Source organism: Ochotona curzoniae, unplaced genomic scaffold, assembly GCF_017591425.1.
Source record: "Ochotona curzoniae isolate NIBS_2020 unplaced genomic scaffold, NIBS_Ocur_1.0 contig_4792, whole genome shotgun sequence".
Taxonomy (NCBI): domain Eukaryota; kingdom Metazoa; phylum Chordata; class Mammalia; order Lagomorpha; family Ochotonidae; genus Ochotona; species Ochotona curzoniae.
This window is the reverse complement of record NW_024466389.1, coordinates 12,330,602-12,400,640: the sequence shown is the minus strand read 5'-3', so window position 1 is coordinate 12,400,640 and position 70,039 is coordinate 12,330,602. Positions and strand designations below refer to the sequence as shown.

The 70,039-nt window shown below is 54.1% G+C and overlaps 1 protein-coding gene across 1 annotated transcript; it reads right to left on the bottom strand.

The window, feature by feature from the left end:
• Window positions 1–13,231: 13,231 nt before the first annotated feature.
• On the bottom strand, window positions 13,232–44,126 carry VWA5B1 (von Willebrand factor A domain containing 5B1). The gene is made up of 21 exons (XM_040987628.1): window positions 43,988–44,126; window positions 41,926–42,078; window positions 40,593–40,863; window positions 38,423–38,568; window positions 37,561–37,692; window positions 36,895–37,019; window positions 33,376–33,552; window positions 29,116–29,226; window positions 27,169–27,371; window positions 26,865–26,979; window positions 25,538–25,723; window positions 23,545–23,731; window positions 22,920–23,134; window positions 21,305–21,506; window positions 20,550–20,864; window positions 19,454–19,591; window positions 17,999–18,130; window positions 16,130–16,204; window positions 15,558–15,627; window positions 15,006–15,123; window positions 13,232–13,732 (listed from the first exon to the last, which is right to left on the bottom strand). Exons 1-21 carry the CDS (start codon window positions 44,124–44,126, stop codon window positions 13,232–13,234), a joined length of 3,711 nt encoding a protein of 1,236 aa, XP_040843562.1.
• Between the last annotated feature and the right edge of the window lie 25,913 nt (window positions 44,127–70,039).

Genomic DNA, 70,039 nt, shown 5'->3' with positions numbered 1-70,039 from the left:
CTTCCTTCCTGACCCTCTCTGCGGCTCTTTCATTTGCCTTCCCCTCTCCTCCTCCCGGCAGCTGCTCTGGCTCCTCCCCCTTCTCCTGCCTCCCACCAGCTGACTTGAGAGGCAGCTGCTTTTGGCCTCTGCGCAGCAAAGCTGATCTTAATTAAAAATCAATCAATCAAACCCACTGAGCTCCCCTGGCCTCCCAGCTCTCATCAAGGTCTACCTTGGTTTGTTCAAGGAATCTAAACATCAGTAAAAATCAAGCAAAATGGAAAAGAATTAAAAAAAAAAACTATGGATAAACATGTCCAAAGCTAGACAGAGAGGCTTCCCACCCTGGTCAGCGACCTCCAGACCCTCAAGGTGGGAGGGGCTGCTCAATCCTGTGGCAAAAACACAGAGTTTGGGTCCAAACCCTAGCTCAGCAGTGTCCTGGCTAGGTGACCTTGGACAAGCATGTAGCCCTCTCCATGCTTCAGTTTCCCCTGTAAAATGATCATAATCATCCTATTTCACAGATTACTATGAAATGGAATGACCTGAGAACACTGCTATCATGTTAACTTTAGGCGTTACAGGGGAGCGAGCTTAAGCAGCACTGAGCACTGTCCTGGGACTATGGGCACACGGCAGCACATTGGAGAGCTGGGGTGCCAGGCGGTCGGGAAGCCTGTGGCTCCCACTTCAGTGTGCTAGAATGCCCCTTCTCCATGTTCATAGAACACCTCTGGGCAGGCATCCATTTTCGGGCAGGAGGCGCCTCACAGTTTGAGAAATACTAATTTGGGATGATTCACTCTTTGGAAACCATGGGGAACGAGCTAGAGGAAGAAGGTATTATCTGGTTCTTCAGAAAGGTTGGGGGTCAAATGCCAGTATCACCCACACTGATCACAGAATCCAAGAAATGGCTTGGCCAGGCCCAGAGAAGGGAAGTGGGTTGCTGTGGGCACCACCATCAAGGCAACTCAAGATGGTTCCATGCCATTTCTAGGCCAAGACTCTTTCACCGCCTGACTGTTCTCTCCTTCATTATCAAGTAACCCAACTCGCTTTTCATATCTTTTAAGACTTGGGGACCTCAGTGGCCATCTAAAGCACACAATTTCCTCCCAAGCAGGGACAAGGAAGAGCTGAGGCCCCACTCTTTTCCCCATCCATCAAAAAAGCTAAAAGGATGGAGGTGTTTGAGAAATTTCCCTGCATAGACAGTGTGCCCCAAGCACTGTGCAAAGAGCCACCCTGGGTGCCCTGTCCCTGGTGCTGAAATGTTGCCCAGTGTCAGGGCAGGGTTCTGTAACCTCCAGCTCTGGCTGGAGCCAGTGCTGCTGCAAAAGCCTCCCAGGGTGGGTGGTTGGGGTCATTCTCAGGACACTGAGACTTCAAGGTCGTTTACTGTTGCATCACAGTTCCCGGGATGGTGCCTGGAGACCTCCCAAAGGGTTGGTTTGGGGCCCCACTATCTTGGAGGAGCATCCGAGTATACCAAACCAAGCCCTTTCCCACAGATGATTGCTTTTCAGGGACATGATTTTCTGCAAAAGAATTTATAATTTGGCATCCTTGAGAAAATGACTGTGCATGCTTCATGTCAATGGAACAGATTTTATGGGCTGTTGGCACTTCTGTCATTTTCCTGGCAGTAGCTTTTTTTTTTTTTTTCCTGCTCTTGGGGCTTGGGGATGCTTGTTCCCTCTTAATTTCACATCTGTGGTCCTCTAAAGCCCACAGCTACTAAGGACCCTGCCTCCCCTTGCTGCAGGTCTGGTGGCTGGGGAACCAAATGACCTTAATCATGTTCACGTGGTCCCTGTTTCCATATTGCACCCCACTGGGGATAGAGGAATAGTCTCTATTGTGATATTTGTTCATCTAGATCTTCCTCCTTCCCTCTGGCACCCTGAGGAAAATCCGCCTCGGTGGGAAAAACATCACATTGAACATTCTACCAAGGAAGATGTCATTGGGATAGGGGCTGAAAGCTTCATTAGCCCATGATGCGTGCTACCCCACGCTCTAACGCTGGGGATGGGAGGGTGGATTTGACCCTGGAATCCTATCTCGCCCTCTTATCTGATGTCCCAGCTGTTGGAGCAGACTGCTTTGAGCCTGAGAGGATGTGTGTGGTAGCAGGTTACATGCACAAGCTTTGGAGCCAGATCTGGATTTAAATCCTGGCTAAGCCTTTTGCTAGCCACGTGACCTTAGTCAAGCTCTTTCCACTGAGTGGGTCTCAGTGTAAAAATATGGACTGTGCTAGCCACATCTCAGCAGGGGCGGGGGTGCGGAGATCAGGTAGGAAAACCGACCTAGACTGGTGTCCCATAAGCTGTCATAATTTACTGTCATCACCCAAACGAATCTGACCGAGGGGCCCCTAGGCAGGGCACGCACCTTTCGGAATGACTTTCTTGTGTCCTGAAAACATCCACTCCAGGTTCATTTCTAGGAAGATGGATCGGATGGGCTCAGAAAGGTCCTGGGAAGTACTGGCACAGCATCAGGTAGAAGATGCACGAAGCCAGACTTGGCACCAGGTGACTGTGAGGGGCGGTGCCATCCCGCTCTGCACCACTGCTGGAAGCCCCACAGTCAGTGGGGCTAAGGAGCAGCACACGCTCAGGTGGCTGTGGGCTGATGAGTCAGTGCAGCTTGGTATCTCTGGTGATACATGCTGCTGTCAGGAGTGACACACGAGTGCCGCGTGTCCTCACACACCAAGATGCTGAGCGGGAATGTGAGGAAAGTTCCTGCTGCCAGGAATGGCTGAGAATGTGCGCCGACTCCCGGGGCTGCCTGGGCCACAGCGAGCACCTCGTCACTAGAGGTGAGCAAGCCTCTGGTGGGACTTGGGCATCTGCTGGAGAAGTAGGCCAGCACCCCGATGGCCATGATGCCCACTCTCCCCCTTCTCCATCCCCCGGCTACTGCTCACTGGGGGCCTCTGTTTTCCAAAGCAGCAAGCAGCCTGCGTGGTAATTACTTTTGGACTTATTAAGCATAATTATCCCCTAATCGCACACAACCAGTAATTACTGTGGCTGTTACCAGGGCCTACCCATGCAATACCGCCCGCAGTACCCAGTCCAACACCCAGCTGGGACCAAAGCGGAGCTGGTGCTGCCAGCCTCAGGGTGAGGAGGGGTTGCAGCATTTTAGACCCCCCCAGTCTGGCACTCCTTTGGCCTGGTGATGGAGCTACTTACCTGTGCCAGCCCAGCAGCATCCTTTTAAGCCCTCTGCACCCTGCAGCTGGCCAGCTGCACCTGCCCTTGCCCAGGGATGGCCCTCCTGGCAGTCTCCCTCTCCCACTCCCCTCCTTTCCCTCACTCCTGCCATTGCCAATGCTCTGTTATTCCTGGCCTTCTTTTAGGTACTGGGAACGCCACGGTAGGGCGAGCTGGTGGGGAGAGCAAAGCCAATGCTTCCACAGAGCTTCCTTGGGTGAGTGGGAAAAGGGAAAGAACTTGGCCACAGTGAAAGGGATGACGGATGGGGAGGCGGGGGGAAGGGGTGTGGGGCGAGGGGTTGCTTTGTGAGAAAAGTTCACAGCGCCTGTCGTGGGATAGGGCATCTGAAGGAGGCCTCGGAGCAGGTGACAGGTCACACTCTGCTGCCGTCTGGGACATCTTCTGGAAGGCCAGAGCCCGAGGAGGAAGCAGACTAGTAGGTTTGAAGGGAGAAGGCAGGGATGGCTGCAGCGGATGGGGGCCATGGGATCCAGGTCAGAGAGAGGCTGATGTGGAGGCCTCTGGGGCCTGGGCACCGTTCTAAGGACTGGCTTTTCCTCTGCAAGAGACACTGCCAACTTGTATTTTTATAGCTCGTTCTGTCCACGGAGCAGGTTCTGGGGGGAATGAGGGGTCATGGAGGTCAGGGCAGGAGCAGCCACAACTAATCCCGGTGGATGATGGATGATGCCGGCTCTGGGATAGTCAGAAGGGACGGATGTCCACGTAGAAGAGGCTGGGGCCAGGCAGGGTGTCAGCAGCAGCTGCCGGGACTCTTGTCCTCACTCGCAAAAGGTCCAGCTGTGGCCTGGGCAGGTGTGCAGGTGCTTAGTGTGGGCCCTGGTCCGGACTCAACATGCCAGGGGTGGCCTGCAGTACCGACACGGGCTGGATTGGGGGAGCAGACTGGGCGTGCTGGCCGCTGGGGAAAGTGCCCCAGGCCACTAGGTGCTAAGTCCAGGGAGGTGAGGAAGAGAATGGAGGTGAGGGCCTCTGAGCAGGAGGACCAGGGAGCCCAGCCCAGGAGAGGCCCGCCAAGCCTCCTGTCCGCGTAATACGCGCTAATATTTATTTACATGCTGTGCGCCTATCATTTATTAAGGTATCGCTGCCAAATGCGCGCCCGCTAATTGCTCTTAATGGGCCCCCTCCCGGTTCCCACTGCGACGCCTTCGCGGCGGCAGAGCCAACGCCGTTCCCGGCGGGGAAACCGAGGACGGAGCGCGGGGAGGGTGCAGCAAGCGCGCACGGGGACGGGAGCGCGGGAGGCGGGAGGCGGGGTCTCGGCCAGGGGAATGGGGGACCCCGAACTCGAGGGGCGGCGCCGAGAGCCCAGGTAGGGCACCCCCCGGGGGAGGGCGACGCCGGGGCCCCGTGGGGCTCGCGTGGCCGTGGGAGGACAGACGGATGGCTACCGAGCCCCGGGAGGGGCTGCCGCCTCCCCCGAGCCGCCCGCGTAGGCGGCGGCCTCGCCTCGCCTCGCCTGGTTGTCCCGACGTCAGCAGCCGTTGCCGAGCCGGAGGGAGCGGTTTAATTGGCAGGATTGTGGGTTAAGGACAGATGTGGCTTGGCTGGGTTTGGAGGCGGGGCGGAGCGCAGTGCAGGTGGGGGAGGCGGGAAGAGACCCAGGCAGGGGAGAGAAGCAGGTGCAGGTGGGCCAGCCCCGGGGCAGGGCCGAGGCCCGAGGTCCCCAAGAGGGGAGAGGGCCCTGGCAGGTCATCCGAGCCTCTGTCCCCCGGGGCCTTTCTGGGGGTTCAGCCTCCTCCTACCCTAGCTTCCTGCCTCCCAGGCAGGTCTTGTTTGGGGTGGGGACTTCCCTGGGGACAATTGCTCTTGTAGAGCTCCCCCCCCCCCCCCCGTGCTGAAGGTGCGGAGGGGCCACCCCCCAGGTCTCTTCTCTGGGCTGGGAACTGCAGTTTATAAAACCCGGGCAGCTGCCCTCCCTGTCTCTCCCACCCACTCAGTGGGGAGAGGGTAGGAATGGCGCCCCTGGGGGGCCAAACACACATCTCCAGTCCTCCCTCACCTGGTGGGTGTGGTGGGTTTTCCAGCTGGGAAGGGAAGTGAGGTGCCCAGCATGTGGAGGTGCCAGCCCAGGGCCATGCCTCTGACCCAGGGAGGTTCGGATCCCCTCAGGGAGTTCTGCGACCCCAGTCGGAGTGTGCAGAGCCGGAGGGTGGGAGGAGCCTGTCCCGGCCTGCGAGCTTTGTCTCCCGTGTTCTGCTCCTCTGTGGCTCTTTAGCTGTTGCTCCCACCTCTTTGGCCTGCCTTCCTGAAGTCTACCTCTCCAGACTGTGAGAGTCACCCCTGTGCACCTGCTTGCAGCCGGCCCCGGGGCCTCAGGCACCTCATCTCCCATTCTGTGCATCTCCAGGTGGCCCTGTGAAGGCATCACCATGGAGTAATTCTAACTAGAATATGGCCGAAGGCTGGGCAGGGACCCGAGTGACCTTGGTCAGGGCCCTAAGCCTCCCCAATCCTTTGTAAAATGTGGGTGTGGAAGGCTGTCCGCCCCCTTTCCCGCTCTGACATCTGGGAACTGGCCATAGCAGTGGCAGTGGGCGCGGGGACTGGGCAGAAACTGCTGGGCCCAGTGGGCAGTGTGTGATGAGCAAGGGAAGGGCGAGCATTCATCTGGTCTCCTCTGGTGTCTCCAGCTGCCTTCCTGGGGGAGTGACAGAGGAGTCTGCCTTCTGGGGATGGCACAGCGAGAGGGGACTTGTCAGGCAAGCACAGAGTGGGTGTGGCGTCCCAGCTGCTGAGCCTGGAAGAACAGTTTCCTTTTATTTGGGAGGAAAGGAAAAGCAGCTTCTTGAGGGTGCAAGGTCTGGTGGAAGAGACAAAGCCCTCTTTGGGACAACCCCAGCCTGAGGGTGGAGACACCCTCTCTGGCCCTGGAAAGCCTCTGTCCGGATGGTGGCATTGGTGGTGGGAGGGGTGCAGTGCCCCTGTCCTGGAGGACACCTCCAACAAGAACACACGAGCACGCGCTGTAAACAGTGTGTCCCATCCATTGCTGCTGCTGACAGGAGTCTGGGAGGGCTTCTTGAAAGAAGTGGACTTTGCATGGAGGGAACATCAACGGGAGGGGGCAGCAGGAGGCTTGGGCCACACAGGAAAGGAGCAGGTTGCTATCTTCTGTCCAGCCCCAGGTGAGCTGGCCTGGAGCCTGCACACATGCGTGAGTACGTGACCAGCACAGGCTTTCAGTGGGCTTCCGAGCCATCACGAGGCACTCATTTTTAGCAGAGAAAAGGGCTGCTGGCAGGGACAGGAATAGCTTCTGAAGCCTCCCTCATCTTTCCCCAAATGTCTGCTTTGAGCCGGCTAAGGCCTGGAAGGCAGTGCACGTCCACACCGCCCTCTGCTGGATGGTGTCAGAACCGCACTGCTGCCTCTGCCGGCAGAGGCAATTCCAGCAAACAGCTCCCCAGTCCCTGTACCTGGCCGGGTGGTGGATTCTGAAGACAGGTAGGAAGGCTAGGAGGGGCTTGCATCAGCACCCTGGAGAGCTCTTATCTGCTCCTGGAGGGTCTTGGAGCTTGGGAGTGGCTAAGGAAGCGTTCGAAGCTAGTCTCCCAGATCTTACTGGGGGCTCTTGACTGGGATGGCCACCATCTTGGACATCCAAGGTCCCTGTTTCCTCCATGCAAAGGGAAAGCCCTCCCAGCAAGTGCTGGCTGGAGCACCCAGTGAATCAGAGTCTCACTGTATTGCCCCTTTCCTTCCTTCCTGCAAGGCTGCGGACCCGGGTAGCTGGACCTCAGAAGTGGTTGCCCTCAGGAGTCACGATGGAAGATCCTAGGACATGCTCGGGAGGGAGGGGGGCAAGATGAGGCATCTGCTCTTGGCGGCAGGGCAAGAGAGCTTGGCAGAGCCAGGCTGAGACTCAACTTGGCACTCCCCCACCCCTATTTTCCAGGATGAATATGGAGCCCACGTTTCCTGGGCAAGTCAGGCAGCCAGTGCCTTGGAGCAGCCTGGCCACCATGGGTCAGGGGACCCAGGGGACTCAGGCACCTGAGCCTTGGGCTCCTCCCTTCCCACCTACAGCCTAGGGTTGACTGATTGCCAGGAAGCAAGCTACACAGGGCTCTCCAAATGAGCTTTCTGTTTGATTTTGGGACCAGTCTGTGTGGGCTCTAAAATGGTGACCATTTCCAAATGCATTTTGATCATTGCTTCCGAGAAAATTCTGAAATGTGGGGCAAGCTCGGGCCAGAGACTGTGGCAGGTGCTGCGGCCCCTCCCCTTGCTCCCATGCACATGGGCCTGACTCCCAACTGCTAGCACTCACGTCTCTTTTTTCCACCAAAAAAAAAAAAAATCAATTTCACAGTTCATCTTCCTAATTTCAAACCAAATCAAATGTACAAAAGAAATATGTGTTCCCTTTTGTAATTCAGACTCTTTCAATAATGCTGCTTCCTGATTACTTATTAATGTAGAAGCCTTAGAATAGCACATAGCATTTGGGAACTTTAAATCTGCAAAGACCTGCCCGTGGTGCTTCATTGTTGCTGTAGGGGAGGTGCAAGGGGGTGTGCGTCTCACGTTGTATCATGTTCTCCTTCTACCAGCGTTTCTCTGGCTGTGGGAGCCTGCTCAGCTGCTGTACCTGTGGCTGTCCCAGAGTGGCCAACGACTGCGTGAGCTCATGTCTGTCCCCGCTCCCTCCCGGCAGCTCTGAGAGGACCTGCGCTGGTCCCCGAGTGCTCGGTAGGAGCTGCTGAGTAACACTCCCGTGGTCTGTGTCCATCACGTCCCTGTTTAACTCCTATTCTGCTAGGTGTACACTCCCAGATCAACTGTCTGCACTGATTCTGTCTGCTCTGCTTCTGAGGCCAACGTGGTCAGCTTGACCAGGGCCATCTCTGGTCTAAAACTGAAGCTCTTGTATCCTGGCACCCTCCCTGTCCTTGGAAAGCTGACAAAGTTGAGGCTGGGGGGATTCAAACCAAGACACCAAACGAGGTAGGGGTCGGTGAACAATTAGTGTGAAAGCCAAGTATTTATTAACAGGAGAGAAGACACAAAGATGACTTTATCATCTTGTCAGCATTGGTCCAGCAGCTGGTCTATGAGCCGAAGCCTAGAGGATGGCGCAGGAGCCACTGAGTACAGGAAAGCCATTCCCTTGAGAACTTACACACACATACACAGCCACAGCGCAGGATTTGCTGCTAAGAGTTGGTGGACAGCAGACAGTGGACATCTGGAAATTCTACAACATCAATACCACTGGCTGCCGGGCAGGAAGGCAATACGAACTCCGAGGACGAGCAGGTGTTGCAGGCACCACGGGGCCAGGACAGGCGGCAGCCAAAGGGACAGAGCAGCATGTTGTAGGCACTTGAGGCTCTGTGGGGACAAGCACCGGCCATGGCACTTGAGCCAGAGCCACCTGGGCATACGGAATGTGCCCCTGCGAGTGTCGCCACGGTCAGCTTTGCTTTGGAAGCAGCTGGGAGCTCGAGATGGCTGGCACTGAGCCTAGGAGGTTTGCAGCATGAACAGGGGAAATCCCATTTGGTGGTCAGGGACCTGGAGTCGAGAGGGGTTAGGGGCAGTGCTGCTGAGAGGCTAAAGTTGGCGGGCTGGGCACAGGCTGGACACAGGGTCAAGGGGGCCTGCAGTCAGGGGTTGTGGGCCTGGCCAGATGCTGCTGCTGCCAAGCCCTTGGCCTGGGGACAGATCTCTTGGGTCTGGCTGTCCAGCTGTCAAGTGCTGTGTATGGCCTTGCCTGGCTGTCTCACACTGGTGTGGGGAAGCATGAAGGACGCGCATGCACTTCTGTTGGTGGTGACTTCTCTAGCCGCTGCTAGATTGGTAGGAGTTAAGATCTTCCGGGTGTCCTGGCAATGACCATATGCCCCATTCCCCGGGTAGCACCCCTCCCCCTCCTTGCCAGGGCACCAGTGCAGAAGGTGTCTGGGGAGTAGTTAGTGGTGTTACAGTGTGCAGGGACAGACAGGTGATCCTGGGACCCCTGACTAACAGGGGGCTGGGATGTCACACAGGTTGCAGCCACAGCAGTAAATAGGGCCCATCACTGTGCGGGGAGCAGGCTGCACAGAGATGGAGGGGAACCCCATTTTCACTCTCCCTTTTTGGGAGACCCTGCCAAGGAAGAGGAGAAGGCCTCTCAGGTTACCAGGAGAGGAGGAAATGTGGCCCTCAAATAAGAGGAGAGGGGAACAGGGGCCAGGGTGGGAATTAGAAGAAACTTCCAGAAAACTTAACTGACAGGTGAGCCACCTAGTAGGGAGGAGGAGGACGACCCCCCTTTGCTTTCTCAAACATTTGGGGAACAACTGTGAACCGACTCCACTAGAAGCTGGGTCTGGAAATGGTCACAGCAAGTATCAGTCCCAGTGAGTGCTAGCTCAGGCTGGCCGTCTCCTGCTTTGCCTGCAGGGAGAGGATGGGTTGCAGGCGCAGACTGGAGATGAGGCTGCTGAGGCTGGGGCCCAGTTCTTCCAGTCCTTGCAGCTGGTGTCATCCGTGGAGGGGCCTCAGGAAGTGGCCCCTTTGGGCACTCAGGCACAGGAACTGTCCCTGGGCATGGAGGCTCACAGCAGGGGCTCCTCTCTCTGTGGTATGCTGTGCTCTGTGGTCAGCCTGGCAGCTTGGGGAGGAGGAACTGGCTGTGGGCATGCAGGGAAACTGGATGGTGCAAGTCCAAGGCCAGGTACACCCAGGGCAGACCCAAGGAGGCGGCAGTGTGCCCAGTCAGCACCACAAGTGGGAAACCAGTCCATGCGACACACCTGTCACATCCATCCCACCCAGCTGCAAAGGACAGGAATGGTTCTTACTGTACTGGCTACGATGCCCCACAGTGCCCGGCACACAGTAGGTACTTTTCTTACAAATGCCCAAAGACCCACCCTGAGGGAGATGTGGGCCAGTGGCCTCAGTTGCCAGGAGGGGCTGTGTAGCATCGCTGCTATGGCATTATGCACACCGACAAGCCACCATTTTACCCCAAAGTAGCTTCTTTTCCTGGTGTGGCTCTAATACGTTGGCCCACAGCGCAGGTGCCCATGGCTTGTTCAGGTCTCACCTGCAGCACTGGATCGAATGGGATCTCATCCACCCACAAAACGGCAGGCAAACAACTTGCCACAAGTCACCTGCACACTGGCCGTGGAGTCAGGAGCACCACAGGGGGCCCGGAGTCTTCCTGCCAGAGAAGAGGGACATCACGACCCTTCCCAGCTGCTTACCACCTTAAACTGGCTTGTTCTACCGTAGGCCACACCAGTCCACCTTAGACCGGAAGCCAGCGCTAGGTACCTCCAGCTTGAGAACCTCGTGGAAGCGACTTGAGCTTTGTAGTGGAGCCTGACCCTCAGGCCCGACGCTGGCACTCCTGGTCCCAGAAGGCTGGCTCTCTCTGAGCCATCTCAACTCTGCTGCAGTTCTGTTGAAGGTGTCTTTTATCTGAGGTCCTGGAGGAGTCCTCGGAGCATTTGCTATCAAGGAGAATGTCCCTTTTTACTTTCGGTGCTGGATGTGGGACGGGGGACTGTGGAGATCAAACGCGAGCAGAGCATGGGGCCAGAGTTGTGGTCCAGTGGGTGAGGCAGCCATTCCAATGCCAGGATCCCACATTGGGAGCAACAGTTCGAGTCCTGGCTGTTCCATTTTCTATCCAACTCCCTCTGAATGCTCCTGGGAAAGTGGCAGAAGATGGTCCAAGTGCTCAGATCCCTGCCACCCACGTGGGAGACCCAGATGGAGCTGTTGGCTCTTGGTTTCAGGCTGGCGCAGCTCTGGACATTGAGGCGAGAGATCTCTCTCCCGTCTCTCCTTCTTTCCATGTCACTCTGACTTTGAAATAAATCTTTAAATCAAATATAAGCTGGGCTGCAGTGGCCACCACAGGGGCAGGGGCCAAGGAGTGTTGCAGGGATTTCTCCATGATTCCCAGCAGGCTTCTGGGGGAACCTGGGCTCTGCATTGGACAGGGGCTGCGCAGCCTCAAGCCCTGGCTTTTGTCCATACTGAGGCCTGCTGATCCAGAATCCAGCTGGCGGGGGTAGGGTGGGAATGGGGCTGCACAGCCCCGTTCAAACCTGGTCTTGTTCAAACCAGGGGACACACATGACTTCTTCAAGGTCACGCACAGCATCAGAGCAAATTCATGTTTGCTAAGAGGGTGGTGTCTCTGGAGCAGAGAACCCTGGGGATGTCGGAGCAGAAGGAAGTCCCCAGCTCCTGGGTGGCCAACAAGGGAAAGTCACTTCTCAACTTCACACCGGGACTGGGCCTCACTCGATGGGCTGTCTGTGTGTGGTGGGCTGGGAAGTGGATGCCATGTGCCCTGCCCAGCCTCACCTCCAAGCGGGGACTTTGGACTGCAGCGTGGGCCTTGCAGGGGTAGGACGTGCTCTCCTATTACCTCCTAGGGGCCTCAAGTGAGAGCCCTAAAACCTTGGCCTCCCCAAGTTGAGCACCAGCCTTGAGCTAATACCCCACATCCTGCACTCTCCTGGGCTAGTAGATGGCCACAGGGCTGGACCCTGCCTGGCTGTGCGCTTGCCCCTGAGCCCAGCAGTCTGAGCAGCTGTGGTCTTTAACCAAGTTTCCAGTGGGGCTGTACAGCCACCTCCCCTCCCCGTACCCCCTCCCGGGGAGGTTTCACAGCACAATAGGATGTTGGATGCAGGGCGCTGGGCTATGGGAAACAGGTGTCTCCTTTCCCTTGTCCCTAGCCCCTGCTGTAGAATGGACCTTTCCAGATCTGGACTTGCACCAGAGCTCACTAGGCCTCTGCATATTGGTCTGATGAACAGGGACTGTCAAGGTCTCCCTGAAGTGCGGGGGGACACAGAGGGGGGAAGGCCATGGATGTGGGCTCCATGCCAGGGCGATGGGACATTCCCAGAAGGAGAATTTGATCAGGTGAGGCCATGGAGAAAAGGGGCACAGATTCAGTCTGGGATGCCAAGCTGGTGAGGTCCACACCCACCTCCAGGGGACTCTGTGGTTGGACATTGTGGCCCTGGTAATGGGGGAGCCAGATCTCCATGCAGGGGTCAGAGAGTGGGGCTGCAGGAGGGAAGCCCCTGGGGACTCACTTCTACTTTGGAACTTCCAGATCTGTTCATGATATCGAGCAAATCGTGCTCCATGCCCAAGCTGCTGCCCCCAGGGGCACTGCATCCATGCCCAGTTCTCCGGTGCCCAGGCAGCTGCTCTCCTCAACACTGTGCTATAACTGAGCAGGACCCCATTATCCCAGCATGCAAGGCTCACGCAGGTGCCTCTCTGGAGCCTCAGCATAGGCACATGGGGTTGCCTTCCCCAGTTCCTGCGTGCGGATCATCACAGGTGCTGTGGATCTCTCCACTGTCCCTTTTTCTCAGACTAGGTGTGCCCGGGGCACAGCTTAAGTTTAGCACCTGGGCTCACGGGGTCTCTCAGCAGTGCTGCCACCCACTCTGCTCTGGCAGGAAGCTGTAGCTGGCATGCAAGCCAACACTAAGATGGACTGCTGGGTGGGAGGAGTGGGGACATTTTTGCATGTGGGTATGGGATGGTCTGAAGGCTGGCAGCATGGCGCTAAGAGTCCAGGCACTCATGGAGGGGGCCTCCCATGCGGAGCCGGCCTGCTGGGTACTGGTAGGTACTGGGCTTGCCCAGGCACTCTTGGACTGAAAAGGGCATCCCCAGTGCTGCCGAGTGGTGCCCACATGGTCTTCCTCTGTCTTCTCTCACCACCCACAGTAGCTGGAAGCCCCAGGCCTGGGCGCAGAGGTCTAGTCTGACACGTTCATCTCACTTTCTTGTTTTATAGACTGGGGCCCACATAGGGGGCAGGAGCTGGCCTACGGTGGCAGAGCTAGCAAAGTTGATAGCAAAGAGCACTGAACCCAGCCTCCCATCTGCTAGTCCAGGGCTCTTTTAAACAGCCGATGTATCAGCTACAGCTTCTCCTAGTTCCTTGCTGTGGGCCGCAAAGGCCCCTTGTCGCTCGCCTACCGCCCTGGGCCCCACCACCACTACACGTAGCTCGGGTTGTAGCAGAGCAGGTTGAACTCCAGGTTTTCATCCCAGTGCCGCAGAAGCACGAAGAGCTGGCGGGCGGCGGCCCTGAGTGTGCCCCGAGAGCGGCCTTCAGGTACCTCCTGCTGCTCCAGCCACCGGTCAGCTTTGGCTGCCACCAGCTCCCATTCGATGAAGTAGGAGGCAGAGCTGTGTTCCAGCCAGGCCAGCCCCACCACGGTGGCCCACAGCTTTCCTGTGTGCTCCACCATCGCCCCGGGCTCCAAGGCCGGCCGGCCCTCAGCTAAGGGATCTAGGGAGATGCTGGTGCATGTGGGGTGCTGTGCTGGGGTGCACGGCTGGGAGCCACGGGCCTCGGGCTCTGCCTGGCGGGCCGTGAATGACACACGGTGGCAGGTGAAGGGCGAGGCCCATTTGAGCTTCTCCATAGGGATCTGGATGGCCTCGCAGAAGGCTTGGTTGAGCAGGAAGGCTCCGGAGGCCAGCTGCAGAGACACCTGTGTGTGGAGGAGCCCTCAGTGGGCTTCCCGGGGGCAGTCCCTGGAGCCCTCACACCCACACAGCCCACGTGCTCGCCTCCCACACTCACCTAGGCTGCCTGGGCCCAGGAAGCAGCTCCATCCCCGCTGCCCCGCCCCTTCCTGTCTCAGCACCAATCAGCTTCCAAGTCTCCTTGGGCCCCTGCAGCTCTGTCATCCACCCAGTGCCTCCTCACGGTGGTGTCCCCGCCTCTTCATCCCACTCTCACCCAGTCTACCTGTCCTGTACCCCCAGACTGTCAGAGCAGGCTGTGTCAGGTAGAGCTCTGTGCTTTTTGGAGTCAAGTCAGTGGCTTTGAGATTTGCTTAGCATAAATGCGATCTTTACAGCCGTGGTCTGCCGTTGTCCTTTAGCAATCAGCCTTGTGGCTCCAGCTGTCTAGCCTTCCCCTCCCCCTGCCCAGGCCCTTGGCCAGCTGTCAGGGCTTGCCACAAGCATTAGTTTCCTTAGGATGCCCTGTTTGGCCATCCCCTGCCCCTATGCACCTCTAAGCTGACCTGGGTGTCTCCCACCCCTGCACTCCCCCACTGATCCTGCCTGCAGCTCCCTGGGATGAGCACTGCCTGGCTCCCTGTGTGGGTCCTTGCAGACATTCAGCCCCATGAGTGCCTGGACCACATGCGTTTGGCTCAGCGTTGCCTCCACTACCACTGAGCCTGACTCAGCGCTTGCCAGAGTGAATGTGGCCGTGTGCACTTGGAAGCCCAGGGGACACTACGTGGGTGTGCAGCGATGCTTAAGGGTGCCCCTTTCCTGAGTACCCTCTGATCCACAATTCCCTTGGTGGCCTGACCCGTCTCTTCTGCTTGTCTGCAGGCCTTGGTACCTGTTCTTGCTGGGGTGTTTGTGGTGCCGCTCGCTTACCGCAGCATGGACCTCCCCCCACCGACCCCAGGATGTTCGTTGTGCTTGCTTGGGAGTCACTGCCAGCTTGCCACACATACACACATGGACAATGTGGCATACAAAGCAAACAGCCTGGAGATTTTTTTAAAAGGCAAATGCAGTAGATTGCAAAGAATAGCTGTGGTGTTAGCTGTGGCCTCTAGCAAGTCCCAAGTGCCCAGGGCAAGGAAGATTCAGGCCTATGCCCTCTGCCCTGCTGACTGGGGCCGTCCGTGGCAGGCAGCTGTGGGAGTCTGGGCTCAGGCTAAGGGCTTCCTCCTTCCGGGCAGGGGGCACTCACAGAGAGGCCCTGCTGCCCTGTGGGCCGCATGGGGGCGCACTCACCAGCGGGATGTAGTCAGAGCTCCGGCTGCCCGAGGCCACCTCAGGAGTCCTGGCCAGTGGCTTGCCCAGGAAGCCTTTGGCTGCCCGTGTCAACAGCTTGGTCTTGTTGAGATTCAGCCTGTTGGGGGCGGGGAGGGTCAGGTGTCTCCGATTAGCTCTCCCCTTAGGGCCTGCCCAGCCGCCTCAGAACGTCAGGGCCAGGAAGGGGTCCAAGCAGTGGCATCCTCCACCCTTCTGTTCCTTGGCGGCTGGGCAGGATGGGATGGGGGAGCATCGGCTGCAGGTGGCTCTGTGAGGGTGGGTCTTCCTGCGACCACCTTGGATACCAGGTCTTGCTCAGCCCAGCGGTCATGCTTGTGTACGACCCTCCCGGGGGCACATGTGGTTAGGAGACTGTAGGAAGTGGGGGACGGAGGTGGACCTGGTGTGTTAGGCAGGGCAAGATCTGGGAGGCAGCGTTGGCTACAGTGGGGCCTTTATAGTACCTGTCTGAGGGGACAGTCCCAGGACGGTGGACCTCAGCGGGATACCCCTTGCTGGAAATCTGCTTACCTGGATCCAAAAACTGCGTCTGAGGCCTTGATGGAAGAGAGGGAATCAGGAGGCAGGTTGCGCACGGACCCTAGAGAACCACAGGAATCAGACCTGAGGCCTGACAGTGACCTGTCCCCGTGGGAGTGGGGACAGACCTCGGGGCAGGGCTTGCCTGCATCCCTGTGTCACTAGGAACAGGAGCCAGTCCCTAGGCTGCTGGGCTGTTTGTGACTTGGTTGGCATGGGGAGGGGTGGAACCACTGACTGCAAGTTTCCTCGGCAGGTTAATTCTGGGACCTTATGGGGACAGTGCTAAGTTTATGTTAATCCCTTTATTACTAAGTGGGGACACTGAGTGAGTCTGTGGCATGTTGCTGGGGGACTCCAGGCACAGTGGGGTCGGGCCCAGAGTGGCCCCTCTCTGGACACTAGGAGGCCTGACTTAGGCCCTGCTCTGTCACCAAGATGTATGTAGGGAGACTTCTGTGAGTCACTTTACCCTTCATCTTCAAGTTGGGAACAAGTCTTTTCTGGATTGGTCGCTGTCACCCTTTAAATCAGGATGAGGAACAGGGCTGGCTGCCACTCACCTTCCAAGGCCGTGTGCTTCTCGCGGCTAGGGGACAGGATCTCTCTAATGGTCACTCCTGGGCTCTCCTCCCTGCCTATGACGGAGGAGGGAGACAACAAGTGAGGGCTGACCCCGGCCTTTCCTCCTCCCTACCAGCTCTCATGGGCCGAATTCCCGTCTCCACCTTCCCAACACAGAACTGTGGTCTGCCCACCGAGGAGCTGTGGGGCCTCAGCAAAGTCACTTCCTTGTCAGTTTCGCCTGCATGCTAGGGATCTTGGTGCCTGTCTCACAATGCTGTTGTGAGAATTAAACAACATGATGCACAGACAGTGGGCAGTGTTTGGTGCCTGGCTAGATGCTCACCAAGACCCAGTGTTAAGCAGGAACCACTGGGGGCTCCTGGGAGCTCACAGGTCAGGAGGCAAAGGGGGTGTCTCCAGGGCAAAGCCTTGCTGAGAAGGGGCCCAGGGACACCAGCACATGGTACTTATTCGGTAGAGGCCTCTGGACCTCACCTTCCCCATCTGTGAAATGGGGATAACAACCACACCTCTTTAGTTGGAAATGTGTCATCAAAGGGGTTATTCCTAGGGTCGTCCTTTCCAGGGCTAGAAAGGGATGGGGCAGGCTACTTAGGAGGGAGGGATTATGTGCTGAAGGAGGGGGTGGTCTGTGCTGGAGGAGGAGGTGGCCCATGCTGGAGGAGGGAGTGACTACGTTCTAGAGGAAGCTTCCAGCACCAGCAGGCTCAGTAAACCCTCAGTAAAACCCTGGCTTTGCCAGGGCTGAATGGAGCCCAGTATGTTGTCCCAAACTCCCAGCTCAGGAGTGGGCTAGAGCCCGAGTGATGGAGGCAGATGGGATGTGGATGCCTTGGGGACTCTGGACTGAGTATGTCCGAGTTCAAGCCCTGGCTCCATCACCACCATCAGCTCAGAGCCTCGCTCTGCTCACCTCTCAGGCTGGTAGTGGGGAGCCCCGGGGAAGGGGAGCAAGGGCCGCCACCCATCTAACTCTCCGCCTGATCTGTGGTCTCCCTCAGGGAGGGAGAGTTGTAGGGGAGGGTAAGGGTTTGGAAATCAGACACCCTGAGGCATGGATCTGAGACACCCTGAGGCGTAAGACAGAGGGATCTGGGGTTTTGGGGGAAGCCGTGGCCTCTGAGAGCCAAGCTGTGGAGAAGGGCAGAGAGGAACAGCCTGTAGCCTAGCATCTCGGCTTGACACAGGGGCTGAGCAGCATCCTCTGAGTCTGGGGTCCCAGAGGGATGAGGAGTTGGCAAGACATCTTGCTTTTGAAGAACTCTGCCTCTGACTTTCTGTTTAAAACCCATGAGGGTCTGGGAACACCTGCTGTGACCACAGGTAACAAGTGCTCATGGTCTGGGGGCCTGGGATGGTGGCTCAGTGAACTCTGGGCTCCCATGCTAGCTTAAGGTGGGAGAGAGTTGAATACCATCTTGCAAACCTGTGAAAGGTTACATGAAGGTCAAGGACATATGAAGGTCCTGGAGAGGATTGAAAGGAAGCTGTTGGAAGGCCCGACCAGCAGCTGGTGGCACACGAACAGGTGTGCTGGGCTTTCTGTGCTTTGCTCAGTCCCTTGTTGTTCAGGGTCCTTGGGGACTCAGGGGCTGGAGGCAGGGACCCGTTACTGGGATCTGCAGACTTCGTAGAGGAGCGGGGGCAAAGCCAGGGGTGGGGGTGGTGGGTGCTGCATTCCTCACGATACTCATGGGTCTGCTGAACCCTGAGTAGGCCTGGCCTTGCTCTGGCCCTGCCCATGCACCCGGAGCGCAGGCCCAGCAAGGTCTCTCCAGTATTGAATATGAGGGCAGGGTGACTGCCAGGGCCCATACTCTGCATGCGCCTCAGGTGGCTCTTACTTGGGACATGGAATTTGCCATCTCCTGCTGCCGAGTCCTCTTTGAGCGTGGCCTGGGACCGTCCGAAGCCCGCAGAGGTGCCTTTCCACTGTCGAGTCAGGACCCGAGAGCTGAGCATCCGCAAGCCCACCCCTTTGGGGAGGACAGGGAGAAGACTTAGTTGGACCCATAGGTGGACCAGGCCTTTGCCTCCTCTCAGAGCTGGCAGGAATGCTTCTGGCTCCAATGCTTGAATGATCCAAAGGCATCATGCAACCTGACCTTTGGCCTTGCAACCCAGCCTCATCTTTTACCAATGGGATGAGGCGCTGGCCATTCTGAGCCTTGGGTCCCTTCGTTGGGCAGTGGGGATGACACTCCCCTGGACAGGGTGAGGCTGCCCCCGACGCTGTTCAGGAAGCAGTGTGGCTTTCTGGATAGGGACTCTCCTTTCTTTTCCTTTCTGCTTTTAGAAACCTCTGGCCCAGTGCTGGTGTCCTGGGCCACACTTAACATGCTGCTTCCTTTTTCTTTCTAACTCTGCCTTTCCGATAAATAAATCTCGGAAAAGAAAACAGACTTGACCCAGGCCCCTGGGGAGCCTCAGCAGAGTTACTTAGCTCACTTCTGCCTCCAGTTCCCACCTACAGAATGGGAGTGATGGCAGTACCGACTTGGCAGAGCAGCGCTCAGGGTTAGATAACCTGGAAAATACACAAATGCCTTGGACCTACCATGATAAGGGAGACCCTCTATGCTGTTAAAAGGATCACACTATGCTGTTAAACGGAATCAAATAGAGACTATTTTTCACACCCATATTTGTAAAGCATGGCACACATTGGTGTAATTGTGGGCCTGTGACATTTGATTGCTTTACATGTAGATATATCCACAGACGGAAATCTAGAAAGATGGTCACAACCAGGGGGTAGTTAGTGCTCATTCCTGGGTGACTGGGCTCCCAGGTGTTTTGTCTTTTTTCTATTCTATTCTATTCTATTCTATTCTATTCTATTCTATTCTATTCTATTCTATTCTATTCTATTCTATTCTATTCTATTCTATTCTATTCTATTCTATTCTATTCTATCCTATCCCATCCCATCCCATCCCATCCCATCCCATCCCATCCCATCACATCCCATCCCATCCCATCCCATTCTTCGTTGTGTGCTGTTACATTTTGGAATCCTCTACAATGAGTGCATATCATTGTTGCAATTGGGAAAACTACAACAAAGTCATTTTGATGTGACGGGGAAAGGGTGAGGTGGCTTCACAGAGGGGATGGGGCCCCTCAAAAGGGTGACTTCCTGCTTAGGGCCTTTCAGCCTCTTGGCCCATCTTGTAGCCTATCCTGCAGATCTGTGACACTCATTCCATCCCCCGCCCCCAAATCACAGTTGTCCTCCTCCTGTGGCTCAGAAAGCCTGTGTGGCTCCTAGGAGTGCCCCAGCCAGCGGCTTGCCTTACCAGCATTGGGGTATTCCACCACGGTGGGGAGGTACCGACTCTTGCTCAAGTCCACGGGCACAAAGGCTGTGTATTTGCTGATGACATTGCATGCCTTGCTGGTGTGCACGGCATTCACCTGATAGCGGCGGTTGGACCCTGGCGGGGCAGGGGAGAGGCAGGGGTCATGGTTAGGACTCAGGAACTCCTCCAGCAGCTAAAGGCAGGACCTGGTCAGCGTTCTCTGCTTTTGGCTGGCAGCTTGCTAAGCAAACACAGGAAAGAATCCGTCAAATTAAAGGGCATGGTAATGGAGACCCATAAGACAGGCAGTCTGGGGGTGGGTGTGGGGAACAGGCAAGAAGGATTGGCAGGTGCTTTGGAACCGGTCAGATGAGCTGCCGATGTAGAAAAGAAGAATGTATTAAATATGGGACGATGCTGTAGGAAAACGAGACCTTCCCTATCCGGCACCTTCCTCCAAGGTGCTGCATGTGCCCAGCTTGGCTCACCCAGCACCCCGATGAGACAGTTTTTGGAACCCAGGCCTGGGCAGGTGCACTCAATTGTGGGGTTGTTGGTGTCAAGCGCCCAGGGCTGAGGGGGTAGCTGTGTTCCCGGTGACCTTCAGCTGTGTCTAACAGCTTGTTGGGGAGCCTGTCCCCCCAGTTGCCATGGGGATCTGGACCTATACCATCTGGTTGGCTCTTGTGCTGATGGGGTGGGAGTCAGGGCTTGCCACTGTTCAGTCTCCAGAGACCCACAGTGGGACTGGCAGAGGAACGGCAAGCCCTGGGAGGGGAGGGGAAAGGAGTTGGAAGCACAGAGGAGGGATCCCCAGGGGGAAGTAGGAGGCATGGATGTGTGTGTGTGTTGGGGCGGGGGAGGTGAGAGGCAGGACTCCAGGTGCCAGGGTGGTGGGGTGGTGGGAGTCAGAGGAGGAGCTGATCAGTGGAGTAGGAATGAACTCTCACCCTGCAGAGTGGGCAGTGGGCAGGCTCTGAGGGTGCTGTGAGGAGGGGCCAGGGTCCGCAGGTATGTGTGTGTGTAGGGACGGTCCGGGCTGTGAGTGGGCACTGGGTAGAACCACGAGAGTGGCAAGGGTCGGGGCGCTCACCCTGCTCGATCTCGCCTTCGCGCTCCGCCAGCTGCTCGAAGTCACGGATGATGGCACGGGCTGCCAGGTGGTGGAAGGTCTCGCTCCACAGGTCGTTGTCGCGCCCACTGCCTCGCGCCGGGCCAGGGGGCCCCAGTTCGAAGCTCACCTCCCATTGCAGGTGCTGGCTATCACGCAGACCTCTGACCAGGGCCTTGCCCAGCACCGGGCGAGGGGTGGTGGATCTTCCAGGACTGGTGGGCTTTTCCGACTCAGCCGGGGGCTCCCAGTCCGAGGATGTCTCTGTCTCCAAGGTGGAGGAGTGACGGGAAGGCTCTGCCGGCCAAGAGAGAAGAGGGCCTTGCGCTGAACTGGGGATAGGCTGCCTGCCTGGAAGGCACACAGGGGCGGGGGTGGTGGCTCCATCCCTCCCACAGGTAAATTCACCCCAAAGCACGATCAGCCCCTACCCCCCCAGGGATCATAAATCCCTTTCCTAGGCCAGTTGGGGGTGTCATGGGCTTGTCCCCAAGGGAGGGGCAGGTCCACCTCCTGGGAACCCAGAGCCTTGGGTGGGGGCAGCAAGGATGGGGTGGAAGCAGCCTCCCAGGCCACCCAGGCAGGTTGAATGGAGTGGATGAGGGTGTCAGGGAGGGGCTGGCCACTGGGGACCCTCAGGGACCTGGACACAGGTCTGGGTTCCCCATTTGTCTAGTGAAGTTGGGTTATAGCCAAGAGTGTCCCCTTGGCTGGCAGTGGTCCCAGCAGGTGCTTACCTAGCTCCCTGGGACTGCAGGGGTCTGACGCAGCCTTCTGGCTGGAGCCTTGATCCTGTTCTCCCAGGGGACTCCAGGCCTGAGCATCCTGGTTGGAGGGCTGGAGGGGCTGGCAGGCTTGGGGCAGCAGAGAGGGCCTACGGGCCCCAGGGCCGTGGAGTTTGGGGACCTGGTTCCTGTCTTGGCCAGCGCTTGGCAAGGGCTAGAGGGGTGCGAGATTGGGAGTCAGAGGCCAAGGTGACAGATATGGTGCTTCTTCCTACCACCCCTAGAACTTCAGGACACTGCCCCTCCGGTGCCCAATAGCACAAGGCCTGGGCTCCGACACCCATGAGAAATGCCAGCAAAAACCATCTCCAGCCATGGGCTGATCTCCAAGCTTCAGAAACCACGCAAAAACACAAACCACGGATAAGTCAAAAACCACTTTTTAAAATAAAATTGGTCATAAAGCTTTTTGATGTGTGGTTAAAATGATCAATTTTCCCCATCTGTCATGCCTCAAAGGTCTTTTCCATTCAAAAATCTAGATTTTTTTTTTTTTTGGGTGCCTGTGCTTTTAGTGTTGTCTGGGGATTCAGATCTTGGATTCACATGAAATCTGTCTCAGCAGGAGGAGCTAGCAGCCGGGTTTCCCCTGCTTTTCTGAGTGGCACAAATGTCCACAGTTTATTGAAAACAGATTATCCCCTGAGTCACGGTGACTAATCAGCCTCCCACCTCCGTCCCTGCTTCTGCGCAAAGCTGGTTTTCTGTATGATCTCTCTGTTCTGCTTTATTGATTTCATGTATGGGCCTGGCGCTAGAACAAACAACAAATCCAGCTAGGAAATACACACGCATCACACCTGACCAAGATCATCGTAAGGAGAATCCTCTTACCAGTCAGTGGGAATGAACGGTAAATTTCATAATAAGTGCAAGGCAGCTTGGAGGACTTGGTAGAGGAGCCCCAATCAGCCCATAAAATGAGGGCAAGGTAAATTACAGCAAGTTACCACTTTCCCCTCTCGTGCAGATTGGCACTTGTTTAAATATCTCATGACAGCCAGCGTGTTCACTGGGAGTATCTGGTGGAGTCTGGCAGGAGAATAAACTGCTATGAAGTTGAGCAATGCTTTCTCCAGTAAGAAAGAAGGTGTCCCACCCCCTGGACCCAGCAGTTCTACTTTTAGAAATTCAGTCCTGGGAAGCACATCAGGCTATAGTTATCTCTGTGCAGTGCAGTACTGGGGACTGCAAACAGTTCATGGAGGGCCCAGTGTTGTGGTGCAGGGGGCCAAGCTTCTGCTTGCAACGCCATATGAATGCCAGTTTAAAGACGTGGCTTCTCTGTTTCTGATCCAGTTCCTTGCTAATATGCCTGGGAAATTGGTGGAAGATGGCCTACAATCTCCCTGTGGGAGATCCAGATGGAGTTTCTGGCTCTTGGCTTTGGCCTGGCCCAGCCCCGGCCATTATGGCCATTTGGGAATTGAACCAGTGGGCATGGTAATTAGGAAGGTGGTGACTCACTTCATAGTGGGCACCATGCATAGACCCTGTCCTTGTGGCTGAACCACGGCCCCTCCCCGCATCCTCCCTGGCTCATCCCCAGCTTGCCGCATGTGGGTACCTGCACACTGATTTGCCCACGGGTGGCAGAGGCAGCGGCGGCAGTGGCAACATCTGAGGTGGGCTGATTAGAGAGGTCCTGCAGCTTGGCCTTCCGCAGTGGGTATCTCCTGGCAGGCACAGTGGGGTCACTGGCCGTGATGGCCCTTGGGCAGGGCTTGGGGTTGGGGATTTGGTTGGTGCTGTAAGCCCTGCGTCGTGGGGAGGAGTCCAGACCTGGGCAGGGGGTAGAGATGAGGATGGGGGAAGCCATCAGGGTGAGGGAACAGGGTGGGACTTGTGTGTCCCTTTCCTGCTTGGAAACTTGCACTCCCTTCTGTTCCCATCCCCCGGGCCCCGAAGCCTTGCCCGTGGTAGCTCGGCTCCATCTTCCCAGCGACGCGCCCTCTGATCCTTCGGGAGGTCCCACGCATTCTAGGCAGAGGAGATGAGCAGCCAGGAGCATGTACTTCCTGAATGTTACACCCCACACCCCCCGCTTATGCCTGGTGCCTCCCTTCTCTGCTTGCTTTTTAAAGATTTTATTGAGTGAGTGATTTGAAGGAGTTACAGAGGCGGACGAGGGCGAGACACTGAGAGATCTCGCATCCGCTGCCTACAAGGACAAGGCAGCAGAGCAGACGCACCTGCATGAGGGGTGGAGTCTCCGCTGAACAGCCGGGTGTCCCTGGCCTGCTCCAGGTGGAAGGGTGCCCCCACGCTCTTTGCACAGTCGCCGCTGTCTGGGCCAGGCCCCTCATCTGGAGAGTGGCAGAAGACCGAGCTGCTGGACTCTTGGGACTGCAGTGAGTTGCACCGCTGCCGCTTGCTGTCCTGGAGGGAGGGGAGAGAGGGGGCGAGGCTTGAGGCCAGATGCCAGGAGGGACTCCGCATGGGGCAGCGGCGAGCATGAGCGCAGGGATGCAGCCCAATTCCTGCTCAAGAGATGGTAAATGGAGTTGTCTTTCCCTATTAGCTATGTCACTTGCGTTCTCAATCCTTGACGTCATTCTTCAAAAATGTCAAAAATGCTATTCCTGTCTCTAAACAGGTCATCAAAATGAACATAATGAGTCACAGATTGTCTCTAGCACACTCCATAATATAAACATATATATACATGGTATACACACATACATCATGCATATATATATATATATAATTGACTTCAGTGCCAGAGTCACACGAGGATTTTTCTGGCTTGTAAAAATTGTACCGAGCTGTTAGCATGTATTGGTATCTGACACTTCACACTTGAAACACCTTAGAAATTGCCCGTGTCAAACTTTCCTTTTAGTATTCAATTGTACAATATCTTACACTAACACCCCATCACCTCTCTTGCCATCCCTTCTTGTCAACCATTTTTTGGTCATTCACCACCCCAAGAACTGCTATAATTAATTCTTGGTCCTGAATCCATAGCATCGCTTTTATTTCTGCGCATTGGATTCCTAGCAGTGGCATCTGCAAGATGGGAGATTTTTGTGTTTCTAACGTCTCATTATTTCTAGACTGCTTTCCAGGAGGGCTGTGGCAGGTCAGGTTTGCAGCCATAATATCTGAAGGATATCTGGGTAAGGAAAGGAGACGGGGCTTGGGGGACTTGGGTCTCTTCTGGTTGCAGGGTCTGTTGATCTGGTACCTCGTAGATCTCCAGGAAGGTCTGCCCTGTGCAAAAGCTTCAGCAACATTTGTTGATGGTCTTCCTGCTGGACTTGAACAGTCTGTAAGGCATGGACCATGACCCTGCTCATGGTTCTTGAGACATTCCATAACATTAAAAAATCTGGGCTTTTCACATCAAATTCCAATTTCTCTTGAAAATTTGGAAATGTATTTAGCACAGAGCCCATATTTCTACACAGTAGAGGAAAGAAGGAGCTACCAGATTTAGTCAGTATGCTATCCAGCCGGCCACACTCTCACCACTCCTTAATGCCTCTTGAATTATAAACTCAGTGATTGCTATTATCAAGCATGATGTCTGTGCCTTTCACTTATAGACCAAGCCCATTTCACACCTACCCAATCCTTTTGCAGACTGAGTTTGCTTCTTAAAAAGCAAAAACAAGATGGGGAATCTTTTAAAGGAGATTGGAGATCTCCCACAGAGAACGGATGGGTGAGGAAAGAACGACTCAGGCCACTTCCCGTGTTTTAGCGTGACTCTGACCTCCCTTTGGAAAGTGCACTGCTTTTCTTTCACGTCTACCACCAAATACAAGAGAATGATTCATGTGAATAGCTGAAGCCACAAACCTACTCAAGATCTTAGCCGACAAGAGTGTTTACAGAAAGGACCCCCAGTGCAGTTGTTCTTGAACTGAAGTATATGTTAAATGCAGATTCCTTGGCCTTGCCCTCAGGACAGCAGATCCAGATTTAGCTCCACATATTAAAAAAGTTTCCCAAGAGGACCTGCAGTAGGGGTTCTTGAGGACCCCACAGTGAGACTGGGGGCTCCACTCCAATAGCATCTCTATGATGGAATGCCCAAGGCCTGGCAACTTTGGCCTCAACTGCAAACTCAGTCTTGATTAGCTCCAGGATGCCACGAACCATGATTACAGCAATGGATGACTTGTAGGCAAGGGGCTCTGGACCCCCGGGGACCCCTGGAGTTTCTTGGATACTTACAGATCTGGGATTGGAGATGTACAAGGAAGCATCACACACGATGCCATAGCCCACCAGCCGCTCGCCTGGGAAGAGGGAGCTGCTGCTGACGGGTGAGATCAGGACTTCGGTGGTCTCAGGGAAGATCCACTCCACTGTCACATCACTCAAGACAGGCGCCATTGCCTTCTTCAAAGATTTGATCATCTATTGAGCAGGAGCAGAACACAGGCTGGGTGAATGTGTGTGAGCCGGACATGGGCAGGTGGGGGCTATGGGGACCATGTGGGTGGGGCTTGATGGGGGAGCAGGTGCAGCAGCCTCGGGTGGCTGGCCTGGCAGGGCAAACCCTGCTGGAATTCTGACATCAGAATTGGAAAATACTCATTGCTCTCCTCTTTCCTAAACCTCCCATGTCAAATGGGCACATCTGAGGCTCAAAAGGAAGCTGTGACTAGCACCCAGGTTTGTGTCCACGCGTGGGCCCCTATCTTTCTCCATGCTACTTCTGTTTAAGTGGAGGCGCTGAGCTAGGATGACATGCACTGATGGACTTTGAAATATCTAACATGTGGTAGGCGTTCAAGCAATGACAGCTGTGGGTTGGTATCACCCAGGCTGTTTCCTCAGATGGACTACAGGCCTCGGGATAAGCCACTCAGAGAGCACAGCACCTGCAGACGCACGTGCTCCAATCTCCCTCTTAGGAGGACCACACGTGTTTTTGCAAAAAATGCTGTTAGGAGATGGTTTTCAGCTGCAATGCTGGAGCTTTTGAGCTCTGATCACACTCATTCCAGGAAGCCTGTAAGCTCAGCGGAGGCAGATTTTCTAACAGGAAGTCTCCACTGCAGGACTCCTGGCCCAAGCTGGCCCTGGTTTTGCTTTCTCGGTGCTGGGCCTGCCTTATGGCCTGCAGTCTTCCCTTCTGTGCTCCTGGGAAGTCTGTGGCTCCTCCTGGAGGGTCTGGACTTGCTTGTGCTGAATACTTGGGAAGTGGTGAGTAGACTGAAAATGCCTCTATTTCTGAGTCCTTGGGAGTTTTCTGAACCACTCCTTTTGGTCAACAGGAATGCGCCAGAAATGACTCCAAACACAACTCTGTTGCCATAAATATGGGGGCTCCCTGAGATGCCTCTTTCCTGGCCATCCAGTGGCTGAGGCTGGAGGGGCTAGAGACCAGGTGGCCTGGGCTCCAGGGATGGCGCCAACGGTTTGCCCAAGCTGTGGTCTTACCTCAATGATTGTCACCAGGGTGCAGCTCCCAGCTCCGCCTGAGTTGCTGCCTGATCTCTCTGGGGCTGTTAAGTTCCAGGCATGGGGAGAAACTGGGGGCTCTTCCACCTACCTTGGGTTGCAGCCGCTCCCCCTCCACCAGGAACTCAGCACTCCCCTTGGACACACACGCTAGGCCTTTCACCAGCCTGTGGCAGACGTTGGGTCCAATGCCAAAGCTATAGCACCTGGGGGCAGGGGGAAGAGACGGGCTGCTTTAGTGCATTGGTGGGGAAAGGCACAGAGCATCTGGGAGCTGGCCTCAGATTCAAATGGAGAGTGAAGGAGAGAGCCGCCCTGCACTGAGTGGGTTGCTCTTTGGACCTGGGGTGTGGGGGTGTGGGCGAGCAGGCCTTCAGCCCTCAGCCTGGGCTGACCTGGTGGAAAAGGCATGGTTGCGCACCAGCTCCAGCACCTTCCCGGTGTTGTTGACAACGCCGTCCGTGATGAGGAAGAGGAGCCGTGGGTGGCCCTGGTGCACCGGCTGCCGGACGATCCACTTGAGTGGGGAAAGGATGTTGGTGCCACCCATGTCGGCGCGCATCCTCTGGATGTTGTCACAGGCCAGGGCCAGGCTCTCCTGTTGGGGGAAGTGGACCCCAGGGTCACCTGTGGCATGGAGACCCTGAAACACGCCTCCCCCTGGATCCAAGGGCAGCCTCACTGGAGTTGATACTCCCAACTGTATTGCTGTGCTGCTCATAGGAAACACAGGAGGTCACTTTTTTGGTAGAGTTCATCACCTCTACCAGGGATGCCTGAGAGGCCATTTTTTGTGGTCCCTGAATCTTTTCCTTTCTGGATGCTTCTTTACACATTTATGTCTTTCTGCCAAGGGCAGCATGTGAAGCCTGAATTCTCAGCACAAGCGAGGGTTCCTTTTTCACCGAGAGACAGGTGATGTGGGAAGAATCCCAGACCAGAAATTGTTAGGACTTGAACCTTGAGCCTGATTCTGGTACCGACTCCTGGGACACTTTGAGGAAACTAGGCCTTGTGTCTGGGCTTCGGGTCTCCTCCCTCTGGACCCACATTTAGCTGGCTGGAACTTCCTGTCATTGCTGCACTTCCATTCCAGCTCCCTGAGTGCCTGACATAAGATGTCAGGAGATGGCCTGAGTGCTTGGGCCTTGGCACTCATGTGGGAGACCCAGATGGAGTTCCTGGCTCTTGGTTTCTCCCTGGCTCAGTCCTGGTTATTACGGTCTTTTAGGGGAGTGAACCAGCAGATGCAAAATCTCTCTCTGTCCCTGCCCCACCCCCCCGCCACCTCTGCCTTTCAAATAAGTCAGTGTTAAAAAAAAATATTCTTAAGATCTTGAACCAGTAAGAGTAGGAATTCACTTCAATGGAATGATTAAGTATATGAGCAAAATCTATGATACAAAACTGACTACCTGGAAAAAGATAAAAACAATTTAAATGCTAACTGTAGGGTTTTGTGAAAAAACTCAATCTCTCCAGTGAAATATTAGGTGGTTATTAAAATTAAGGTAAGCAATAAATACTGAATAGTATAAAAATGGATGCATATAGATTCTGGTGTTAGAAAAGTGGATTCTGAGCAGTGTGGAGGCCTGGTCCTACCTACTCATGCACACACAAACAGAACAAGGCTTCACGGATGGATACCAAGCTCTCATAGCATTTTGCCTTCTCTATTGTCTGGATGGTGTAATCAAGAGAGATTTAAAAAAAAAAAAACATCTCTTTTTGATGACCTAAACTTAACAATTGTAACTCATCTGCATTTTAAAAAATTCGTAAAATTATTCTTAGTTAAAAAGTTGTCCAGTGTTCTCACTTCCTGCTTCCCTCTCTCCCTTCGTCCTCCTTAGATCTGGGCAGGATGCTCTGATTTTTGCACCTGCTGCTGAGGCCTCAGCCCTCCTGCTTCAAGCAGTTGCAGGGCTCCTCTCCTTATCCCACTTCATGCCCACTCACCCACCTGCTCACTCCTCTCTACACCACTCACCTTTTTAGCTCAGCCCTGCATGAGTCCTTTGTTCTCATGAGACTGTCCATGTGCCATGTCTAGGGCATGCCCTCCCCTTTCCCCTTTATCCTTTCCCATCTCTGCACACACACACACACACACACACACACACACCCCTATTTTATTCTGATGAGGTGGAGGGGTCAGGAAAACACCTCAGCAGAGATGGGTCTCTCCCCTCTGCACCCCATTTGGCTGCCCTGGCTGTGATCAGGGCTCCTTGGGTGGGCAGTGGCTGAGACAGTCCTCAAGGTAACCTCCTCTTTCCTCTTCCTCTGCTCTTCACCACCCACCACTTTCCTGGTGCCCAGGCCTGCCCCTGCCTTACCTCATTGTAGGTCTGGCTGGAAGGGAAGAGAGTCTTGAATGTGGATCCAAACCCAATGACGTTGAAGAGGCAGGTTGGCATGAGGCTCTTCAGCGCCACCAGCAAGGCATCCTGGGAGGTGAGAGAAGGGGTTCGAGGGTTCAGGCAGGGGCTCTGGCCTTGCCATTGCCACACACCAGCATCCACACCCCCAGCAGGGCTGCCTCCATGGAGGCCTTCGTGTTCCCTCTCTGCACCCAGCACTTCCTTCTCATGTCAGGAAATGTACTGATGTTGAACAGGGACTGGATAAAGCCATTATTATAAAACTCCTCAGCAGTGAAGCAGGTCCAACTTCCCAAAGCCATTCGATTCCAGCCGCCAGTTCCATTTCACCTCTCCCTGACCCTGAGAGGTTGAGTGCAGGGGGTACCTGTTCCCTTTTGCCAAAGCAAAATAGATGTCCAAGGGAGGGAAGTGGCCAGAGGAGGTCACATTGTGGATGGAGCAGCTCTTGGCCCTCACTCAGGGCCTTTGCATGGGATTCAGCCTGCCTCAGCTCTATCCCTGGGGACGGTCTCTTCTGCTCACCATTGTTATAAGCACAGAATGTGTTTTTCATGCCCTGCCTCGTTAATCTCTACAAAACCCCCTTGAAGTAGGTACACCAGTATTTCCATTTTACAGAAGAGGTGAAGTGGCTTGCCAGGGAGACAGCAAGCACACATCATCTGCCTCCTAAGTTAATGGACATTGGAGTTTTCATTGATAAAGCTGTGCACCCCTGGGAACCCCAGATAAATGTATATGGGGAAAAATAATGAGAGAGAAGAAGGTAGAAGTGCTGGCAGAAGTGCAGATGATGAGGGGGGTGGTAATGGTGATGATACATTGGGATGTTAAATATCTACTGCATGCCACACATGGTGCTAAGCCCTTGAGAGCAGCTATCTGATATCATCTCTCCACCATGGGTTACAGCATGGTGGTTAAGGGGACTTCTTTTGCATCTAGATTTAAATACCACTTTCATCATTACTAACTTGACCTTGGGTAGGTTATATCATCCCTCTGAGAGGTACTCCGGTGCAAAGTAAACCTGCAATAAATGACAATTCTTGCTAACCCATCTAAAGTCTACATTAAAAGTAATCCTATTATACAGATAAGGAAACTGAGGCTCAGGAGGGTTAAGGGGCCATTCTGGCTTATAGAACTTGAGAATACAACCCAGACTCTGAAAACACAACTCCTGGAGTTGGTGCTCTGGCATAGCAGGTAAAACCACCATCTGCAACACCACATGGGTACTTGTTGGAGCACCTGCTGTTCCACTTCTGACCCAACTCCCTATTAATGAACCTGGGAAAACAGCAGAAGATGGCTTAAGTGCTTGGGCCCCTGGCACATGTGGGAGACCTGGTTCTTGGCTTCAGTCCAGCTCAACTCTAGCTGTTATGGTTACTTGGAGGAGTGAATCAATGATTAAGAGATCTCTTTCCTCCCCCCTCTTTTGCTCTGACTTTGTGTTTCAAATAAAGAAGTGAATCTTAAAAAAAAAAAAAACACCTCACATAGTTCCCAGATCTGTATTCATGTCTGTTCTGCCTTGGTACAGAACTCAGGAACAAAAACCTCCCCTCCACTCCCAGAATTTACTGATGGGAGGAATCTCAGCCTGGCTTCAGAGAGAGAGAAACCATTATGCTTCGAGATCTAGGAGGAAACAGATGCTATGGATGCTGGTCACTCCCACAGCCCACCTACAGCCTTCCAAGCTGGCAGATCCACAGACCCCCCCGCCCACTTGTTCTGCAAACATTAACACTAAACATCAGCACTGACGTTGTCTCCCTCTCTCCATTGCTTGTGTCAATACATTCTGTGTCTTTACAAAGGAAGTCAATACCTGCTTACTTTTCCATTAGTCACTGGCGCATGTTCCTGTTAGCAGGAGACTCTGCTGATCCACGCAGATTGTCTCTGCTCACACCTATTAGAATTTTAAAGGCATGGGTTTTGGCAGCAAGTGGCAGCTGAAGAATGAGACCAGCTGCAGGAAATTAAATTGGCTGAACTTTCTCTGTTGGCACACGTTGTTTGGATTTCTATTCTCTTCCTTCTCCCTAAGCCCAGTGTTTCCTAAAGCTTCAACCCAATGTGCCATAATAAATGGCCCAAGCACTCCTCAGGGACCTTACTGTCCTCGGAGATGTGTGTGTCTGTGGCTTAGGTAGTCTTCAGCTTTCTGTAAAAGTGCACGCCTAGTGTTGTGGCATGCATAAATGCAAAACCATCTGTGAGGAGGTGAGCTTGAGATCAGAGAGTTGAGTTGGAGAAGAGTAACGCAGGCTCCAAGGAAAAGAGAACTGAAAGGAGTGCCAGATAAAATTGCTAGAAAATTCTAGAAAGCAAAGGTCTTCAGTTCAGGAAGCACACTTACATTTGCAAACTGGTTGTTATTGGCTAGAACACTTGGATAAGAAAGACATTGAAACAGTTCAGGCTCAGCAGAGGAAAAAAAGAGTCATAATTGATTAGTGATGTCTGCCTGGGCTTGGGGGAGGACAGCAGAAAGGGGGTGACATATATTTGTCCTCCCTGAATTAACCCTTCTTCCTTATTTCATAGACAGGACATATGCAGCCCAGAGTGGAGATCCTGTTTGCTTAAAGCCACACAGCAAGTCAGTGGTAGAATCAACACTGAGCTCCAGGAGTTTCTCTTTCCACAATGCCATATATAGCAGAAATGACATAATCACAGAGGACACTGTTTTAGTGGAAAAGTGTGTATAATTCCCCACAAGCAAGGCAAGGGGAGATGAGCATTGAGGCCAGATGCAGGAGGCTCAGTCTTATCAGCCCTGTGGTAGTGGGAAGAGAATTTAGCCTCCTGGGGACTCTGTTTCTTTATGGACGAAGTGTTCCCTAGGGATGGTACAGGTATGTGGCTCTAGCATCAGGGAGGGGCTCTCTTATAATGTTCCTATTGCTTGTTCAATGGGAGACAGATGGAAGACAGGCCTGGATCGTGCTTCAGGACCACAGCACGCTGGATAGCTCCACACTCTGTTTCTTGCCTTTGATGTGGAGTTAGAGGAGGGAGAAAGCCCCAGCCAGCTGCACACATTCCAGAGGTCTTCCGTAGGTGTCCTCTGTCGTACTTCAAGGCAAAACTCAGATCTAGGAAAACTTCAGAGGTGGCTGGCTTCATACTCTACCCAGTAACCCCACCTCTCCTTGCTGAGTCTGTTGCCCTGGAAACAAGAGCTTGTGCCAGGGGGTGGATGACATTCCAGGTGACAGCAGGACCCTACTCCCTTCTTGTCCTCCCACCCCTTGTTCTCTGAAGTATGATCTACTCAGTTCAACAGCAGACTGGGGTTTGCTCGCATGAACACAGGGCTAGGTTCCATGAGGACAGAAGGATAAGAAAGATCTGGCCCTTATTCCTCTTACTGAGTTCACAATTCTATATGTACAACGAAAACCACAAGGGACCATTGGGTAGTGCCATAATCAAGACAAACAGGAGGAGGAACCGCTTCTGGTGGGAAGGGGACAGGGCCCACCACACTCTGTCCTACTCTCCCTCAAAGCTCTTCTTAGGAGGGAAACCAGGCTGGCTGACCTGAGTCCCTCGCTTGACTGGGAGCCCCTGCAGAGTAGCCCCTGTGTTTGTGACTTGCTGTCTCCCCAGAGGGCCAAGCACAGGGCTTGGCATAAGGTAAACATTTCAGAAAAAAAGAGGAGTCTACTCTTTTCTGTTAGATTTTATGTGTTCCTTGGTGGCAGGGACTGTGTTCAATGTTTGTTTTTTTGGTGTGGGGTGGTGAGAACTGTCACGCATATGTGGGTGTTATCTCTGATCACACCAGCTGTGTGATCTGGGGTAATCTCCCAGTTGGAGAAAGTGGCAGTAGGGCTAATTGCAGAGGGATATTGTCTGGATTTGCAATCTCAAGCTGTGCTTTAAGTGACTAGCACAGTGTCTGACCACCACATCCTCCGCCCCCAAATATTGGCTTCTCCCATCTCCTTCCTGTGTCCCTCTCCATCCAGCATCTGACGACACATTTTAGCCACTGCATACATGCAATTGAGGTTTAGGGAGTGAGATGACAGCTGTTGGGGACCCCACCGTTGGTGCAAAGGAGACAGCTCTGCCTTCACTCACAGCATTTCATTTATGGAGTAATTGAGTGTAGGGGGCTGAAAGAGGCAGATTGGGAGAGCACAGGGCCCACAGGTGAAAGGAGCCCTGGGAGCAGGTGCCCACCTTGACGCGGAGGATGTTGGTGCCGCTCATGCTGCCACTCCTGTCCACCAGGAAGATGAATTCCCCATGGCTCTTCCTCAGGTTCGGCTTCACCGACTGGAGATCTGGACAGAAGTTGAGCATGATCACGGAGTGGTGGGGGATATCTTTGTGAAGGCGTTTCCGGATGATTTCTGTCTGGAGGAGAAAGAAAGGCTCTCTGACTCTGGTAGTTCAGGGGTCTGGAGATCCCTGGGGCACTCACGCTGGTCCTTATCCCTCCCCAAGATGCCATCTCCATTCCCAGGCAGTCCAGGGGTCTTTCCCAGGCAGTCCAGGGGTCTGGAGATCACTGGGGCACTCACGCTGGTCCTTATCCCTCCCCAAGATGCCATCTCCATTCCCAGGCAGTCCAGGGGTCTGGAGATCACTGGGGCACTCACGCTGGTCCTTATCCCTCCCCAAGATGCCATCTCCATTCCCAGGCAGTCCAGGGGTCTTTCCCAGGCAGTCCAGGGGTCTGGAGATCACTGGGGCACTCACGCTGGTCCTTATCCCTCCCCAAGATGCCATCTCCATTCCCAGGCAGTCCAGGGGTCTGGAGATCCTTGGGGCACTCACGCTGGTCCTTATCCCTCCCCAAGATGCCATCTCCATTCCCAGGCAGTCCAGGGGTCTGGAGATCACTGGGGCACTCACGCTGGTCCTTATCCCTCCCCAAGATGCCATCTCCATTCCCAGGCAGTCCAGGGGTCTGGAGATCCCTGGGGCACTCATGCTGGTCCTTATCCCCAAGATGCCATCTCCATTCCCAGGCAGTCCAGGGGTCTGGAGATCACTGGGGCACTCACGCTGGTCCTTATCCCTCCCCAAGATGCCACCTCCATTCCCAGGCAGTCCAGGAGTCTGGAGATCCTTGGGGCACTCACGCTGGTCCTTATCCCTCCCCAAGATGCCATCTCCATTCCCAGGCAGTCCAGGGGTCTGGAGATCCCTGGGGCACTCACGCTGGTCCTTATCCCCAAGATGCCATCTCCATTCCCAGGCAGTCCAGGGGTCTGGAGATCCTTGGGGCACTCACGCTGGTCCCATTATCCCTTCCCAAGTCAACATTCCCTCTCCCACTATGTTCCATAGATGTCCTGGATGAGCATCCTCGGTTCTACTGTGAGCTAGACTTTCCCAGGTTTCAATGCTCAGCTCAGACTTCACAGGCAGACAAACGTGGCTGTGAACCCCAGATCTGCCACTATCCAACTACATGTTCCTGGGCAAGCCCCTCCTCTAAGTCTGTTTTCCCATTAAAGTGGGGCCAATTAGGATTGGTACTATGGTGGAGTGGCTTAAGCCAACATCTGCAACACCAGCATCCCACATTGCTTTTTAATTTTTTAAAGATTTTTTTTTAATTAGAAAGGCAAATATACACAGAGAAGGAGAGACAGAAAGATTCTCTGTCTGCTGGTTCACTCCTCAAGTGGCTGTACCTGCTTGAGGCCAGAGCTGAACCAATCTGAAGCCAGGAGCTTCTTCTGGGTCTCCCACATGGGTGCAGGGTCCCAAGGCGTTGGGCCATTCTCCACTGCTTTTTCAGGCCATAGGCAGTGAACTGGATGGGAAGTGGAGCAGCCTAGACATGAATGGTACACATATGGGATCCTGGTGGACCCAAGGTGAGGATTCAGCCATTCAGCTTTCATGCTGGGCCCAGCATTCCCTATTGGAATGTCAATTTGTGTCCTGGCTGCTCCACTTCCAATCCAGCTCCCTGCTTATGTACTTGGCAAAGCAATGAAAGATGGCCTAAGTGCTTGGGCATTTGCCAACCATGTGGAGTTCCAGGCTCCTGGCTTTGGTCTGACTCAGCCCTGGCAATTGTAATCATTTGGGAAATGGGAAGTGAATTCACAGATGGAAGATTCATTCTCTCCCTCTCTTTTTCCTCTCTCTCTAACTCAAATAAATCAATAAATACATATTTTAAGATGTCTAAGTAAGCCAGAGTACACACAGCCACACCTGAGGGCAACTGTGAGAATGTGTCGAGTTGGTGCACCAGCAAGAAGCCCGCTTCAGTCAAGTAATGGCCTCCTTCTCTTTCACTCAGGGTGGAACCTGCTCTGGCTTTTCTCAGCAGTGAGTGTGCTTTTGCAGACTTACTGATTCCCTTCTGTGGACACATCTCTACTTCCACTTGCAGCTTTTGGAAAACCTTCTACATCCTCCCAGGTGGATTTGATCACTGCCCTTCCCGCCCATGCAGAGCCCCTCTGCCAAGGGCTGTTGCCCAGCCTGGCTTTGCAATGACAGAGCCCAGGGCAGCAACTGCTGCATCTGTCAGGGAGAACAGCCACCTCCAGGAGCCCGGTTTCTGCCTCTGAGAGGACCGGGTGGAGGGCCTGGGTGGGGCTCCCGGGGGTCTCCTCCAGCTGCCATTACCCAGTTACAATAAACTCATCTTGCTGAGCAGCTGTGCGCAGACCCTGGGGCTTGAGAGGATCCTGTGTATTTGCATAATCAATCTAAGGTGGCAAATTAATTCTCATTTGCTTCTGTAGTCCCCGAGCTAATGGATTTAAAGCTCGGCAGGCATAGCAGCCACTCTGGGGCCAGGGAGCCCCTCTTGCCCCTGCCTGCCCATTTGCTGCAGTTCTTGGAGCTCGGTGCCATCCTGGCATCACTGACTCTATCCAGCTTCCTCTCCCAAGTGATGCACCTGGGTGAGGGGCCACTTGGGAAGTCAGGGGCTTCCACAGGGCTCTCCAACCACAGGATGGCAGAAAGCTATCCATGCTTTCCTAGCCACTGTTGGTCTTCCAGCTCCTCATGGCAAGGGTTGGTAATTTCAGCTAAATGGCACAGTGGGTTCCAATTCCTCAGCTTTGTTACCAGGGAAAACTCTGAGGACACGCCTTCTTCCTCCAGCTTACTAATTCTCTTTGGGCAGTGGGCCTTGGTGTTCTTCTCTAAGAAGGGAGCTGAGAGAAAGATTCATGTTGTCTCCATGAACCTATCTGGGCTCTCTGGACCGTGCTGAATGGAGGTCACTAGGCCAACTCCCTTCTCCATCTCTGCTTCCCTGGACAGACTCCCTTCCTCCTTTAGCTCCATGAGGACCGTGGGAACCTGCTCTGGGCTGACCAGCTCTGCGTGTGTCCTTGATGTGAGAGCGAGTGAGGATCTGTAAGAGGAGAAGCGAGGGGCCGCAGAAGATAAAGCAGAAGCTGAGCTGGGAGGGCACCCAGCATCCGCAGGGTCTCAGCTGCCCCTTGGGGACAGGATGGCCTGTTTCTGCTACTGCTGCCCATGTTGCCTGGTTCAGGCACTGTGGAAGTGTGCTGGAAGGAGGCGGGAAGGCAGAGCAGATGTCTACGGCATCTGGAAGTGCCCTGCTCATCTGCTCTGCAGCGTCTCTGCCTCGGAGGGAAGCACCTCTCACCCAGGGTCTGCCACCCCTCAGTGTGACCTTGGGTGGGTCACATGCCTTCCCCAGGCCCAGCCTCCTTCCTCTCTGGCTCTACTCTGTTGCCATCCACTCACCTTCCGCTCGACGCTGCTGTCTTTCTTGGTGCCTTTGATGAAGTCGGTCCTTCCCTTGAGGTGTTTGTCAAACTCCCCCAGGGTCATGTCCCCTTTCTCCATCAGGACATGAGGCATGTGGGGCTCTACAGAGATGAGACCAGCGCTTAGCACTGTCTGGGGCTGGGGGAGACTCCAGGGCCCTTGGGAACTACACAGGGGTAAGACCCCTTCATTGGAAGAAGGGGCTGGAGTTGCTGGCTGCCTGGAGCAGGAGGGAGTGGGGCTGATGTTTTAGGTGGGCCTCATTCTGAGCCTCCATTTATCCATCTGTAAAAGGGGAGTGGGATTGAGCTAGCTACTCTGCAGTCTTCTTAGATCCTGGCATTCTGTGAATTCTTCAAGAGACCAAGAGTCTTACTCTGAGGTTTCAGAGCTTCCAAGGAGAGTTTCAAAGAGCTTCTAGTCAGCTGATTTGAAGTTAAAAGCCCCAGGCAGAAGCTGAGACCAGGGGCTTCTGGCCTGCCTGCCAGAGTCATTTCCCAGGAGGCACATAATAAGTTTCCCTTCTGCCACAGCCTTGAGTCTTGGACCCATCAGCTGCTGGGAGGCTCACATGCTCTGGCCCACTGGGTCAGCCCCTCTTCCCTCCCACAGGCAGCCCAGGTCCCGCCAGGGACACTGTACCGCTGGGGTGGATGAGGATCTCCACGGGTCGGTCGAAGGTGTGCTTGTTGGCCAGGGTGATGATGATGCTCTTGGCTGAACAGGCTGAGGGGGCAGCGTCGGCACGAATCTCATGCGTGGGACTTTCCACTCCTGAGCAGCTCAGTGGGGCACAGAGGGGAAGAAGAGACAGGAATTGGGCCTGGGTTGGAGCTGATTGGCATGTTGCCCACATGAGAGCCCCCTAACCTGCTCTGGGAGACATGCTGCCTCAGTTTCCCTATATGTATAATGTGGTGGGCCTGGGAAGATGCTGTCTGATGGCCCTCACAATCCAGAGGCTAGAAAGGCTGCTCTTCCATCAGGGCCCACAAAGCACCCAGGCTGGTCCCAAGCAGACACGGACAGCTCAGCTCCATCTGTGTCTACCCATTGGCAGGTGCATCACAATGCATCTCACATTGGAAGGCCACATCGTGGGTGCTCACCAGCCACAGCCAGTGTCCTGGTATCCTGGCAAAGGCCCATGAGGGATGAAGAGACTACAAAAACGATGGCCCTTGGTCCTGGCTGCAGGGCAGAACCACTACATGGGGGTGGGGCGGCGATGCTTTTAAATGCCTCCCCTACCCAAACCGGACACATCCCAGAGTCTCTGAGTAGGGTGTGGGAAGCAGACTTGTTGCTGCAACCTCCTGGAGATGACCAAATGTCCCTGTTCCTTGACACCTGTGACCCTGTGGATACCAGGGACGGCCTTTGAAGCTGTCCAGGGAGGGGTTCCCCAGCTCTTCCCCCCACACTCTCTGTCCATCCCTGGGAGTTTTGGGTCTGAAGCCCTGCTGACCCAGGGAGCCCCCTGCCCTGGGCAGCCCCTGCTCACCTGCAAGCAAGCATGGCCCCCGGATCTCCAGCTGGAAGTTGAAGTCGTACTCCATGGGGTTGGACACATTAGTGTCTAGCAAAGTTGCCAGGCACAGCTTATTCCAGGAGTCCAGGGCCCGGGGGCCAAAACAATGCCTGTCTTTGCTGGGGAGGGTAGACAAAGGTGAGGGAGGGGCATGAGAAGACAAGGAGTGGGGGTGAGTCCCTGGCGCTCCAGCTAAGGGGGCCTGGGACATTCCTGCTACCCCTCAGACCCATGTTATCCTCCTCAACATGGCTACAGGGAAAGCCTGGAGTCAGAAGGCACAGCCACCTCTGAGACGCACCTGTGCTGGGCCAGGCCTCTGTGACACAGTGGGTACTTGCTGCTCTCCCTCCACTGCTCTGTGTCAGATCATGGTGACTTTCCTGGGATCTTCAAGTGATGTTGTCACCACAGCGGCCACCCCAGTTCCCATGCCTATCAGTGGTGAGCGAGAGTACCTTGTCTCCTGCGGCCTCACTTACTCTAAATGCCATCTGTTCTCAGACTTGGTTTGACATCACTCTATGTGAAGCACACAGGGATGAGACAATCTTGGCTCTGGTGTGTCAATCACTATTAATTTCATGACTGGATGGGCAGCAGTGAGCTCACAGAACCCACTTTGGAGCTTCCTGTCTGTGGATTGCTATAGTTCTGAGTGTCCCAGTGAGGCCCTGCCTCTCAGATGCACAAGGAATGGCCAGTAGCGGAGCTCAAGGGGCACCAAACACGCAGCTGTGCACCCTGTTCTGAGGCCAGCTGGTGCCCAGAACTTTCCTGCTTGGCCATCTGTCTTCCTCCTGGCTTTCAGGACCCTGGTCTTTCTGACTCCTCCCCACCTCTCTAACCTCGCTCCTTACCCGTTTCCCTTCTCGAGTCACAGTCCCTGTCTCATACCTCCCGCAGCTGTGCTGGCTTTCCCATCACACCTGCTCGTCTCTCTGTCCTTCCTCTAGAGGACTTTGGTGGCTAGCTGTTTCCTTCAGGGCAGGCCCCGGCTGTTACCCAAGCCTCATCTATGCCAGCTAAAACAGGCTACTCCGTCTGTTCCCCTCAGTGTCTGAGAGCAGTTGTTTTGACAGCACGTGACCTTGGCAATGGGGCCTCAGACTGTGTTTTGTCTCTCTTTCCATCTGCTTCCCACAGGGTATCCTGAGAAGCAGCTGTCCTGGTGCTGGTCTTGAGTGCTCACACCCTCACCCTGCTGAGAACAGAATCTCTGCCATGGTCAAGGTCAGGGTTACTGCGCAGCATCTATGCTTCAGTTCCTCGTGGCGATCCCGAGCTTGCTCCCTAGGTCCCTGCGTCATGACCTGCAGAGGTGCTTCCTCTGTACCCCTGGTCTGACCCTGATTTGGGTCCCTCTTCTATACTCTTAGCTCAACAAACTTATTCATTGTATTTCCCCATACCTCAGGATGCATTCAAGCAGGTAGACAGTGACACATTAGTTGTGTTATCAGTTGAATAATAATTTCTTCCACCTATGGGGAAGTTCCTATGGGGCAGGACCCAGTTTCATTTTCTCTCTATCCTTAATGCTCTGCCCAGGCTCCAGCACATAGTAGGTACTCAGAAAATATCTCTTGCGATTGGCGATTGTGGTGCAGCAAGTTAAGGCACCGTCTGAGGTGCCTGAATTCAGTATGAGCACTATTTGCAATCCCAGTTGCCCCACTTCTGCTTCCTACTGATGAGTCTGGAAAAGCAGCAAAAGATGGTCCAAGTGCGTGAGCCCCTGCTTCCACGTGAGAGACCCAGATGGAGTTCCTGGCTTCTGCAATTGTAATCATTTGGGGGGTGAATCAGCAAATCAATTTACCTCTCCTTTCTCTCCCTCTGTCATTTTATGTTTTAGATAAACCATTAAAAAAAAAAATCTCTTGAGCAAATTCACAAGCAAAGCCTGAAAATGCTGATCCCAAGCTACCCTAATTCTAGAAGTAGCTGGTGCCACCACAGGGTCGCTTCTGGGGGATTCTCAATTGCCCGAGGACAGGGCAGAAGTGCAAACTACTGAGCAGTGGCACAGAGAACAGAGCCTCCTCTCTGGTCCCCATCTCCCCACTCTGTGTCCACCACCCTCACCCTACTGATGCTGCCCACCTCAGATTCATGTCCCTGTGTGGGCAGGGTGTCTTACCCCTGGGCTTGGTGAGTGGAGAAGCTGGGGCTTTTGGTGCAGAACTGGGGCACAGTTGGGGCGCAGACAGCGGGCAGCAGGACCCTCACGGCCCCGCTGGGCAGCGTCAGAAGTTCCGAGGAGGTGCTAATGAAGATGATGACATTCTCCATGGGGGCGATGGTGCCCAGGTTGACCACAAACAGGATGCGCTCCAAATCCTCGTCCAAGGCCACCTTTCCCGGTGTGCAGGAGTGAGGGGTGATGGAAACCCCTTCTTGCAGGATGTTCCCTAAGTGCCAGGCTGGCGTCAGGGGCTGTGCATTGGTTAACTCTGGTCCCCTCCATGTTTGCTGTGGGGCAGCTTGGAGTCGTCCCACTTTGCTGAAGGGAAAGCCGGGGCTCTGTGTGGGCGTATTACCAGCCCAAGTCACCCAATGGAGCACTTACTTGTGGGCTAGGCCACATGGGGCTGACTTTGGGTTGTGCCTTCCCTACTATACCTTGCTGGCAGTCCAAGGAAAGCCTCAACAGAGGCTCACCTTCCCACCCTCACCCACCAACCCCAGACTCAAACGGAAGCACTCTGATGGCTGGGAGCCGTGCTTTCTCACGCTCTGACCTTCTAGTCCTGCCACTCCCACCTACCCACCCAGGTCTCTGCAAAGCCTCCCTTGCTCCCCTCCTCTCTCTCCTCCAGTACCATTCAGGCTCCTCCTAGGGCTCTCCCTGCTTGTGCCCATCTGCTTTTCCAGCCTGGGGAAAGTTGGGATAGCCCGATCCAGTTGCCCACCTTCTTCAGGTGGGCAAATTAGATTCTCAAGCAGCTTAGGATCAGGTGAACAAACTCTACCAGGGTCAGAGCTCCAACGGTCAGACTGTCTTATGTCATAGGATTCCCTAGCTCTGCCAGGATCATGCTGTGTGGCCTTGAGCCAGACACTCTCCCTCTCTGAGTCCCACTTTCCTTGGTGGCAGACCCAGTATCCAGGTTTTGAGTGCTTACAATGATGTAAGTGTTCGTTGTAAGCTGGCCTGGTTGGGCACACTGGTGGACAGAATCGCTTATTTGATTACACCCTACTTAGTTCATTATTGTACTTTCCCCATACTTCAAGATGCATTCAAGTGGGTAAACAGTGACACATTAGATGTGTTATCAGTTGAATAATAATGTCTTCCACCAAGCCTACTTAGTCCAAAGCTAAGGTTCAGAGAAGTTACTTCTGAGCCTAAGGCCACACAGGATGCTGGTTCTGGAGTCCTGACTTGAGACCAGCACATTCTCTCTAGCATATGCCCTGGATACCCTTGCAATGTGCCCCAGGCTAGAGCCCCCTTGGTGTGTCCTTACCTGTGACAGTTGCTGTTCGCACCCCGGAGGTTTCGAACTGGCCTCTCTCCAACTTGGCTTTGTCCTTGATCTGTACCGTGACAACCCGGTCGGCAATGGCAGCCTCGAAGCCTATCACAGTCGTGTGTTCATCCAGTGGGTACACAAAGAGACCTGTAGGGGTGGAGCTCTGTGTTGGGGTGTCCAGTCCCATCCCAGACACCTGCTTCTGGAAAGGACCCTGAGACTTAGACCTGTCCAGCAGGGGATTGTCCCTTAGGGATGTAAGGGACCTGGGACCAAGGCTCTGGTTGGGGTGGGGAGGTTGGGAGGGGAACGGTGTGTGTGGGGTCTGTTCAGCTCCAGCCAGCTCTTGCTTGGCAGGTGTGGTGTGCCCAGGACCTCTGATTTGCTGAGACAGACAGAGAAAGAGAGAGAGAGAGAGAAAGTGGATCTGTTTTGTAAGCCTAACAGAAGACACCTGTGTGGCAATTCCACCACTGGCACTAGTTTGCCACCAGTAGCACTGGGAGCTGGGGCTGTGGAGGAGGTAGACAAGGGCTCAAGTCCAAGACTTGCCTCCTTTCCAGTCCAGGTGGCCTTGTGCGAGCAGTTTAACTTCTCAAAGCCTCATTGGCTTGTCTCTAAGATAAGAATATAAGAGCCACATGCGGAGAAGTGGCTGCCACGGGTGAAGATGTGTGTCTCAGTGTGCACTTGCTTATCTGTCACCCAGCTGTTCTCCAGCCTTAGGACTGTGTACAGCGCCTGGAGGTCTTGTGAAAAGGCAGGGCTAGTGTTGTGGTGCAGTGGTTCGAGTCCTACCTGGGATGTTTGCATCCCAGATCAGAGCACTGGTTCGGGTCCCACCTCCTCTGCTTCTGATCCAGTTTCCTGCTAAAGTGCCTGAGAAGGCAGGGGACGATGACCTGCTGCCATGTGGAAGATCCAGATGGAGTTTTGGGCTTTGACGTGACCCATCTTTGGCTGTTGTGACCTTTTAGGGAGTGAACCAGCAGATGGAAGCTTTCTTTCTTTTTCAAATAAACCCTGGCCCACCCCCAAGACCTCAGACTGCATTTCTTAGCAGCTTGCAAGTGGTGCTGATGGTTCAGGGACCACAGGAAGTATCAAGGTCTTAATCTGCTCTCCAAGATAGGGAGAGAATGACACTGGACATGGTGAGCCCTCCCCAACCCTGACTTCCTGTTTGAGCCTCTCTTCCTGCATGTGGAACGCCAGAGAGAGAACTATCTCCAGGGTATTCAAGAATTTAGTTCCCTGGGGTCCCAGACTGGCCTTATTTGTTCCCTCTAGCTCTCCTTGGAAAGTGGCAGACTTGGCTTTGCCTGGGAGGAGAACTTCCGGGCAGGTGTATTCAGGTTGGGAGGGCCACGGGGCAGCCCTGGACTGGTTTCCAGAGCCTTGGGTTGGGGCTGCAGGTAGGTGCCAAAGGGAAGGCATTTGGTGCTGAGGAGGTCCCATCTCTGCAGGGGAGTAGGAGACCCTGGTTGCCACCAGCCCCCATCCCCCATGGCACCCTACCGAACACTCTCGGGGAGCGGGGCATCTAATTCACTGATGCCTCTTGGCAGCCGCCTGTCCATCTGTCCATCTGAGAGCCTGATCCTTGCATTGATGACTCAGTCGCAGCTGCCTGCTGTCCGCACCACCTCCCCGCTGCATTACCTCATCTGCCCCGCCCCCACTCCCGCCCAGCATTCCTACCGGTAAAGAGGAGTATCCTAACCTTTGGAGGACAGTGGCTTCCTCAAGGTCACAGGAGCCAGAGCCTTGCCTTGGGCTGGGCACGCCTATTTTCTCCTGAGTCGCAGTGCCTGTCCTGCCATGAGGCTCCCCGTACATGTGGGGAAGTCGGAGAGTTGGAACACTTGGCTGGGGCTGTACCCAAACCATGCCAGTTTGAATCCTGCCCCTTCCTGCTGTTAGCTGTGAGGCACGCAGGGCAGAAATGGAGTCCCATTTTATAGATGGGGAGCCAATGGCTCTGAGAGCTCCCTGACTTGCCAGTGTTAGCACAGGGAACGGTACTTCCCCTCTCCATCCCCACTGGGGCGCTTACCTTGGAAGGGTTGAGGTTCCAGGTTGCCATAAGTGAGGGAGGCGGTCAGGCCCAGGGCGTAGCCGCTGACGAAGGAGGTGACATCGGACGCGGTGAGGGGCAGGGCCGCTCCCGTGAGAAGGTTCAACAGGCCAGGCATGCCGCTGGCTACTCGGCTTTCAGAGCCTGCAAGAGAGAGGAAAGGTGGGACCTGCGGAGGGTTCCCCCATCTCTCCCCAAACCCATTCCTCCATTTTCTGAACCATCCTCCTCTTCCGGAGCAATCACAACATCCTTCCCTTCATTGAAGCTTCCCAGGAACTGAATCTCATGCAAATTCCCAACCACCAGAGAGGAGCAGCCAGTCTCTTCCCACTTTCCAGGTGGAGAAACTGAGGTTGGGGGACTTGTGATGTGCTGGGGTTCATTCGCAGCTTGGGGCTAAAACCCACACAGTTCCCATCCAAGCAGGAATCCTCCTCCTACCCTAGACCATGCTGGGACAGAAGTTGGGGTCTGTGGCTCCAACTATCCCAGTCCCCAAGCCTCAAGGGTGTCTTCTGCCAAACAAAGACAAGGAATCAGCTTGCCAAGCTGACCCTTCTCAGTGGGCACCTGGGTTGTGATGGCGGGGAGGAGCAGGGGGACATCCATGTGGGGACAGCCCTGGAGCATCCAGTGTACAGGCGAGTCACTCTTTCAGTTCTTTCTTACCCCACCCATCACTAAAGATTTCTCCCTGGGTTAAGGATGCACTTGCCCATGGCTATGGCCCACATCACTGCCGTCTCAGCCCAAGCTGCAGCCACCAATGGCAGCGCCCGTGGAGGCCATTCTCCAGTCTGGGGCCAGCATCGGAGCAATGAAGCATAGCTACGACAGATCCCTGCCACTCCCACCAACCTGTCTCTCACCAGTGGCTTCCAGTGGCTTTCTGGACAGAGTCCAAAACCCTTATGGTGGCCCCAGAGCCCAGTGTGGCTTAGGCTTTGCTGGTCTCCACAGCCAACCTGGTGGTGGGCCCCAAGCACACAGCATCCATTCTTTAGCTATGTCCTGCTGGCTGGGACTTGGTGCTCCACACTCTTCCAGGACAGTCCAACCTCTGGTCCCTCGGTCAGATAGTGACTTCTGGCACATGTGTCAGGCCTCTGTGCTGGTGTCCCCTGGCTGTGGTCTCACAGAGCTAAGCTCTTTTCGTGCTGAATGTCATCATCTCTCCAGGCTGCTGCATTGTGCTGTACGGTGCGAGGTTATTCTGGTGGTGATGGCCATTCTTTAAGGAGTACACCTCATGCAGGTGCTGATGGGCCGTGGCTCCTTCTACATCCCCTTGTGCCTTTGGAGTCTAAGCACCAGTGGTTCTGCTCTCTGCAGCCTGCAGTGCCAAAGAACCCTCAGGTGGCTGTCATGATTGATGCTGTCAGGATCTGAGACCCTTACCAGGAACCACAGGAAGAGGAAGCCATTAAGAGTGTAGGATACAAGTTGGCCATAGGGTTCTCTCTGTTCTGTGTGAGCTTCCACGTGCTGGTTCCCTGGGGCCACTTGGATGTAAGGCTGTTAGATGAATGTTCACACTGCTCTCCCCTTCTCAAGAAAGGGAATCTTCTCTTGATCCTCCTCCTGTCCCCCAGCTAAGATTCTCAGGTGCTCCCTGCACCTGCCAGGCTAGCAGCATCTTTAAAACTATGCTTTCCCTGGTGGCTTGGACTCAGATAGCTGCTAGATAGTTTATCTCCCATTAGGGAGACTTACAGCTGACATAAGAGCCAAGAAGAGACGTCTGAACTGGATAGCAGCCTGCAGAATAAAGAAGCAAGACCCACACCTGTCACAGTATATAAAAATCAGCTCTAAATGGATCAAGGACTTTAATCTATACCCAGAAACCATTAAACTAGTAAAGGAAAACATAGGAAGCATTTTGCAAGATATAGGAACAGGGAAAGACTTCTTAGAAAAAAAGAAACGCCAGAAGCAAGGCAATCAAAGCCAAAATGAACAAACGGGACTACATCAAACTAAAAAGCTTCTGTACAGCAAAGGAAACAATTAACAAAGTGAGGAAGCAATCAATAGAATGGGAGAAAATTTTTGCACACTACGCAAGTGACAGGGGGCTAATATCCAGGTTTTACAAAGAGCTTCAGGAACCCAGGGACAGGAAACAAACAAACAAAAACAAAAAACAAAACCCAACAACAAACAAAAAACAAAACAATAACAAAAAAAACCCTGTGTCAAAATGGGCAAAGGAAATGAACATTTTTCAAAAGAACAGATTCAAATGGCTAACAGACATATGAAAAGATGCTCAGGCTCCCTAGCCATCAGAGATACAAATGAAAACCATGTTGAGGTACCACCTAACTCTGGTGAGACTGGCCTACATTCAGAACTCAACTAACAACACCTGCTGGTGTGGGTGTGGGGAGAAAGGTACCCTCCTTCACTGCTGGTGGGAGTGTAGGCTAGTACAACCAATGTGGAAATCAGTATGGAGAGTGCTTGGAGAATTGCAAATCAACATGCCATATGACCCAGCTATCCCACTCCTAGGAATATACCCAATAGAAGTGAAATCTGCATATGAGAACGGCATCTGTAATTCTATATTTACAATCCACAATAGCAAAGACATGGAAGCAATCCAGATGTGTGTCCAAAGAAGAGTGATTAAAAAAACTGTGGTACATCAACTCCATGGAATATTATTCAGCTATTAAAAAGAATGAAATTATGCCATTTGCAACCAGGTGGTCCCAACTAGAGACCATTATGCTCAGTGACATGAATCAATCACAAAAGAACAATCTAATATAAGAAAATGATCATTCAATGTGTAATTTCAATTACCCGATTCACACTGGTTTTTTTCTTGGCTACATCCCAAGTGTTTTAATGTTTTTGATTTCAGTTATATTTATTACAAATGCTTTCTTTTTTCTTGTTGAATTCATCGCTGGCTCATGGATTACACAGTGGCATCTTTTTTCCCAAGAGACTTTTGTGGTTCCTTTTTGTCACCCATGTGTTGGTTACAAAGTGGCATGTTTTTTTCATGGTGCTGTAATTTGTTATTGCTGTTGCTGTGGTGGCTGTTGTTCTAATTCATACCAGTTGTTGACCTTGTTTCATGGCTTCTCATTTATGGAAATGTATAGTGATAGGGTACTGGGGTCTACCATATCCAGATGTGGGGGTACAATGCAACAGGCATTCCTGCTTCCAAACAAAAGATGGACTCCCAATGAAACTGTTGGAAATGTGTAGACAATGGGATGCTGGACTGTTTGACATTGTGTGTACCAACAATGTCAGGCACACTTAAATAAGAGACTGATGGAATTGTGACTCCTTGTGAGGGACTATGCTGTTGTGGCAACATGGGGAAAATCTGTCAGGGGGTGGGAGTTTTGGGGGGGAATCCCAGTCTATGCAAAATTGTATTACAAAATTAAAAAATCCAAAATAAAAATATAACCAAAAAAAGGAGGATCCCTCCCCGCCCCAAGAAAAAGAAGAGGTGTCTGGGTTCTCAGCCGCCTCCTCTTGGGAATTCTCTGACCCAGCGGCAGTGCAAGGCTTGGCTCCTCCCAGTGGGGGCAGAAAAAGATGGCAGCGTTCATTTCTGGAGGAACCACAATTCCTGAGGCCCACTCTTTCCTACTCACCTGCTCACCGTCCTAGCTTATCCCCATCCAGAATGCTGGCTAGAGAACACAGAATGAAGGAACCAGTATCATGAGAGGAGTGGTAGATTGGGACCCAGCTTGGCATCTTTGGTCAGGAGCATCTCGTCCAACCCAGTTGTCCCCCATGATCTGCGATCAGGGAGTGGGGCTGGCCGAGTGAGGTCTGACATCAAGAATTAGATTCAGCCAGCACTGGGAAGCACCTGCCGTATCCCAGAGTCCGAGTGTGTCTGTTGTGTTAGGAAAATCAGACACCAGCCAGCTTTGGTGAGGGAATAGGTGAGCAGCAGAGGGAGACTGGGGCAGGGAGGTTAACATAGAAGCAGCAGGAAGTGATTGAATAAGCACAATGGGCCCACGTGGCATCTCATTTAATCTCCCGGTAATAGAGCTGCCTGTTGATGAGGATGCTGAGGCCTCAGAAGGGGTGAGCTTAGCTGTGAATTTGAGTTTGGGGTCCTGGAGGACAGGTGGGGCACCTAGGACTGGCTCCTTGAGAGATAGGGACCGCAGGCCAGCTGGGCCTGGAGTGGGTCTCAGGACGGGCAGAATGTTACCAGGGCTCTCTGGTAGTGTGCAAGTGCTGAGGGGGTGCCCAGTGTGGCAGGAGCAGATTGCATATGTCCGAGTAGAGGGGGTTCCCCGGGGCCTGGCACACACCTGTCTCTACCGGGGCCTTTTACTTTGGGGAATAGCTGGAGAGGGCAGAGAGAGAGGATGAAAGGAGACGGAGGCCGAGGCTGAGGAGAGGAGGGTGTGAGGAGCTGGGGATCCCAGGGTGGGGGCACTGGAAAGTGCTGAAGAGGGGGGCTCTAAGGAGGGTGTCCTGAGTTACAAAGTGGGGCCCATCCCCTTTGCTGGGAGGCACATGGAGAGGCAGGGAGGCCTGGGGTGGATTGTGGTTCTTGGTGACTTCCGAGCTCCCGCCCTGTCGTGGACACTACCTCTGTGCCTGGTTGGCTGTCAGAGACCAAGTGCAGCTCTGGATGGATGGCCACGAAGTGATCACCGCCAGTGACTGCTGCCCTTCCAGCCAGGACACATTTATATTTATGCACGATGCAATAAATATTTATGGAGTGAGGAGGAGGAATGTCAGCGTGTCCCAAGGACACTGCCGGCCACCAGGCAGAGGAGACAAAGCAGGGGTGAGTGCGGCTGTTGCTGGAGAGGCAGACAACAAAGGTGCAGTCTTACAACCCGACCTTTCCATGTCGCCTCAGCTGCTGCACGCCACTCTCCTGTCTCTTCCCTGTGGGACAGCTGGAGTGACGCCTTGGGGAGGAGAACCCCATAATCCACTGGGGCCTCCTGCTGGCCTCCTCTCTCTCTGGAGACCTCACTTGGGGCCTTCTCCTGTCTCAGCCCCCTTGCACTGGCTGTTCCCACTCCCTAGAATTGCTCTTCCCTTGGGGGGTGCACATGGCTTGCTCTCTCATCCCATCCCTTCTTTCATGGGGGCCTCCTGGTAACCCATTCCTCCTCTCTGTCTTCTGCCTCCATCCTGCTCCATCTGGACTTTCTCCTTAGCCAGCAACACCTGATGGGAACCAGAAAGCCCTGAGTTTCCTGCACATCACCTGCCTACTGTCTGTGAGGATGGAGCCGGAGCCTGGTTTGTTCTCATGGACGGAGCCCAAGAACCTGGAAGTGTGCTCGTGGGTTCTGGTGTGACTGGATGCATCACAATGCCCGGCTGGCTCTTGCACGGTTTGCCTTGGCACAGCCAAGGGAGGGAGGTCAGTTCTCTGGCTGCAAGGCCTGGGCCAGCTTCTCACAGAGGCCATTGAGGCCAGGTCTGTCAGGCTCATGTGTGTTCACTGGGGCCCCTGATCTGCTTTTCCTGCCTGCCTGGAGGCCCAACCTGTTTTGTGGGAGATCCTCCATGCACAGGGGGAGCTCTCAGGCTCTGGACGCTACCGGTTCAGGTCCTTGACACCTCTCCCAACCTCCCAGGGTGACTTCTTCAGTCCCTGCCTCACAGCCAGCAGCTCCCCTGCAGCCCAAAGTGTGTGTGTGTGTGCACTCACACATGTGTATGTGTGTATGTGTGTGCGCATGTGTGACCTCCCGCATCCTCCTGTGCCGTCCTTGTCCTTCGGGTGCTGCTGTCTCTGGTTCCATCTGCCCTTAGAGACTTTACTGTTGCCCAGATCCTGATGATGCCCTACTCTTGGCAAGTACTCAGCACCCGCCCGAGGCATCCTCCATCTCCCAAGTGCTGCCCCTGTCCTTTGTGACTTGTGCATCCCCAGAACACACTGCCTCAACCCTGCATGCCAGTGGCTGCTGCTTTCTTCCAGAGCTCAGCTTCCATTTCTGCTCTCACACCTTGAACTTCCTTTGTGACTGCTCCACATCCCCCATGATCTCAGAATTGCAGCCTCCTAGCACACCCTGGTTCCTTCCCTTGGTTTCCCTCTCTGCTTCTGAGATACGCATGTTGCCCAGTCCTCTGTGCCTGGATCTGCCCACAGAACAGGGCCAGGCACGGAACACCCATAGAAACAGGTGCTCCTGTCATCTCTGATTTAAGATCACAACTTCCAAGCTCAGAGTCAAGGGCACCTGTTGAAGGTCATGCAGCCAGAGGGTGGTGGGGCAGGGGACAGAACCCAAGTGTGCTTGCCTGGGAGGCTGTACCGCCTCCCACATTGAGCTCTGCCCTGGGCCTTGCCCGTGTCCTCTTGAAGTCCCCCTCCCTCTTCTGCCCTCACTGCTTTGTCATGCTTGCCTGCACCAGCTTCTGTGGCCCCTGAACCAGCCAGCGTTTCCCCTTCTGGTCCTCCTCCATTACTGTCTTCCCCTGCGAGACTCCATTGCCCCCTGGATTTAATGGCTGCCCTTGGGTTTCATTCCAAAGGGCAAGTCCAACACCTCGTCTGGCATTCCAGGGTCTTTGTTTCTCACTAGTGTCACATCCTGTGGATCCACTTCTCTGCAGGCACAGGGACCTCCTCACCATGCCCTGACCAAGCCAGGTTCTTTCCCATCCTGGACCCTTTTCCTGGGATGATCACTACCTCTGCTGACTTCCAGTCCTGCTCATCAATTAAGGCTCAGCATTGCTGTCACTTCCTCCGGGAAGCCTTCCTTGCCACTCCTATCCATTAGATGCTCAGATCATGCCAGCTCCCCAGGTGCTGGGATCACGCTGTGTGCCAACCTGGCTGCCCTCAGGGCTGCCACCCTGGAGGAGCCTTGGCTGTCTCCTCTGAGTCCCAGCTTCCTGCCCCATGCCCAGCTGAGAGGAGGGAGTGCCAGCTGCTCTGGGCGCCATACAGACATTGCTCATGCTTACGTTTGTGCCACTTTCCAGGCAGCAAAACTGAGGTGTAGAAAAGTCAACCTTGGCTTACACAGTGGCTGGGTGGCCTGCTGGGTGGACACTGGACCTGCCTCTGGGTCTGTTCCCTCCATTCCTAGCTTCTCCCCTGTGCCTAGTGCAGGAGAAGGAATGGAATGTGGGAGAGTCTTGGGGTCCCACGCCTTCACTCCTCACGGAGTGGGGGCATTTCCTGCCTTGGCACCTCCAGGGTTAGGGGTGAAGGTCTCTTGTGGACACTTGCTTTCCAAAAATATTGGAAAAGCAGAAACTTGCCAGGGGATGGTGGCCAGCTGCCAGCTCTCTAGAGTCCCGTCTTGGTTGAGAGTCGCTGAGGGTCACTTCCATGTGAGCACTTGCTCTGCTGGGCTTACACGTGGCATGACCTTGAGCAAGTTCCTGAACCTCCTGTGCCCCTGCTTCCTCTGTGCCCACAGAGCTGAGAGGTCCTGCGGCTTGTGCCCGAGTGCCCCACTCAGCAACGCCCCTGATTGTGGCTCAGACCTTAGTGCTGAAGTCCGCTTCCAGAGCACTCCAGTTCAGGGGCATCCCTGATGCCACCTGGCAGCTGTGCTGCTTTGTCAGCTGAGTTAGCCTGGAGGCTCTTACCCTTGCCCTGGACGGTACCCCCTGCCTAGCTCAGGCTCCCTCGCTGAGTGGGCTCAGCCAGGCCCAGGGCGAGGTGCAGGCCCTGGACTAGGCACATTGTTCACTGACCTTGACCTGGGGGTCCTTCTCCTCCTCATCTCCAGCCCCTTCTGGAAGCCTCACCTCCAGATAGCACCCACGCTGCCGCCGAAGTGGCTTGGAGTTGGGTTCCCAGGATCCTGATGTGATTGTTCTAAGCTTCCAGAATTCTGGGGTTCCCACATTCTGGTCTCTGTCTTCTCAACCTCCCTCCTCAGGCCCACATCCTGCCATGCTGGGTAACAAACCCACACTTCTGAGCCCACCCCACCCTCGCTAACCCCAGGCTCCAGTCCACCAAGACTTCCTAACAAGTCTTGTTTCTCCAGCTGCAGATTTTCTCCTGGTGCTACTAAGAGTGCCACTCCCAGCATGCTCCCCTCTCCCAGAGGACACCAAGACCCAACTTAAATGTCACCACCTCCAGAAAGCCTTCTTGGGGTCCCCCACTGGCAAGGTCATTGCCTCTTGTATTTCCTGTCTCATTAACCAGGTACTGGGTGTCCATTTGATGTATAGAGAGAATCTCTTACTTGTTGGACACTGAACTAGACCTGGGCCGCAGCAGTGAACCGATGGACAAAGCTCCACCCTCAGGCCTGGTGTCCTGTTCCCACCCACCCGCTCCAATCAGGAGCTGTGGGCACCTAGAACTGGAGGCAAGAATTATGTCTCTCTGCCCATATGTGGCCCACAGCTGGCACTCAACAGTGAGCTGAGTGGATGACCACTGTGGACTGTATCTGATGATAAGTGAATGAATCAGGAAACAACCGAAAGGGATGGGCAGGATCCAGGGTGGCACCAGGCCTTGGCTATGCATGTGAAGCATAGAACTCCAGGTCAGCTCAAAGCCCATGGGATTCTCCCCTGCCCCTCCACTGCCCTGCTGAGGGCTGGAGTGTCCGCAGGATCCAGGGTGGCACCAGGCCTTGGCTATGCATGTGAAGCATAGAACTCCAGGTCAGCTCAAAGCCCATGGGATTCTCCCCTGCCCCTCCACTGCCCTGCTGAGGGCAGTGTCCTTGAGAGGAGGGGCTTGGGGCATGTCTGGGACAGAACGTGCCCAGCTCAACACTCCTTGCTGTCTGTGCCTGGGAGACCTGGAGTCCTGCCAGGGTGGGTGTCTGGGACAGTCAGCCCATGGGAGGCGGAAGCCAAGGTGCCTGGGACTTCCCGCTAAGAGGCCAGGAGTGAACCTGCTGGAGACAGGACAGGGAGGGGCCTCCAAACGTAAAACCCCTGGATCCACAAGGGCTTCTGGAATGATGCTTGCTGTAGGAACCTAGGGTGCAGTGTTGTAAGCATGAATCGTTAGGGTTGGCCAGCAGGTGCACAGATCCTGTTCCTTGGGGGCTCAGTGACCTTCCAGTGTCTGAGTTCCTGTCCACGGAGGGTCCCCAGAAATGTGCCTCCATGTCTCTGGGAAGATGGAACCTTACACAGGTTCCATTTATACCCCTTCTAGGGGTGTGCTGGAGGAGGGTGCTGCATCCCATTCCCTGTCGGGGTATCCCTGCAACCCAGGTGCATTTTCTTTGGGTGTTCAGGCCTCATAGGGACCTCTGGCCTGCTTTCTGCCCTGTCTGCTGAGGAGCTCAGGCCACACCAGGGCCATTGGTCACTCTCCCGCTCCGCTCCTGCCCTGAGGCTTGCAGGGAACTGGCCCTCTGCACGTGCCCCAGTTTCCCTCCTGCTGAGATGACAAGGAGTGAATATCTTTCCCTGAAACTAACCTGTCCTTTCCCTTTTTCATTGTTTCTCTCTAGGGGTGTCTCTGCGATTGAGCTTCCTGTACCATGAGCGGGCAAACAGGTGGAGCCGGGCTCTGGTCCTCAGTAGGTGCCACCTCCTGCTATCCTTCTGTTTCTTTCTGGCTTGCTCTCCCAGCTCACCAGTAACCACCAGTTCAGGCTGCAGCTGGGCATTTTGTCCAGTGGCCATGACCATCCACAATCTTTAGCTCTGCCCCTTCCGGCCATCCTAGGTGCCCAGCATGGGTGATGGTTGAATACGCCCGTTGCTTCTGCTGGGGTTAGGCCTGGCTGGAAAGCTGTTCCCTGACACTTCTGTCCTCTCTCATGGCACACAGGGGGCACGGGAGTGGCAAGGGTCCCTCATCATGGAGTCCCACCCTCTGCTACCCGCTCCATGGTTAACTCTGCTGTCAGTCATACTGCCAGACCTGGGCCTCTCATGGCTGCACACAGCACAGCTGCTGGGGCAGGGTAGTTCAGGATCTGCATTTGCCCTGCAAGTCCTAGGGGTCAGCGCTAATGCTCTTAGTTCTTGTTCCATTTTCAAGCACATTGAAACAAGCAACACACATGCAGCCATGCATATAAACACATAGTCACACACACAGCACCTCACACACATACAGGATATTTTAGGGACTGGTGCCATGCATAGTAGCCTAAACCTCTGCCTACAGTGCTGGCATCCCAGTTGGATGCTGGTTTGTGTTTCGGTTGCTTCACTTCTGATCCAGTTCCCTGCTTACGGCCTGGCAAAGCAGCAGAGAATGGCTCAAATCCTTGGGCTCCTGTACTCATGTGGAAGACCTGGAGGAAGTTCCTGGTTCCTGGCTTTCAATCAGCTTAGCTCCGGCCATTGTGGCCTTTTGGAGAATGAACCAGCAGATGGAAAATCTCCTTCCTCTGTTACTCCTCTGTGTAACTCTATCCTTCAAATAAAAATAAATAGTATATTCATAAAAAAAGAAGCAAGATACTTTAGAAGAGTTTTCAAGGGTCAAAAGAAGGAAAATGATGCAATTAAAACTAGTGAGGGAGCTTGTAGCCCTGGGGACCAATTTACACTTCCAAGTTCACCACTAAGTCACAGACCTGATAGTCACACACCTCTAATGCACACCCAGGGTGACTCATCATCAGAGCACGTTTGCATCCACGAATGAATCCGAGCTTGGTGACTAGGGCCAAAACAAAGATTCGTATCCCCATTTCAAAGATCCAAAGGCTGAGGCTTGGAGGGGACGTGGCTTGAGGATTTGCAGCAGCCTCTTTGCTGAGCCTTCGGGCTGCCTGCTATGAGGTGTTTTGATTGGTTGGTCAGAGCCACCTGCTCATGGCTGGAGGAAGGTCTGAGATCCATCCCCTCTCCATTTACCTGTCAGAGGACTGCAGAAGGCTTTGGTTCCCTCGTTCATGTGAGTCTGGGTATGGTCTTCCCTGGGCACTTGGTGAACATGGAGTTCCTGCCCACTGTGGGCCCCGGGCAGGTGTCCTGATTGAGTCCTGAGATGTGTGGAAGTGACTTGTGTCTTGTCTGGCTGTGTGTGTGTGTGTGCTGGGTCACACGCTGTTCCCCAGTGATCACGAAGGCACCAGCATCATGTGCAGTACAAACAGGAATGAACGCGCGACTGCTTTTGTGGCAGCTAGGCCTGACCTCTCCTGGCACTGACCATTGGGTCTCTGAGTGAAGAAGATGATTCCAGGGACAGAAGTCACAGCCCAGAGGTGGGGTGAGGAGTGATGGGCAGTGTCCCCCAGAGCCCATGCTCTATAGAGGAAGGCGACTCGGTGCACTTCACTGGCAATGGTAGATGAAATTTTCAACTAGGATTTTCTTTGTAGAAACAGAACTAAAAATAGAAACATAGAATCTTATGCTATACCAGAATCTGAATGGAATTGCAGCCATGTGCTGCCCTGAGGCTTGATTAGATTGGGCGAGCAAATGTTTCTGAAAAATAAAATGTTGTATTAGCAATGATAGCATTTATTTTATTTAGCATAACGAGCTGACATTTGTTGTCATGAGTTTGTTGCTCTCAGTTTACTCTTATCTGTCATTGGCTGGTCTAACTGCTACACCCTGGCTCATTGGTGACTTCAGAGGACGGATGAGAAGATCCTCCTGCACCCCTTCTAATGGACCCCATTTGGTCCCACAGCTTTCCTGAAGTTTCTGATGCTCTGCTAGATCTCTGGCTTGGGGAAGGGTCAGGTTACTACCGGATCCCCTCTGCCACCATGGAGCAACTGACAGCGGGGATGAGGAATGATGGACCAGGATGGACACAGCCCTTGAGCACCAACAAGTGTGCATTTAGGGACCACTACTCCTAGTCATGGATTCATTGTGGTGACCTTTCAAAGATCTATAGCTTCCTATAGTTCCTTCAAAGTGTAATCCAAGGCAACAGAGCCCAATGGTAAGCCTGGGACACCCAGCCCGAATCTTTAGCTGCTCCCACCCAGGACCCTGTACTGGGCTATTGGGGAATCACGTACTTTGTCTGCCAGCCCCAGCCTGGTGCCCTGGACTATCTCTGGAGCTGAAGCTATAAAGGCTGCCTGGCCAAGCATCCAGGGCCAAAGGACATGAGGAGGACCTGCAAATGCTGACTTGATTCTGAGCCAAGTTTTTCTCACTGGAGCATGGAATCTTTTCAGATGCTCTGGATCCCAGGAGAATTCAAGAGGTGAACCCACAGCTCCTCCAGGTCATTGACTTGTCATCCCCAGGCCCTGAGCTGGCCACGGCCATCCAGAACTTTCCCAGGTTTTATTGAAGTCCTCATCCCACTTTCGCACACTGACCTGTATCACCTGTCGCTCCTGTGCTGGTCTGCAGACTGGCTGGTATATCCACTGCTTCCTAGACTCCCCATGAGTCTAGGACAGCTACCTGCTGGTGCTTGTCCTGACTCAACCCATCTCTGAACTGTGCCCCCCTCCCAATCTTGCTGGACCATTTCAACTTCCACTGGCTCCATGAATCTTCTCCCAGTTGTCCCTCTGAGGCCCCTGGGATGTAACTGCCCACAGCTGTATCCTGCTTTCATCATGGCCCTCCATGGACCTATCCGAATTCCTCTTCTAGCATGGCTAGGAAGGGCATCCAGGGACTTGGTAGCTGTGTTTCTGATGAAAGGGTTCTGTTGCTTGTGAGGCAATCTTAAATCCAGCTCCCTGTGCAACAAGAAAAGCAGCCTCCTCCTGTGTGTGTGTGTGTGAGGGGGACCTGTGACCCAGGCCGAGAAGATAACAAGTGCTGGGCCCTGTACCCCTATCTGGCTGCCCCAGCTTTGCCATTGTTGCACTGTTGCAGGCTCACTCTCAGGCCAGGATGAGGGTGGTAAGTGGAGGCAAAAGCCTCTGAAGTCCAGGCCCAGGCCTCTTCCTCGGCCAGAACTGCACCGTGAGCATGTGCCTCAGCCCCAGATCCCTCAAGGCGTAAGCCACCCTGCTCTTGCCTTGCATATTGATCTCAGACACTCCCAATGGTGCCATAAGATCACAGCCTGGTTCCTGCTGGAGGCAGCCAGCTCCTTGAGGACAGAGACCCAGCACCTACCACAGCACCCGGTGGAGAGTTGCTCCAAGCAACCAGCGTTTCTCTACTTTCACCCTAGCTTGTTCGCTCATGCCAGTGGACACACTGGGCAATGGCTGACCACACCTTCTGGTCCCTCCCAACTCTTCCTTGGTTTACAACCTGACTGTGCGTGGAATTCTTTGCCTGTCCAAAGAGTAGCATCCAACCTTTGCTTCCTTCTCCCAATCTCTTCTCCAACATCACCTCCTTTAGGAAACCTTCCTGGCTGCACATGAAACACCCCTGTCCTCACATACATTCTCCCTGAGGAATCCAGGGACCCGATGAGGGTCATATGTCTGCCCCACTGCTGGGGGAGTGACCCAGGAGAGCCTCTGAGCAGGAAAATTTTCCTGGTGAGGCTCCATGGGTAGTTGTGTACACTTGAAAGGAGTTTGTAAGGTAAAAGGTTTGTGTATTCTTGGGCCATGGAGCTACTGAAAGAGTCCATGGACCCCTGGGGGTTGTTCCCAGTCTCTTAAGGGACTTGCTCTTGGGTATTTTCCAAGTTCCTATTCCAGGCTGGCTGGGGAAAGCGTCCCAGGGGGAACCAGGAAAGCCAAAGGCTGCACAGCAGGGCCGTTGGTCACCACAGACGGTGACATCACAGGAGGCGCCGAGAGAGGCCCAGTGGACAGGGCAGCTTGGACCTGAGTGGGAGCCCAAGGCCAGGATCCTGGGCTGGCTGAGAGCCCTCTGCCCCTCTCTGCTCCTGCCTGAATGTGTCCCTTCACCCTGCAGAGCTGGCCTGCCCCACAACTGGTTTCTGCATTGCTCACTGTGCAGTGAGAGGCCAGCAGGCAAGGGGTGCCATGAGGAAGAGGAGGGACATGCTGCCTGGGGGGCAGCACGGCCAGGTAGCTGTGGGGGTCGGGTATTTCTGAGTGGGTGTCTCAGCCCTTCTTAACTGGGTTCCTGAATTGACATCTCGGTAGGTCCCCATCTCCTGTTGCTTTTTGGCCAGCTAGGACTACTTCTATACCAGTCCAGTGGCCAGTGGCTAGAGTGTGTACTGGGAATGTTGTCTGCCCCATATAGGAAGCTGATTGTCACCTGAGCCTCCCAACTCCTAAAGCTAGGGCTGGGTGGGATGCTTAGTGACAGTCACCCCCATGTGAGGAGCCTTGACTCGCCCAGTGACAAGCAAATCTGGTGACTGCAGCCCACCCACTAGGACAATAGGATGCTCCCTGGGGTAGGGTTGTATTGGAAATGGCCTAGTGCCATTCCTGGAGACATACACTTGTCAAGGCTGGGTGACAAGGGAGGCAGACCTTGGAGAGTGACTCTGCACAGTTCAACCATTGGTCCTCAGCACGTGCTCACACACACATATGCATGTACATGTGTGTGCATACCCTATGACCCTATACCCCCTCACACAGCCCTGAAACTTGGAAATCCTTTTCCCTACACAGGCCACACATGTCCTGGCCAACTCATCATGGCACACTTGTACCCCTTGCACCTGTCCAGCACAGGTCTCTACATACATGCCCCCTGTCACCACCACACTCACACATAACGCATGTGCCTGGGCTTATACCCACCCTAGCTGTCCACAGGGGTCTGGTGCCCTCAACCTGGAGCAAAGGGGACTGGGCTTCATCCAGGACTTCTTGAGCTTCTGCCTGGACCTATGGCCAGGTGGGTTTAGACAGTGAAGCTGAACCCGAGGAAGAGCAGTAGTCTTGGGGAGGGGTAGAGGAAGGAAGGAAAGGCAGGGAGAGAGAGATGGGAAAAAAGGCAGGCAGGTGCCTGTTGCTCTTTAGAGCAGAGAGGGGAGGGGAGAGAGAGGAGGGGAGAGACACTCCTCCGGCCTCCTTCTGCATCAGGCAATGAGCACAAGCAGCGAATGGCAGAGTGGAAGTGTCGGAGCTGCCGCAGGAGATGTTATGACGGGACTGGCAGTGGGAGCTGATGTGTTGGCAGACACTGCACTGCTCCGCCGCCGGCACCCTCCCCCACCTTGCCTAGGACCCCCACCCTTACCTTGCAGAGCCCAGGGATGGGCGCTCAGCTCACGGCTTTGGGAATAGTTCCACGTAGCTTGCAGCAGCCAGTGGCAGCTGCACCTGGATGGCAGTCCAGCAGCCAGGAGTGGGCACAGCCTGCAACTCCTGCTGCCCCAGGAAGCTGGAGGACTAGGGTGGGGGTTGGGAGACCGTGCACACAGGTGGCCAGGATGGGAGGCTGGGGGATGGGTAGGGAGGGAGGGAGAGAGAGGGGGAGGGAGACAGAGGTGGAAGGCAAGGAGACGCAGAGAGAGCCACACACAGAGATGGAGACAGACAGACAAATGGACACAGCGAGAGAAGAGCAAGGGAGCGGGAGGAGGAGGGAGGGAGGGCGAGAAGCCAGTTTGGGGAGGGAGGGAGGAAGGGGAGAGAGAGAGAGAGAGAGAGAGGGAGAGAGAGAGAGAGAGAGAGAGAATGATGATTGGAGCAGCAACATGTGGTCTGGCTTCACGTCTAATGTCAGAGCAACCTGAGCCCCTCATCAGAGTGAGTGCTCACCTCACACTCTGTGACCCCCACTTCCGCAGATGCATACATGGCTCCCCTGCCCCCCAACCCCAGCACAGCCCAGCAGCCGGCCCCTCCCCTCCCCCACTGGCCCAGCCCTTACCCCAGGAGCAACAGGTGTTCCAGCAAGCATGCCCTCTCTCTGCAGCCCACTGGTTGCCTCCTGCGCTTAGAGCAGGGCTCCGGTGCCCTCGCCCAGCAGCCGCTGTCCTGACAGCCGGCTTGACCAATGCCCACATTGCAATGGCTGTTTAGGTGGCCTGCAGGAAGCAGAGCCATTTGTTTTGTCAGAGCGTAACCATGACAATCACCCCGAGTGCGCACACACCGCTGGTGCTGCCTTCCCCACCTCTCGTCCTTCCCTCCCCTCCCCCCCGGAGCACGGAGAAGGCAGGAGGCCACTTAGCAGCCTCTGCTGATGTCAGCCTGGGCGAATGGAAAGGGCTGGACCTGTGGACAGCTGCTCCCTGGGAAAGGAGTGGGGTTGCCTCCAGGAGCTCCAGTCCTGTGCAGGGCCTGGGAGCTGACCCACTCGTGTTCTCCCTGTTCCCAGCAAGACCATTTGTGAACCAAGTGACATGCACTGTCAATCTATGTCCCCGGAAGAGGCCACGATAAAGCCAACCCAGTGGCTTCGGTTACTGTGGGACTGGGCAGGTGACTGGCCAAGGCCGTTGGCTCCTGTGTCTGTCTAGGCTTGGAGTCCCAAACCATCACCTGTTGCCCCTGACCATGGTCAACGCATGTTTCTAGGTTTGGAAGGTGCAGCTCGTGGAGTCTGAGTAGCCCGGAGAGCAAGAGGTTTCACCTGGTCAGGGGCTTGTGGACTTGGAAGCCAAAGGTGAGGGCAACAGTGAAATGGGAGGATTTGAGCCCCAGGTGAGCCCAAGGTTGGGAAGATGGCTCCCTGGAGCTGTAGGCTGGGGGAGACTGCACACCCACAGGAGTCATTTAATCCTTCTTTTACAGCGACATCACAAGTTGAGGAAGCTTCTCTCTAGTTTTACAGAGAAGCCGAACTTCACGGAGGTGGAGTGCCCTGTTCATGGCACATGGCCAGGAGCGACAGAGCAGGCCAGTGCTGGGGATCTCCTTTCTCTCAGTGCCAGAGCTGTCGCTGTGTGCCCCACACTTTACACAGCCCTGCACCAGACACTGGGGGTGGACGCAGTTTCATTCCACAAATGAGCTCCGTGGGGTGATGTGACATGCCCAAGGACACACAGCAAGAAGATCTGAAAACCCAGGTATGTCCAACCCAGTGTTCCTTCCCTGCCTCCTTTACCTCCTACTAGTTTACACTCGGGGAAGATAAGCTCTCCCCTTTCTGGGCTCTCTGCCTGGAGTCTGGGGTTGCAGCCAGGACAGGAGGTGGTTGCAGTGGACTCCAGGAACAGAGCTTTTGGGTGGGGTCTGAGGACTTCCTGCCGTGGAGACAGCCTAGAAGCCCTACCTAGAAGCCTACACGCCAGGGACTGGCAGATCAGGCAGTCACATCATGGGGTGCCAGAGGAGTATTAAATTCACCCACCTTCCATAAACGGGGGCCTGAAGCTGGTCACAAGGGAAGGCCCAGCCAAGAAGTGGGGGAGCAAAGTGGAGTGAGTAGGGCATTCCTGGGAAGGGGATTGGATGGGGGTCTGTGTAATATTCTTCTACTCAGCTCCTTCACCTCCGAACACCTGCTGGGGGGGGGGGGGTTGTGTGTGTAAAACCAGCCTCGATGAGAAGCAAACTCACCATCATTGATGCAGGTTGCAGTTTTGCGATTGTGTGAGTTACTGAAGGTATCAGGTCAAGTTCACTTCAGTTCCATGTGGACAGTGGCTTCGATCAGCCAATGTGGTCTTTCCAAATTCCAAAGGTTGGGAGTCTGAAGCCCAGGGAGCTGTGAGGTTGGGCTTAAGGCATACTCGGGCCTTGCCTGTCCTGTCGCTGCGTTGTTCCAGTTTCACATGTATGCTACTGCCTGCCGCGTGAGGTCTCTGTGTGTGTGTGTGTGTGTGTGTCTCCATCTCCCTTTCATTTCTCTTGCAAAGGCTCCGGAGTAGGACCCACCCTGACCTAGCCTACTTCCTGTGAGCTCGAGGACATCCACAAAGGCCTTTGTTCCAAGCAGGTGTCATGCACAGGTACTGGGTATTAGGACTCAAGCACACCTTTGGGAAAGGTACAATTCAACTCTTGTTTTTTATTTATTTATTTTTAAGATTTATTTATTTTTATTTGAAAGGCAGATTTTTAGAATAGGAGCAACAGAAAAAATCTTCCATCCATTGGCTCATTCTCCAAATGGCCTCAATGGTGGAGCTGAGCTGGTCAAAAGCCAGGAGCCTGAAGCTTCTTCCAGGTCTCTCATATGGGTGCAGGGGCCCAAGGACTTGAGCCATCTTTCGTTGCTGTTCCAGGCACACTAGCAAGGAGATAGCTTGGAAGTTGAGAAGCCAGACCTTGAACTAGTGCCTAAATGGGACTCCTGCATGCACAGCAGGCAGAGGCCTAACTTGCTGTGTCATGGTGCCCCCCTCTTTCTTTTTCTTTGTAGCTCTTAGAAACTGTTCAGAGGAAATAAAGAAAGAGGTGGAACTGGCACAACTCTACCAGGCCAGGTTACTGGATTTTTTAAAGATTTATTTTTTATTATTTTTTCATTGGAAAGGTGGATGTACAGAGAGGAGAGACAGAGAGGAAGATCTTCCGTCCGATGATTCACTCCCCAAGTGAGCGCAACGGGCCGATACTATGCCGATCCGAAGCCAGGAGCCTCTTCCGGGTCTCCCACGCGGGTGCAGGTTCCCAAAGCTTTGGGCTGTCCTCGACTGCTTTCCCAGGCCACAGGCAGGGAGCTGGAAGGGAAGTGGGGCTGCCGGGATTAGAACCGGCGCCCATATGGGATCCCGGGCGTGCAAGGCGAGGACCTTTAACCACTTGCGCCACCGCGCCGGGCCCCAGGTTACTGGATTTTAACAACTCTGAGAGGACAGGAGAACAAGCAGCAGTGTCAGCTAATGGCACAGGGTGGGCTCTGAGGCTACCTGCAGCGTTGTCATTCCCTAGCCGTTTTTCTTTGGGCTTGTAGGACACTTAGTGAATGAATACTCACCAAGTCCTTAAGTTAGTCATGTACTTGGGAAATACCCTAAAAGTGTTCATTAGTCAACGTGAGGCCAGCTCTGTGGCCCATTGGCAATGCTACTATCTCACAGCTAACTCCTGGCTGCTCCACTTCCCATCCACCCTCCTGCTAAAGTTCCTGGGAAAGCAGTGGAAGATGGTCCAAGTTACTTGGGCTCTGCCACCCACACGGGAGACTTATATGGAGTTCTGGGTTCCTGGTTTTGGCCTGGCACAGCCCTGGGTGTTGTGGCCATTTGGGAAGTGAACCAGTGGATGGAAGCTCTCTCTGTGTCTCTGCTTGCTTCCTCTGTTTTTCAAATAAATAAATCAATCTTTTTGCAAAGTGAACTACTCCCTGGATCAGTGATGCTACTTTATTGATGTGAAAACTGAGTCCCAGAAAGAAGAGGTGACTCATCTCGGGTCACTCACTTAGGCCAGCCAAGGTCCAGGCCAGCTCTGCTTCCTTCCCCCAGGGTTGCCCTCTGGAGGACATAATCTCATTTATTCTACAGGTAGAGAAACCAAGGTGGATGAGTTGAGGAGTGTGGGCAGTGAGAAGGCACGCAGTGAGGGCAGGGGAATGTGGGGGGTCCTTCTCGCCCTCGAACATGTTCCTCTTTCCCTTCCTACCCGTCTGTCTGCAGGATGGAGAAACAGTGCTGCTGCTTCTGCCCACACGGAGGGCAGCCAGCCTTGGGCAGTGTGGTCAGCACAATGGGAGCAAGAGTAAGACCCAGGTCCCCTAGGGGGCTTGGACCTCAGCTAGAGTGGCTGTGGGGCACAGAGGGGAGCAGAGTACACTCCAGAGGGAGTGCGGTGCTATGAGGCTCACTCCGGGCAAAAGAATCCCCAGGAGCTCCCTCCTGACCCTCTGCACTTCATTTCTGATTACCCATGTGGTGCAGGACATGGCATGACGGCAGGAGTGCCTCACGCCTCCCCGAAGCCATGTTCCATGCCTGAGACTTGGTTGCTGTTGCCCTGTAAAGGTGGAACTAGCTCATTCATGGAATGTGCGTGGGTATGATGTGACTAGGGGCTTATAACGCACGTGGCTGATTGGCTATGGCCCTGCCCACATTGGGTGACCCCAGGGGATGGTGGAAGACACAGGCACTTAAGAAGACTGGATTTCTTCCCAGGCCCTCATGGGCTCTCTCCTGATCCAGGGTTCTGATCCCTTTCTCTAGAATATTCTTTCTTCCTCTCTTCAGATAATGTCTCTGCTTCTTCAGATGTCAGCTCAAGCGTCCACGCTCCAAAGAAACTTCCAGATCAACTGTCTCAGTTAGCAGATCCCTTTGTCATGAGCGCTCTTCCTCTCTGGACTGGTAGCACTCATCACTACTCCAGCTGACATTTGTTAGGGAACCATTTGTTTAGGGTCTTTCCCAATTCCTTATCTCTCTGGCGAATGTATCTGCCATGCCTGCTTGGTGTCTGGCAGAGGGCTGGCACTGGATGAATATTCATATAAACTCAACAATGAAATGAATGAAATGAGACCGCTGATGGAAAAGGCTTTATCCAAAATGAGATTGGAGTTGGCATTGCACCCAATTCACAGATGAGGAAGCTAAATGTCAGAAAAGCTAGAAAACTACTTGTCTCCTGCTTTCGGGAAAGAGCCAGAGCAATAGCAGGTGTCATCTGGGCACACCAGGGGTCCTGCTCTCTGAGCCGAGAGGGGCTCTGGCCCCTCAGTAGCCTGTCCACTGCCTTCTGCCTCCTTTAGGACCTGGCTGCCTACAGGTGGCAGTGAGTGCAGCGGGAGTGCTGATGGCAGATAGCTGTTCCAATGGCAGGAGCCTGTTTCTTGTTCATGCTCTGCCTCGGCTCAAACAGGCAGTGGGGTAGCTCCTGGCTTCCAAGCTGACCTGGAGGCGGAAACACAGCCAGGCCTGGCCAGCAGCCTCCGGGCAGTTGCTTGCTGGCACAAGGGTCATGAGGCAGGAAGGGCTGCTCTGGGGACAAAGAGGTTGAATTGTGGAGGTTGTATGTCTATGCTGCAACACCCCTCAACCCCTGGCCTTCCACCAGGGGAGGTAGGGACACTCCCTACTTCCTTCTAGGGGTGGTAGGGACACTCTCCTGTCTCTTGCCCTCCCGCCTCTCCTGTGTCCTGCCCTGACAAAGTGGATTTTGCATTGCTAACTCTGATATCTCCAGATCAGCTGAGGATGGGGGATGAGTGTGCTAAGGCCTGGCAGTGTACCCAGCCCCGCGTTGGGAGTTCAGTACACAGAGATTCACGCCCTCCACTAGACAGCTGTGAAGGTTGGTTGTCATGAGTTGTCTTCTGTTGGTTGGGCTTGAGTCCAACACCTATCAGAGCATCCCCTCTGTGCTGGCCACTAGCCCCAGCCATGGTCCCTACCAGTGGGAATCCCGCACTCCACAGCAATGAGATCACTATAGACCTGGTGAATGCTACCGAGGGAACACATTCAATGCTAAAATGCAAAGCCACTGGGGTGCCAGGGGGCAGGGTGGGGTGTGTGTATATTGCAGGGGGAATTCAGGAGAGCTTCTCTGAGGAGGTGACAACAGAAATGGAACACAAAGGATGAGGAAGAATCCTGTTTCCAGCTGTTTTCAAAGAACACAGTAGGGGAGGAGGAGAGGGGCTGGGAGAAGGCCATGCAGACCATGTGGGTCCCTGTGAGGGCTGGAATCCCATTTGGGGAACATTGAAGGGTTATCAGAACATTGGTTCGGTTTGCATTTTCTGTGGACATCCTGGTTGCTTTGCAGGGAACAGTCTTAGTCTCTTTTCTGCTGCTAGATCAAAACACCTGAAGAAGAAGCAGGAGGTTGTAAAGAAGAGAAGGCCATTGGGCTCATGGGCTCTGCAGGCTGGGGAGGCCAGCATCTGTATGTAGTGTCTGACCCGGACCTTCTGCCATATCATCCCATGGCAGAGGACACCCATGGCTAGATTGAGAAAGGATGTGTCAGCTCTGACCTCTTCCTCATCTGAGGAGGTCAGCAGTGCCAACATGGAACCCCAGGGTGCTGACCTTGTCTCATTGCCATCTAGAGAGGTAACCTCACCCCATCTTCTGATCCCTGCCCACCCAGCTACCAAACTTGGAGCTTTGCAAGGGCAGGACCTCTACCTTTTAGAATAATCTTTTTTTTTAAAAGATTTATTTTATTTTTATTGGAAAGGTGGATATACAGAGAGGAGAGACAGAGAGGAAGATCTTTTGTCTGATGATTCACTCCCTAAGTGAGCGCAATGGCTGATGCTATGCCGATCCGAAGCCAGGAGCCTCTTCCGGGTCTCCCACGCGGGTGCAGGGTCCCAAGGTCCTGGGACGTCCTGGACTGCTTTCCCATCCTCTGCTTAACTCTGCAAACAGTTGCAACAGCCACCTCTGGGCCAAGCCAGAGATGTGAGGCACTCTTGGTCTCCCACGTAGGTGGCAGAGGCCCAGGCATTTGCGCCATCCTCTGCTGTCTTCTCAGGCACACTGATAAGATGCTGGATCAGAAGCAGAGCAGCTGGGACTCAAACTGAATGTGAACATTGCAAGTGGTAGTTTAAACCTCTGCCCTGGCCCACTGGCCTCAGCTTTATCTAATTTTCTTAACTCCAGAGGCTGTCTGGGTGCTTTTCCACTGATGTCCTTAAATAGATACTAAAAGGTTGATGAGCTTATTAAATAACTGAGTGCTTGGCTGTTTATTGCAACAAATTCTCTAAGGATATCTCCTAGGTCAGCCTTCTTGGAATTACTCTGCATGATACAAAGGCAATTCAACTACATTCATGGCTGCAGAATTCACTCCGGCCTAGAATAAGTCTCTTAATGTCTCCAGGTCTCTGGTCATTTTTTCTTTTGTTTTAAAGATTTTTTTTTTTAACTGGAAAGGCAGATTTACAGAGGGAAGGAGAGACTGAAAGATTGCTCTGAGCCCTCTGGGCATTGTTAAACAGAGCCTGCAGTGCCTGGTTTCGTAACGTCTTCAGCACGCACCTTTCAAACCTGCTCATTCAGGTGTGCAGTGCCCCCAGGACAAGCAGAGGCTGGGACAGGCCACCTACAGGCATGGGCTCTGCAGGGAGAAACAGGAAACTATGTGAAGAAGTCCAGAGGCCCATGGCTGGGCGGAGTGGGAGACACGTGTGCAGTGATGCTCCTGAACGCCGAACCACCTGTGGGACAGTCCCGGGCTCTGCGGAGCAACACACCGGGACATCAACTTGTATTGCTTTAGTAAGGATGGAAAGACAGGTTGTCCATGGTTGTCCAGCCCCTAGTTGGCCCAGCAGCCAACCTTGGGGACACTGGTCCCTTGACCCTGACCTTCTAGAAATACTAAAAGGAAGGGACTTGGTGGGGTATCTGAGGCTCTGGCAGTTAGTGGCTTCCCTAAGTCTGTGGGTTGTAGTGTCTCTCTGAGCCTTAGGTTGCTTTGCACTTGGGCTGATTTGTTGCCCGAGGAACTGTCTGGGGCCTCTGAGAAGTGAGGCTGTTGCCATGGTATCCGTCTGGGCTCTTCCGTGCCTGGGTCTGACTGGTGTGGTCCGGGTAAGCACCAGATCACCCTCAGCTGACGGCAGTGTTGCCAAGGGGATGCTGGTCCCCAAGAGGCTATGAACTCAGGGAGTGACATGGACAGGGTCCCCAAGGATGGCTCTCTGCTACTTCACTTGTGCTCCTGAAAGAGTCCCTGCCTGGAATGTGTCCTTCATGCTGCTAGGAGGTGACAATTACTGAGCCCTGAGGACACCAAGGGAGACTGAGATGTATCTGGTGACTCCCATGGAGTTTGCGTTTTGGCGAACAAGGGAACCCCTCATTAGGAGAAAAACTCAACTTTGACAAATGCCACCAAGAAAGCGACAGGAGCACCTTGAGCTCATCACAGTGGGGGTGGATATTAACCAGGGGAAAAAGTGAGGAGAGCAGGTGCAAGGTCCTGTGGTGTGGGGATGCACTGGCTGTTGGTGTCCTGGTACAGCGAGAGCCAAGTGCATGATGCAGCAGGCTGAAGAGTAGACCCTGCGGAGCCTTGGTTTGTGATGAGGAACCTGGTTTTGTCTCCAGGAGTGCATGCACAGCCTGTGAACTGCTCGGCTGGCAGTACCACAATGCAAAGCTTATGGGACCTCATGAAAGAGGTGCCATAATTAGTCCTTGCTGTGGAAAGTAACCAGAAATCCAAGACTTGCTGGACTGGGCTTCTGGAGCCCATGACTTGTGCTTTGTGACTTATCCATTGGACGTGTACCTGCCTGCCCGGGGTCTCCATGTCACTGGTGCTCAACTGCTTCTGTGGTCTGTACAGCTTTGCCTCGAGTTGGAGCTCCAGCCCAGAGTCTTCACATGCTTCTGGAATTCTCTAGCAGGAAGGAGATGCTCTTCTCCCTCCCTCCCTGTCTCCTCCACACCCCTCTCCATCTAACCTACCTTCCTTCCTGCCTGCCTTCCTCCTCTCCTCTCCCCTTCCCTTCCTCTTCTCCCCTCCCCTTCCTTTCCCTCTGCACACCCACTCATCCACCCACTCATTTACCTGCTTAGTCATCTATCCCTTTGTCCATCTCCAGCCACCATCCATCCAACAAGCAAGCAAATATTAATGCCCATTATGTAGCCTGTCCTATCATGCACAGGGGCACACAGAACAAAAAGGCAAGTCCACTAAGGAGTGCACAGGCCAGTGCTTCTCTGTCTTCCAAAGTTCTCAGTGTCCATGCAGAAAGTGGAAAAAATATGATTTCTGGAAGGGCGCAGAAACTTGTCAAAGGTTGATGCCAGGAGGCATGCTCAGAAAGTTTTTATTATTTTTTTTCCCGCTGCCAGTAAGGGCTGGGGCAGATGTTGCAAATTGATGGGAAAGAGAATTAGCTCAGCGGTTGCACGTCTCTCCTGAACACCAATAATCAGGAAACATCTTGCAGTCCGGGCAAAGTCATTACGGCTGGATTGTCCTGTACTGAGGTTTTTCTAGAGGCAGATGGTCATAGTTCCTCCATCAGCATCCGCCCAAGCCTCTCTCTCTCCCTGGTGAGGCTTCTGCCAGTGGGGTGGCTGTAAGCAAGCCCTGCCTGCCCTCCTACAAGACTGGCTGGCACAGCTGGCATTTATCCTGTGCCATCTGCAGATTTCTTCTTCCTTTGTGCCTCTGCCTTGCCTGGAACATAGGCAGTGTGATCCCGAGTTTACAGATGAGAACACTGAAGTTCCTTGAAGGAAGTTCCACCTCTAGGCAGGGGCAGTGCAGGGGCAGGGGACATGAGCCAGTCTTGATTCTGTTGGGTACCATATTGTTTCCTTCCCAGGCAACCCTTGAAAGCCGTAACATCTTGTGAGTTTCCCATCTCCTGCAGAGAAGGGCAGATGTGCTTGGCCTAGTGGTGAAAATGCCTGTTTTCCACATCCATGTCCCAGCTTTGGCTCCTGACTCCAGCCTGTTTCTGGCTCACGCTGGGAGACCTTGGTGATGATTCGGGCGATGGGGTTCCTGCCACCCTCATGGGAGAGACCTGAATTGAGTTCTTGGCTCTTGCCTTTGGTCTTCACCCAGACCTGGCCATTGTGGGTATTTGGGGAAGTAACCCAATGGATGCAAACATCTAACTCTCTGTTTCTCCTTCTCTATCATCTCACAAATAAATAAATATTAGGGGGAAAATAGATCAGGCAATGGGGAGAGACAGAGATGGACAAGCAGGAAGCAGGAGCTTGGTTTTCTGCTCAGGTGTTTGGCCAGGTGGAGGGTGACTAGAGCAGGTCAGTCAGCCAGCCATGCCTATGTTACACTTGGCCTCCATCTAAGTCATTTTGTGTTCCTTTGCTGACCTGGTTCAGAGGCACAAAGCTCTTCAAGGGCATCCCTTTGCACCAGCCCCAGCCCTCTCAGGCCCTGGCTTGTGGGTGCTAAAGGCTTACACCTGTGCTTCATAAGATTCCTTTCCTTGCTGGGTGTCCATTTGCCCTTTTCCGATGGAGGAGACTTTGTTTGGCAGCCAGGCATGGCTGGGTGTTGCCATAGTAACAGCTGTGACGTCACTTGGGAGCAAATCACATTGGAAATCTCACAGCCGAAAGGCTCCGCATTAGCAGCTTCTTAGGAATGATGCCAGAGTTGATGCAGCAGGGGAGGCACAGGGTGGACTGCACCGTGCCTGCCCCCACCTCTCTCCTTGCTTTGTCACCTTAACAATGCTTACTTGCTCATTCATTCAGAATAATTACCTGAGCACCTACTATGTGCCCAGCACTGTGTTGGGCAAGATGCAGGAGGTGCTGCATCGAGTCCACTGCCTGGGGAAGAGACATCACACCCACCATGTGTGGTTACTGCTGTAAGAATGTCCAGGATGTGCTTGAGTTGGCCAGAGTTGTTACAACAGCAG

Coding starts and splice junctions, on each gene's coding strand:
- VWA5B1 (XM_040987628.1), bottom strand. CDS start 44,126: ATGCCTGGCCTGTTGAACCTTCTCACGGGAGCGGCCCTGCCCCTCACC. Junction 23,732..25,537: donor ACATCTCCAATCCCAGATCT/GTAAGTATCCAA, acceptor CCCTCCCTCCAG/GACAGCAAGCGGCAGCGGTG. Junction 23,135..23,544: donor AGACTCCACCCCTCATGCAG/GTGCGTCTGCTC, acceptor CCCCCTGCCCAG/GTCTGGACTCCTCCCCACGA.